This window comes from Schistosoma haematobium, chromosome 3 (genome assembly GCF_000699445.3).
Source record: "Schistosoma haematobium chromosome 3, whole genome shotgun sequence".
Lineage (NCBI taxonomy): Eukaryota > Metazoa > Platyhelminthes > Trematoda > Strigeidida > Schistosomatidae > Schistosoma > Schistosoma haematobium.
Genome location: NC_067198.1, coordinates 450120 through 522208, shown reverse-complemented (window position 1 = coordinate 522208; position 72089 = coordinate 450120). Strand labels below are relative to the sequence as shown.

Here is a 72089-nt window from a genome sequence, read left to right as displayed (position 1 = left end):
CTTCAACCCACGAAATACATGTTATTCATTCACACCATACTTGATAAATGATTAGAAATCATTGAACATGTGATTCGTTCTAGCATAAATCTAGTCACTACAAGCTATTACTTTCAAATAATAATCGTCAGCTTACTGATAACCTGCTTCAAGTTGAACTCAAGTGGAAAGTCGTGACCAATGGGGTTTGAGTACGTCTGGAGAGAGACATTAAAAGAGGTCGAAAATGTGTATCTATGGATGTTAATATTAGTGATATAACTATTTAGCGCCAGCCGTGATATTGAAATGTCAGTCATTCTATGTCAGATGATTTCTTGGGTGCATATTACTAACACTGGGAAAGAAAAGCTGTCTTGTAATCTTTGTCGTTCACCAGTACTTGAAATCAGCCTGTTTCATGGTGAATATTAGTACTAATGATAACAATAATCGTAACCGAATGATAGAGATGTATGTGAAGTTTGTTTATCAAATAAGGGAATAGTAGGATGTGTGGATGATTATCTTTTATCGAAGTGAACAAGGTTTACAATCAGACTAACAGTACCAGTTACAGGAATGAGGTGAAACTATAAGCGTTCACATGAAGATAATAATGATACTGCTAAGATTACACCATCGATGAAGACCTTAGTAGACAAGTTTCACTGAACTACTACTGAATACGGAACACACAAAATTGATGCAAACACAGCATTTATTTTCAAAGATACAAAAGGTCAGTGATGTGTTTAAGATTTTCGGATCATCATTTACCGAGTGTACTACAGGTAATACGTATTAATGCGTGCAAAAACTCTACATTTGCTCTCGTTACATTCAGTAATATTCAATAAAAACTAGGTCCCCACAAACAGTTATTTTCTGCCAACTTATTTTATGTTTAGTCCTATTATTACTTTCTCATTACTGTTATCATTGGAGAACCTCATTCAATACCATATTTTAGATGACAGTAAAGTATTTTCAGTACAGAATATCCTAAATTTTTATGAATCCTTGTTTTACGTGTATTCAGTGTGTGCAAATTTCAGGTGAATAACAGTGGTGCATACATTGAGTTTAAGGTGTGTAGTACTAGGTAAATAAGGCTAAAGTAAAATGTAAGATTAAGGCTAACTCTCGCTTTCCAGTGCGATTCCAACACAAATACATCACATTGTGCAAAGCAGCTCTGATTACAATCTATCCATTAAGTCATTTCTTTGTTTAATTAAGCGTACAGAAAAATATTCCCCAGATTAAATCAGCTACAAATGTTAACGATTTATATTATGAATAATAGGAGACCTACCATATTGTTTTGTACAACCTCACCAGTTTCACTCTTAGGTGCTGATGTCTTAGTATATCGCATAATATACTATTTTGTTGTTCCTAGCATTTTACTATATGGTCAAAGAACTGAAAATGACAGATCGTGTATGATCAACCCGTTGAGAAACCATTTTATGATTTATAGACAAGAATCTCAGTTAGTAAATAGGTTGTGTCATCTTGGATAAGAAAAGTACTATCTTTTGGCTTACACATGTCTACACGTGGCTATATGTTTTATAGCTACCTTTAATAGTGACAAAATCTTTTTTACTAACATTCCGCATTGGTTGGGTTACGTAAGCAGATGATGCATCCTCCACCTTTTTTATGATATCGGTTGAAAAGAAGCAGCGTGTAACCAATATGCTCAGTTCCACATCTAGTATTGTAAATGCGCATCATGTTTCCGTTATCAGGATGAATTTCGACTTGATAGTAAAGGTAGTCGTTCCATGGTCAGTCATATTAATACATGGAGAACACGCATCAATAAACATAACAACGAACAGACCAAGCTTACTTAAAATGCAGTTCACTATGCTGTCTGTACCTATCTGATTACCTGTCTTTTGGGTGCCTAGTTCAGGCGTCAATCCATCCAGGTTGATAAGACGGCCAGATGAGCATCTCTTCATCTTCTGTGCAGACGGTGGGGCTTGCTTGTCGTATATTTCATCAGTGCTGTTTTGGTTCCCTGATTATTTTACCACATTCGGTGATGTGGTGTCATAGGATTTGTTTGATCTAGGAGATTGATTGTTTTCAGCTCCGTGACATTGATAATTAGTGGTGTCCATGGCAATTGGATTCGGGAACTTCGTGCCATACCTCCAAGAAACGATGGCGCTTATGCACCAGATGAAAGCTGAAAGGAACAGTTTCACAACTACTGACAGGGCGATAGCTTTGTTTTGAAGACGTAACTGTGTTTTGTAGGTGAGTTAAGTCCTCTCTATGTATCTGCAGTCTGCAGTTTAATTTATTTTGAATACCACTAACAATAACCCAAATATCTTCAAAGTCATTTTTGCTCTGAGAAGAGATATTTTATATGTGATGAAAGATATTCGAAGCTTTGACAAACGGAGTCTGGATTACATAACTGATATGGTGAACAGGTAGGCTAATTTTGTCATAGACTTGTGACCCACGTTCACTAGCTGCATTTTTCTTGGAGGTGTTACCTAATCTACCAACTTTAGACCGTTTAGCCATACTACGTATCACTCACATTTTTACTGCTAATATATTTATTCCAGTAACGTGACCGGAAAACAGACCTATGAATCCTATGGCAGTTGAAAAACATGAACTTAATACTGAGAAGTATGCCAGATCATTTGGATATGTGAAGCACTACAATTTTAAAAAGTAGCATTGAGAAATGTATTTCATAGAGGTATAAAATCGCAATATTCCTTACACGTGAAAAGCAGAAGCAATTTCAAACGAACCATCTACTTTCTCTTTTAAGCTGTGAGTGGAAAACGTCAAGAGAAACATAGAATCAAACTGTTAGTATGGTTCTAAGAAGTGATCGGTTTCTGACTGTTTAATTTTCTTAGCTGCAAGTATATGCACTTTCCATACTGATCATTGCTGAACCGTTATAAGGCGACCAGATAAAACAATGAGCTATTCACCACAACGTATTTTGAGTCCGCGAAAACTGCGCAATGTTCCACTGTTTCCAGACGCTTTATCATAGTTCTGTAACACATCCCAGTCATCGTTTCGTAATTATGTTTTCTGTAAAATCTCTTGTGTGATAAGTATCCACCTAGCGTTTGTATGTATATGACTGTACTTAAATCATTCATCCAACTACAGTCACTGCCTACTTTTTGTTATCAGTGCCATTTCGTCCGCCAAAGTTTGTAGACGTAATAATTTGGATTTAGGCCAATAACGATTTTTATATGACGCTTCCTTCCGCTTTTGCAGAGTTTGACCCGTTGGTGAATAAAATGCTGAGAACTAAACTATAACTAAGCTGTATTGTACTTGAATAACACAAATGAATAACCAACTGTTGAATTATGTAATTATCATGACTAGAATTTAACTTGGTAACCAAAACTGAACATCGGACAGATTGTACTTTGTGTCAACGCTAATGATTAAAAATACACAAACATTGGATGCCGGCTCAGTGGTCTAGTGGTTAAGTGCCCGCGCGCGAAACCAGTAGGTCCTGGGTTCGAATCTCTCAGCGAGCGAGGTCGTGGATGCGCACTGCTGAGGAGTCCTACAATGTGACGAAACGGTCGTCCAGTGCTTTCGGGTTTTCTAAGGTTGTCTAGCTTCTACTGACTCATGATCTTAACCATTGAAATTATTATAATATCCACAAAACCCATCTGATATTAGGGAACTATATTCATTAGTATATTTGATTAAATTATGTAAATTATCCATATTCAATTAGTTTATCAATGAGTTCTTCTTCTTCTTCTTTTTTTCTGTCTTGTGAATAGTATGAAGTTATGTTTTACCCCTTCTGAATGAATTAGTTAAATGAAAATCTAACTTCCATTAGTATAATTGGCTTGTAATGCATAAGTATAGATGAATATAGATGGTGGTTGGAGGTAGTCAACAGGAAACCCTGGACCCGGGTTTCGTGCTACTTGGCACTCGTCAGCAAGGTGTCAGCAAGGTTAGTCACGGCTCGGATAGCTCAGTGGTAACGTCTCTGACTGTGAAGCTGGGTGACACGAGATCGAATCCGCCAGGGAGCACCAGTTCCCTCAAGATTACAGGTACACCTTGCTGACGAGTGCCAAGTAGCACGAAACCCGGGTCCAGGGTTTCCTGTTGACTACCTCCAACCACCATCTAAATCTCAATACATAGTGCCCGCAGTGTCGAGTCACCTAGACTGGTGGCCACATTGCAACATGATCGATAGCATTCGATCTGCACTAATAAGGACTAGACAAGCATGACATTGATCACCACCCAGTGATCAATCAATTGTGATAGATGAATATACTTATAATGAATAATCAATGAACAATTATTTCAAGAAATGTTTCTACTTATATAGATTACAGTAACATGAATAGATAAACTGCTTTTTTCGCTTGTATCTTCCTATTGTTTTACGGTACTTTGTTCAAGTTCCGGAGTGAACATCAACTTTATGATGCAGGTACAGCCAGCCGATGAGTTTCAAATAGGATGAAACGCTCGTCTTGAATTCCACTGTTAGCAACCATTCATCTTCGCTTATATCAGTAGTCAATAGTTGCATAAAACTAGTTAGAATAAATTTCTATACTCAACGTTGTGTATGTGCGATAATTTAAATTCAAAGGATACAGAACTAATCCAACAATGTGATATAATACTATGTAAATCAATCAAGTCTATAGAATAGTCATCGATGTGTACAATGAATATCAGTAGCTCTTAATATTCCATGTCCAGTCGCGTGGTGAAACTGCTGATTGAATATTTCTGTCACTGAAATGCAAAGTTTCATTCATTTTATGGTTGGAACTCACAACCACAATGCCATCAGTTCTACTATCCCACATATGGCAGGATAACTGAAGTGTAATGGAAGACATAGCATCAGCAGAACTGCATATCACACTAAAACAATACGTCTATATTTCATTGACTAACGAAGAATTTAGCTTTTTACTTTCTGTCTATGAGATGATTGTTCTGTACAAACTTAATCTAGTTTCTGCTATTATTGAAACAGAATTCCAAAACAATAGTCAATCCTGAACGATTACGGCGTGAACTTCATCGTTGTTGATCATTAATCTAACACAATTATTTTAAAGAGAGCAAGAACAATGATTGGTGCAGAATAATAAATGAATTCATTTGATTTCGTTAGGTTCTCATCAGCTGCTTACAACCTAAAATATTTGAAATTCAACGTTATTATAGATATTGACATACTTATACAACAGAGGGCGATGAAGGATGTAACATAATGTGGTAAAGATTTCGTTAGAGTTAATGAGGTCATAAAATTTTTTGTTTCGAATATATAGAGTTTGGGAGGGAAGATTCCAGAAAATTGAAATAGTGATTAGAAATCATGGCATTAAAACACATTAGACGATTATGTAATGAAGTAACTGAAAATAGATTAATGTTAATAAAAAGAGAGATATGAATTGAAACTGGTCAGTTATGAGTGATGTAATTATAAAATTCAGAAAGAGTTGAAATGACGTAATAAATAAAATAAAAGGGGGTGGGGTGAATGTTACCAGGGCAAAGAAAGATTTATTACTGTTTCTTTTTGTACACAAGGATCTGGTTTTAAACGTTTGATTGCTAACGCTTCAGCGAATTTCAAAAGGTTTGAATTTGATTGTTTGTTGATCACCTTGAAGGACTTCAGTATATCGACTTCGTGTCCTGTGTCAAGGAGATGTCTTGCGACAGCGCTGCTAGATGCTTTTAGTCCGTTTGATCTCAAACTGTTCGGAATATGTTCTTTGAATCGAACGTAGGCTCTCCTTTCTGTTCTACCAATGTAGCTGCTTTGGCAGATACATGTAAATTTGTATACACAGTTGGTGGTAACATGAAAGGGATACCTGTCGACCTTTGATTGTGTCAAAGAACATGTCGTTTTGGACAGGACAATCAATTTAGCTGCAGGATATGTCTTTGTCTGTGCAGTTTTTAGTCTCATATTGATTGACCCTGTGACATTATCGCCTTTGAACTTGAGTTGAATAAAAACAGGTTTTTTATTTACTGTAGTTTCTTTGGGTATTTTATCTTCACGTTTTCCATATTTCTCAATGAATTTCAATGGGTATCCGTTATTTCTTAAACACTTTTTAACATTCATAATTTCCTCTTCTATTGTATCGGCAGTACATATTCTTTCTGTTCTATGAAACAGTTACTTCATTACATAATCGTCTAATGTGTTTTAATGCCATGATTTCTAATCACTATTTCAATTTTCTGGAATCTTCCCTCCCAAACTCTATATATTCGAAACAAAAAATTTTATGACCTCATTAACTCTAACGAAATCTTTACCACATTATGTTACATCCTTCATCGCCCTCTGTTGTATAAGTATGTCAATATCTATAATAACGTTGAATTTCAAATATTTTAGGTTGTAAGCAGCTGATGAGAACCTAACGAAATCAAATGAATTCATTTATTATTCTGCACCAATCATTGTTCTTACTCTCTTTAAAATAATAAAGGGAACTATGTGTATAACACAATTATTGTTTTCATCAATACTATTATGAATGTTATGATTTATTATTATGATTTACTTAACGTTGTAAGAAATAGAAACTGCATTCATTTATAGTAAAGATCGAATTTACAATTGATTGATCACTGGGTGGTGATCAATATCATGTATATATGGTCCTTGTTAGTGACACGTGATCGAATCCGTCACGGAGCATCAGTTTCCTCAAATTAACAGGTAAACCTTGCTGACGAGTGCCAAGTAGCAAAAAATCTAAGTACAGGGTTTTCTGTTGACTACCTTCAGCTATCATCTTAAAGATGAAACTGTTTGATCACAATCTTCATTCGCCTTCACCTGAAATACTTTGGGTTATATCATTGTCAATACTTTACGGGATTATGTGAATTAAGTGAGTCACGTAGTGTAATAAATGTTTAGTTTTTCTTTACTACACTTATAGGTGTCGTCAATTCCTATGATTTCTGCAAACCAAGAAGCTATGCTCTTCTGACTCCATGCACAGAAGAAATAGCATTGCAGTTGGCTGTCTACGTCACGCTGCAGCTGTGCTTCGTCTTCCAGTTGGACGATGTGCTCCGTGAACGTTTCAAAACTACCTATTACGTTAACGTTGGAGGAAATATTTTTACAAACCTAGGAGTTTTGACTGCTTAAACACTTTTTGACCCATACTGTAGATATACTGTGTAATGATCCTCTTTCCATCCGTTTCATAAACAAAATCTGCTACTTTTAAGGCTCCAGTTTCAAACAGTAGTAAACAGTGGATGAACTTTGTTTAATCTTCTGTTACGTGATGGAACCATGGGCTAATAATAATAATAATAATAATAATAATAATAAAATAACAGAAAGCTTGATCCCTGTAAACTCTCATTCATCTGGCTAAATCTTCCTCAGTTGAAAATCTAGTGCCAACAAATATCTCTCGAAGCATATTCTCTCTTCAACTGTTCGATACAGACATGTAAATAAATTTGTGAGATGTTGTTACTTTGAAGTTGTTAGCTTTTATTCATCTGTAAGTTAGCTCTCCATTGGACGCTGAGAAGTACGTTTTTGATTCGTCTAAGGGTAGAAAAGACAATGATACACAAAAATACCATTTTACACGCAGAAAAATGTAGTCCCTCAGGGGGCTATTGTCGGTCCCAAGCCCGGATAAAGGAGGAGGGTTGGGCATGGGGTTAGCGGCGCTATCCCGTAGAAAACTAACTCACTAAAAAACGCTAACCAGAAAATTAAAACATTAAGGCAATAAAGAGGCAATACACACAGGATGCACTTGAAACTGATCAATTTCAGTTTTAAATAATAATGTGAAAATACAAGTAAAACAACACCAAGTGAATTTAAACTTCACTCCACTGCATAATGCAAGTGACTTTTAGGACTCAGTAGCTAAGTGAATAAAACGATGATGTTCGTAGCGAACGGTACTGAGTTTGAGTCCTAGAGTGAGCATTAACAAATCTAAATATCCAAGTACATCTAACTGACGAGTCCCAAATAAGACGAAACGCATGTTCTGGTTACTACTGCTAACCACCATTATCAGTTTCTGGGATTATTATTTCTATACTAAACATATTTACTTATAAAAGGATATGAACTAATTAATCATGAAATATGATATAATCCATTGGGAATATTTTTTCTATCCCCAAAAATGATAATCCAATTATTTCTCACCTAGTAAATATGGTGAATGATGATTATCATTAATCGATAATGAAAAATAAAACAACAACTTTGGATACGGACAAATTTGGTAAAAGAAAAGAAGAAAAGAGAAAAACAAACTCATCTCTAATCCTTTTCATAGAATCGAATCTTATTTGTTTATTCACAAAGAAATACAGATATATTTTTACTCTTATAATGATAATCTATTCATTGCGTGTATATAAGAAATGGACAAAACTAAAAAAACAAAAGGCATATTGTTTAATTATCATTCTGTTTGTTGGTTAATCTATCCAGTTGTTGTTGTTGTTGTTGTTCCATATGGGATATTTATTACATTACAAAATATATCTCATTTACAAAAGAGGGAAATATTAAGTATAATGTAGTGAACAAGAACACAAGAGGGGACAACCACAGATAGTGTAATACAGCATTATAGAACTATACAGTAAATACTTCATTTGAAAGCTAACCAGACTTGACTGTTCCTTGATTTTCATTGCAATCACTCCTTGTTCTCATCCTCTTCTCTTCGATTTTCTCAACCTTCTGCCGTCAAGTATTTCACTTTCGTTTGGTGATATATACTACTTTCATTCGTCGATATCAGTAGCAGATACCACAATAATACTTAATAATTAGAGAATTTTCACAAATTGAAATCATGAATCAATTAAAGCTTGACCACCATGGAAGATCTGGAAGCACTGGATGGCCGTTTCGTCCTAGTGTGGAATCCCTCGGCAGTGCGCATCTACGATCCCACACCTCGCGAGATTCGAACCCAGGACCTATCAGTCTCGCGCCAGGCGCTTAACCAAGTAGACCACCGAGCCGGCATCCAATGATGTTAATGTCTAACTTGAACCAATCCACGAAGTTGCGCTACCGTATACCATTGTCTTCAGTGAGTTGATATCTCACAACAGACCTGGTTGAACTTCACTGGTAACGTCTTCTTACCAGAACTCCAGGAACATCTCTTAATGTCAGTCACTAGTGAGCAGATGATTATTATCAGAAGGGGTTTGTGGAGATTTTAGAAATTTCACAGGTTGAAATCATCAGTCAATTGAAGCTAGACCACCATGGAACTCCTGGCCTTCTGATAATTAGAGAATTCTCAAATGCTATGAGTCAAAACTGAACTGTTTATTTATGATCGATATACTTGATCTTATAAAAACTCAGTTTGTTACTAAGAGGTAAAATGATTTCTTCAGCAAAACTTTTTTTAAATTGTTTTTTACTTTTTTAGATTATTGTGGTGTGGTGTGAGCTATTTATATCAACATAAGTAGTATATGACGATAGTCCGGAATATAATGTACTTTGATAGAAGACCGACAGCGAAAGAACGGGAACAGAAAGTAATTGATATGAAAATGTACAGACAATGAAATCTGAGACGATTGATCGATAGTTTGCAAATGAAATATTTACTGTATGGTTCTCAGATTTCACTAAAATGCTCTGTAATTTTGTATCCAACTCCATATGATTGTCGCTACCTGTGTTTTTGTTCACTTACAAAGATGACATTGAAAACAACCAAGATGAATGTTCAATTACCAGAAATGGATAGCTTATTGAAAATAAAATATTCATTTAATAGAGCCTAAAAAGATTCCACCTAATTAAAGAATCTATAAAAGTTACATTTTTAAGTTTCTCTAACCATAAAATAAATTGTAAAGAAAACAACGACACATAAGTTTGTCTTTATGGATACAGATTGTTTGTCTTCTAGTTAAAGTTAATTATCGAAGCTTTGAGGGTTTGTATTCATAAACTAACATCAGTTATAAAATGACATTGATGAACACGGAGGATCTGATGCAGATGTAAAGGCGAGGATTGGAAAAGCAAGAGCAGCGTATTTACAACTGAAGTACATCTGGAACTCAAAACAACTGTCAACCAACACCAAGGTCAGGATTTTCAATACAAATGTCAAGACAGTTCTACTGTATGGGGCAGAAACATGGAGAACTACGAAAGCCATCATCCAGAAGATACAGGTCTTTATTAACAGTGGTCTACGCAAAATACTTCGGATCCGTTGGCCGGACACTACACTATCAGCAACAATCTACTGTACGAAAAAAACAAACCAGATTTCAGCGGAGGAAGAAATCAGGAAGAAGCGCTGAAAGTGGATAGGACACACATTGAGGAAAGCACCCAGATGCGTCGCAAGACAAGCCCTCACATGGAATCTTCAAGGCCAAAGGAAAAGAGGAAAACCAAAGTAGAACATATTACGCCGGGAAATGGAGATGGACATGAGAAAAATCAACAAGAATCACATTTTGAGCAGTGTTGAATGGTACTTCTATTGCTTGATTTTCCTTTAATCATCTACAAAAAGTATTCTTCGTTCTGATTAACTAGCTCATATACTATCATTTTACCATGAAATATGAAGTATATAAATGATGAAAAATTTTGAAATTCTATTCATTGGAATGTAGCTCATGTATAAGTAACACGATATTGTAGTGAAGGAGAACACAAGTGGAGGCAATCGAACATCTTAATAAAATCTGAGGACTATACAGTGAATTCTTCATTTGCAAAATGTCAGTTATTCATCCCAGACATCACTGTTCCTTCATTTCCACAGAAATTACTCCTTGTTCTCATTCTGTTTACTTTGATCGCCTTAATCTTCTGCCTCTAGGACTTTCACTTTCGTTTGATGATACATACTACTTATATCTATCGACATCAGTAACACACACCAGAATACTGATCCCTATACAACTGACAGTGAGAATGGATCTTTTTTTCAGTTGAGAAATTTGAACAATCTATTGAAAAGCAAAGATGTTTAATGACTAGCAGTGGAATCCAAGACGTGCGTTTCGTCCTATGTCAACATGAGACTAAACAATTGCAGTCCTAAATAACAATGGGAAGATACAAGTAAAACAACATCAAGTAAATCTATTGAAAAGTTAAATAATGTAAGCGAATTAAATAGCAAAAAAGAAATTATGTAATAATTATGATCTAGAAGTAACTAAGAAACATTGAAATGTTTACTTGATGAACATGAAATCAAATTAACCTGAATGAGTAACTGTTCTCTATTCAGTTTGCTATAATTTACGCAAATATTTGCAGTATTACGTCATAGAAGCAGTGATCATCTAGGTTGACAAATGATCTTGTATTATCCAAAAATAAATACTCAGTCGGTTTTATTACAATTGATTGATCACTGGCTGGTGATCAATGTCATATATGTCAGATTTTTCTTTGGTGCAGATCAAATCCTATCAACCAAGTTGCAATGTAGCCACTAATCTAGGTGATTCGACATTGCATTCACTATGCTGAGATAAGATGATGGTTAGAGGCAGTCAACAGGAAATGCTGGACTCAAGTTTCGTGCTATTTGGCACTCGTTAGCATGGTGTATCTGTAATCTTGAGGGAACTAGTGCTCCCTGATGAATTCAATCCCGTGTCACCTGACTTCACAGTCAGAGACATTGACACGGAGGTTTCCAGTCCGCGACTTACTTTCTGTAGGACTAAGATGTATTTACAAATGATGGATCACTGGATGGCGATCAATATCATATATGTCAGATCCTTCTTGGTGCAGATCGAATACATGTTTATATATGTTTATCTAATGTGTTATTCAATAATACAAAAGAAATTTACATGTGACCTGTTTTATTCTGAATTGTTCTTGTTATTCCCTTTGTTCATAAGTGATTATCTCTAAGGTATATTTGGTTTTATCTTGTATAACAATTGGTAATAGTTATCCTTTATATATACACTTTTGTATCTTCTATTTCTTAATCATTTTTCGCATGTTAACCAGTTTTCAATGATTCTTTTTTTTACCCTACCCTTGAATGAAGACTAACTTCAAACAGAACAACCTACACAAATCTCTATCTGTTTAATATAGTTATATTTCCAATGTGAATGGATTAAACAATTTTTTGGTGTGTGTGTGTGTGTGTGTGTGTGTGTGACAATAATCCTCCTAATCATAAAGATATTGATTGTATTCACTTGGTTTATTCTACAATGTATTCAGTGATTATAACAGACATACAGTTCTTTGTTTGGATCGATATAGTATGATATCAGAACAGAAAAGAAAGTCTACTATTTGATGATAACAACAAAAACATGATATAGTTTACTTGTTTTCTTGCCTTAATCAATGTTTATAAATGAAGTTCATTTGTCATCATAGATGTGCAGAATTGATGTGTCAATTATATATTTGGAATGCTGAAGGGAAGTTGGAAAGATGAAGACCGGAAAACACATTACGTTGGTAAATAGAAGCAGATATAGAAAGGATGAATAACAATTGGAAAGATCTGCGAAGGACTGCCCAGGACAGGGTTTGATGGTGAATGCCAGTGAGAGGCCTATTCTCCTCCATGAGGAGTTACAGGTTTAAGTAAGTAAGTAAGTGTATTTGATGTGATATTTAATAATAAACAGAACTCTTTCAAACTCATTTAATCGATCAATCCACAAGTTACATCTCACCGATATTTCACTAAAGCAGAATAAACAATGACACAATTTATGATACATTTTAATACAATGCAGTGAACGATAGTGTGAATATAGTTGTATTGTACTAAGAGTAAAGGATAATGCAATAGTTACGTAGTCAAAGTAAATTTTTATGTAGCTGCCTATAGTCATCAATTAGTGAGATAAGAAACTGATATGTATAGATTACGTATTTATTAAAGACCCATATGACATTTGAAGTAATGCCCTGAACTGAGATAAACACTTATTATTGAGTAGAAGCTTTGACAACACAGATACCAATTACAAACTAAGAAACGTTTAAAACGACTCTGACTCTGTATGATCCAGTTTGAAGTTATTTATTGTTGAAACAACTTGTTTTTTTTTAGCTCATCACGTAATCTACTACTGATATTAGTTTATAAACTTTGAAGAATGTAAATAAATTGAATTTTTGTGATGGAGATTTGTTCTCTGAGCTGGATGGCTTGATCTTAAAGCTTTCATCATTCTTCTAAACGACATCATCAGTACAAACTTCATGTATATGAATTCAATTATACAAACTAAATCATAAAATTATCTATCTATCTATCTATCTATCTATCTATCTATCTATCTATCTATCTATCTATCTATCTATCTATCTATCTATCTATCTATCTATCTATCTATCTATCTATCTATCTATCTATCTATCTATCAACACAGTCAATCTATCCACCTCTGAATCTATTCATATGTATATCATGGGAACATTGATAAGAATCTTTGTACAAACAACATCCAATTATTTAATTTATCTGATCATATTTACTTATTTAATGAATTTACCTCAGAAATTAATCATACATGACCTTTATGATTAAAAACAAAATGTATAATGAACGTTATCTATTCAAGGGCAGATAAGAAAGAAGAAGAAGAAGAAGAAGAAGCAAAAGAAGAAGAAAACAAAAGAAACAATAATCATTGAGATTGTTTCATTAAAAGGAATAATCAACAATGATTCTTTTAAACCATCTAAATATTGAATCATTCAAAGCAACAGTTTTTTTAAAGATAGTAGCTGATCTATTGAAATCATTTGATAAACTATGTGTATCCCTGTCAAAAATGAACATAGAAATGATCAAAATAAAAGAAGAAATGACATTCATTATTGAATTTGAATTGGTTAAATTGATTGTGACATGTGTTCTACTAGTAGATAAGTCAATATTAATGGGGAAAAAAGTGAAAATCATAGATTAAAACATGATAATGAATTGTTGAATGATGATCAGAATGGAGAACACTAGATAACAGTTTCGTCTTGATATGGGACTCGCCAGAAGTGTGTATCCATGATCTCACATGCAGGATTTAAAGCCAAGACTTTCGATCTCACGTGAACACTTAACCTCTATACCACTGAACCAGCATCCAACGTTGTTAACGTTTAACTTTCATCGATCCATAAATGTTTGCGCAACTATTCATCCATTATTTGAGGTAGATGCTTGTCATTACCCGACACGGATCAAACTTCATTGAATAATATTATTAATCAGGTGGTGATTTTATTACCATATCACTTTGCCTACACAATTTCTTCTAAAAGACAAAAGTAAGTAGAATCTTTTGTTTGAAGTTGTGAAAGAAATATTTCCCAAGCCAATTAATGCAAATATACAGAGTAGTAATTCGCCGATTAACCTTGACTGTTTTTACATAAGCATATATGTGTTAAGTGATTAACCTATTCATTATGTGAATGTAACTAATTTTGTCTGACTATAACTACCGAGTCATACTTAATCAGATCGAGTTATCTCCCTCACCTTCTCCGCTCCGTTTTGCTTTGATCTCTCTCTTCTTATTCTGAATTTCTATCTGGATAAACGAGTGCTTGAATGGAATTCCTCTAACATAATGTGTATTTGGCTTGTTATTAGCGCCGTCACACAAACAGGGTTAGCCTAGGTAATATACAGAGTTAAATGGATGATTTAAGTACATAGCATATTCATACGTTCATCTAAATCAGTGTGATATCAGCAAGCTTTAGCTGAAGCGTCACATTAAATATTCACATATTTGAGCCTTTCCATATATGAACTTTGAAAAATGATATCACACTACTGAGTAGAATTATTGTAGACTGTTGTATTGAGTAAGTAATTTTCATTTGTTTAAATTACGATGATAAGATAGTAGTAGTATATAACAAACAATTTTTCATCAAGAGTTCCAGGTTGAAGATGGTACTGTAAATCATTGAAATGAATGATAACGGAGAAAATTTGTGGCTCAGATGAAGGTTTTTTTCATTTCACTTCTAATAATATTGTATTTGGCATATTTACTAATCTAAATCTGAAGTATAATGTAATGTTTAACCGGACCGGTAAATTTTTTTGTTAACAGATTTCCTTCATACAAGCTAGTCACATATTCTACATGTCCATTAGTTGCAATGTCACATGATCACTGTATGACAGATCCTCCAACTTCACTTGTGTGTACAAATTTGTAAACTAATCATCTTTTCATCATGGAGTTGTAGAGGTTATTGAATTCAATTGAAATCATGAACCAAACAATGTTAGAAAAGCATTGAAAACCTAGAAACACTAGACGATGGTTTGATCTCAGCATGAAGTTCTCAGCAGAGCGTTTTCACAACCCCATATACGGGCTTCGAACCCAAAATCTTCAGTTTTGCATGCGAACCTGCATCCTTTGAACCATCCAGCCGGTATCTTGCATAAGATATCATGGATGAGCACTTCTCGAGAATCTTATACTAAAAAACTAAATGATCGATCATTATTCTCGAGTTTTTCAATGATGGTCTAACATTGATCAGCTCATAGTTTCAATGATAGTCATCTGTCGTTACGTTACAAGATTTGATTGTATACATTGATGTTCTAACTCATTAAAATGGATTAATTGTAGTATTTGAGGATTCAGTTGAAACAAGCACTATCTAAACAAATAAGAGTAGATATTAAAATACTTATGGTGGTTAATGGCATATAGAGTTTAAAAATGTCACCTTAGATTTGTTGAATTTGTAGAAGTTGCTTCCATAAACATGAACCATAGATTCAAATCAAGACAAATTAGTCCGTAAAATTTACAATAATAGTTAGATTCAGTCAGTCAGCTACAACATAGGACCAGGCCCATATATGCATCGGTTCAAGTTGCCATACCTCATTAGCACAACAAGATGAACACTGGATTTATAAAAGTAGTTAATTCAGAGGTGGTCATATGATAGTTAGACCATAAATATTTATGGTTACTGTTGTTTCTAAGCCTCTCTCTGGGTAGCAACTAACTTGTTCCTTCGACTTTTCTTCTTGTTTTGAAAAAAGGTCACATTCCATTGATTGTCTAGAATGAAAAAAAGAAGAAAATTGGCATTATTATCGAATTCATTCACTGTAACTAAGAGTATTTTATTGACTATTATGTAATAAAAAAAATTTTTTGGCGAATAAGTAAACATGGATTCATGAAACTATTTCAAAATAAACGAAATGATTACTTGGTATTGTTTGGCTTGACGTTTGAAGCTAATGGTACTGGGTTCGAGTCCCAAATAGGACGAAACGCGCGTTCTGGATTCCACTGCTAGCCACTATCCATCATTGCTTACGAAATGATTAGTGTTTTTAATCAGTTTGTTGTATAAATGAAGAAAACTAATAGTGATTGCACTTGATACTTGTAACGCAATCAATTATCCAACGAATTGAATTGTAATCCCAATTGAGATCATAATGAAGCGAATAATGGGTAGACCATCACTGAAAACCTAGAAACACTAAACGTCTCTTTCATCCTAATATGGTGGTCTAACATTGATCGGTTGATGATCTTAATCAAAACTTAACCATTTTCCACAATCCTTTACTGTTTTGTGATCTGTTTAGTAGTTTTCGTTAATTGTTTCAGACTTCCAGTGTAAACTTATAAACAGTCAGCAACTTATAAGGAAAGATGGATAGTGGCTAGCAGTGGAATCCAAGACGCGCGTTTCGTCCTATTTGAGATTCGCCAGCCAGATGCACATACATCACAGAGTTGATAATCGCTCTAAGACTTCAACCCAGTACTGTTCGCTTCAAACGCCATTGCGTCCCTCACTTAAATACCGAGTCCAAATAGGACGAAACGCGCATCCTAGATTTCACTGCTAGCCACTATCTACCTATGCTTATAATGCTTGAGAATTAAGACAAAACAAGGAAATACGCACAGTATGCATATATGCCAATAAAAGAGACTGATTAAATGCAGTAAACAATACCATATGAATTTATTCAACAATTTATATTGAATTTTCGGAGCTCTGTCAACCCATAGATACATATATATGATATGTGAATGGATCACTTAAATATGATAAATACAATATACAATGATCGTAAGTATCACTTTCACATAATAACTCCTTAGATGACAAAAAACATTAGGATTGATATGTGAAGAGCCAATATCTCTGATTAACGTCTGCGAAAATTTCGTGTAACTTTTTCTTTTTACAAATACTACTGAAAAAGTAAGTTTCATTTTGACTAAATCCGAGCTTAATCAAATCTATTAACAGTTACATGGCAACTGTATAATAAACGATAGTTTGTTGATGGTGTATTTGTGATATTTTGCTTAGACAATTGTTAATAAACACCTGTATTTTCTGGATGATGGCTTTTGTAGTTCTCCAGGTTTCTGCCCCATACAGTAGAACTGTCTTGACATTTGTATTGAAAATCCTGACCTTGGTGTTGGTTGACAGTTGTTTTGAGTTCCAGATGTTCCTCAGTTGTAAATATGCTGCTTTTGCTTTGCCGATCCGCGCCTTCACATCTGCATCAGATCCACCCTGTTCATCAATGATGCTGCCCAAATATGTAAAGGTTTTTACATCTTCCAAATCTTCTCCGTCAATTGTGATTGGATTGGTGCATTCTGTGTTGTATCGGAGAATCCTGCTTTTCCCTTTGTGTATGTTGAAACCTATTGCTGCTGAGGCTGCTGCCACACTGTTTGTCTTCTCCTGCATCTGTTGTTGCGTTTGGGATAGAAGGGCCAGATCGTCTGCGAAGTCTAGATCATCCAACTGCATCTTAGATGTCCATTGTATCCCGCGCTTCCCTTCAGACGTTGACATCTTCATGATCCAGTCGATCACCAGGAGAAAGAGAAAGGGTGAGAGTAAGCAACCTTGCCTAACACCGGTCTTCACTCCGAACGACTTTGTCAACTGTCCTCCATGCACAATTTTGCAGTGTAATCCATCATATGAGTTCTGTATGATATTGACTATCTTCTGAGGCACGCCGTAGTGTCGAAGAAGCTTCCATAGTGTTGTTCTGTCCACGCTATCAAATGCCTTTACTTGACGAAAATTAGTTTTAACAGTTAAACTTCATTAATGATTGTAAGGACGGTCCGTAGGTGAACTCAAGGAAGCTCTTAGAAGCTCAAAAAGAGCTGAAGATATTCCGTTCAATCATCTTTTGGAAGAATATTCCAGAATCTTTACATGTAGCTTCCCTATTGGACAAATGCCCCATGTATGTAGTTTGGAGGACTACAAGGATGATTTCGTTTCTATTAAAATCTATTAATACCTGACAGTACTACAGCATAAATGACACTGTTTTCCATAGAATCCCTTTCACTTGTCTTCTGTTTTCTCATTTGCGACTTGGAGGGTTGTGACTTTCCATTACTCTAGTTGTATGCGGTATAATAAGAAACTAAGCTCTAGATATAACAATGATGAATATCTTAGGTGAATTTACGACAGAATAAATCCATCATTACAAATTATCGTAAGTATGTAACTTTAAATGAAATTCTGTGGAAACAATCTAAAATTGACAAGTTACTTGTACTGTCGTGAAGGAGGGCATAGGTGAGGGTAACCGATTATATTACTTGGTGAAATAGAGTTCATTGTTCCTGCAATTCTATACCGACTGCTTTCTGTTCCTGTTCTTTCCTTCTTGATCTTCTCAATCTTTTGCTGCCAAACATTCTATTCCTGACTCTCGTTATATACTACTTATGTCGATATAAGTAACACAGATCACAGTACATGCTTTCAAACAGACTCACCAGTCTGTATTTAATGATCAAGCAGATATTTACTAGGATATTAAAGAGTATTGTACATCCTAGAATTTCTTATCATGATCCTAAGAACTTGTAATAAAAAGGTTCTACAGTGTTTAACAGCTAGAGATAACTAAACATACACTCAAGACAAATCGTGTTATTGTCTCTTCAGTAATATCTTAAAGAAATACCTTTAAATAAAAAAAGCCCTTCAAACTAATGGTTCTTTTTATATTATTAGCTAATCTCAGGCAAATCCCAATAGAAATTAGAAAACTCTAGTGATATATCAATCATATGATCTGTATTGTTATTGTCATCTTTTCATTAAATTGTATGATGAAATTATATTTGAGAATACTTTTCATAGTTCTCCTTCACATGGAATCCTATCAGTTAGCAATAGAATGATCGAAATCCAGTATTCTGACATTCATTGGCAAAATCATTACCGATGTTTCCATAGTTATTATTCGATAAGGTTTCCTCTCACTTGACAACAAAGATATTGATGATTAAAGAGGAAACGAGTAAATAAACATTTTAATGTGTTTAGTTAGATTTCTAAAAATAGATAAATGAGCATAATTGAATTATCAGAATGAAGGGGGTGAGATAAAAACAAACGTCTCATATGATGCTTAACTAGTACCATGGTATAAACTTGATAATCCAGCATGTTACTTATTCAGAATGTACATGTAAATGAAATTATAACAGTAAAGTGTAAATGTACTGAATGATAACTTCATGATACTTAAATGTACTTCATTATTTTATGATTTTCATTGTCTACTAACCAATAATCAGTAGTTTAGTTTTTTATTTAGATCATGAACCGATTGATGTTAGACCACCGTTGAAAACCTGGAAGCACTGGACGGCCGTTTCGTCCCATTGCGGGACTCCTCAGAAGTGCGCACCCACGATCCCACTCACGTGATTTGAACACAGGGCCTTTAATCTCGTGCGCGAATGCCTAACCTATTGGACCACTGAGCCGGCATCTAATGGTGTTAATGTCTAACCTCAACCAGTCCACGAAGTTGTGCTACCATCTTCCATTGTATTAAGGCAGACATCTGTTTCTACCCGACATGGATTAGCTCCACTGATCACGGCTTCTCACCAGAACTCCGAAAATTTTCTCGTGAAGCTAGTGACTAATGAGCACATGGCGCTTATCAGTTTAGGGGTTGTAGAGATTGTATTGGTTTTGTTTTTGTTTAAGTGATAAAATACCATCTGAATAGTAGGTTCGATGTAATCTTTCTCTCTTGTAATTGTAATAATAAAATTAAATCAACGTTTTAAACTGATTCAAATACAGTTAAGAAAGATCTTACTTACATCAACAACAAAACAAAACATCAACTTGAAGTCAAGTCTTAGAAGGATAATTAATTGTAAAAAGTTCAGTTTTGATTTATTTTCGATGAGATGTATGAAAAGAAACCAAAGTGTTGCATTAACATAGTCATATTGTAAGCAATGATAGCTAGTGACTAGCAGTGGAATCTAAGACGCGCATTTTATATTATTTGAAACTCGTCAGTTGGATGTACTTGCATCCCTTAGTTGATGTTCTCTCCAGGAATCGAACTTAGTAACGTATGCTAATAAAAGACTAATCAATCTCAGTCCTAAACATCAATGGGAAGATTCAAATAAAAAATATCAACTGAATACTCATATTGTTTATGAACAAATAAATCATTTTTCATAGTTTTATACATTTGAATGTAAGCAAATGAAACTCTTTACTTTGTCACTTTTTTTCCATTGATAATGATATTCTATGTTAATTAAATTCAAATAGATTACGACATATTGCCTCACTCTATTAGATTATCAGTAATTTTTATCCTACTTAGAAGTTATACTATACAATAGTCAAAATCTTTCTTACATTAAACATTGATATAAGTTTCAGTAGTAATGAAGATTCACAATTGAATTTTCATGATAATTTATTCACTTTACAAAATAATTGCAAGTGTTGAGACTACAAAAAAGATGCATGTTTTAGCTTATTTTAGATTAGTAGTCATTGTATCTGTTATAATCTTACTATAAGTTGAATCACAATAGACTATTTGTATTGCATTTAGCCAATATAAAGACTATTTATGACGATCGATATTTCAAGTACTTGTTTCGACTCAAAGTAGGATAAACATTTTAATATTTCACTGACATTCCTTATTCAACTTGATGGCATTGCAATTTTTGGGGCGATGTAATGTACTTTACGTGACATAATCCTTTTTTTAGTTTTCTGTTCTCTTGACTATGGTTGATCTGTAGTGTCGGTTACTATGTTAAACCCACATAACTTATTCTAGCTTCTGAACAAGTCAATTTATTCATTCTTCTTGAGTCATATTTTGACCTTGTTAATTATTCGCTTATCAAATCTGATTGGTTTTATATGAGTGTATATCAGTGTACACTTTATATCCTATTCACCACACATATGTAGCTTATTTTTATCTAGCTATAAATACTGATTGACGCTCGGTCAAATCGAGTTGACTAATACGTCTTATCCACAGCACATCCTTTCATTTCACTTCACTCTCTTTTCTTCGTTTCATTCGCTGCGATTCTTTGATTTTCTGTTCCAATCAATAAATGTACAAAATATACGTATTCGAACGTCAATTCTCGTATTTGATTTATTTTAATTCCATGATGCACCAACGCGATTTAAGTCGATGATTTATCTACAACGATATTGGGGATGTCTATTTTGACAACAATCATTCATACCATATTTCTGAAGTCAGATATCAGATCATTTAAAAATCAACATACTTTCAATAAACAACAAAAAACATGGATTATTCTTATTGAAAAACATAATATGATAACTCTTGTAATGATAAGACATCTATGACCTTTATAATGAAAAGTCTAATATCAGATGAATTAACTAACATTTCAGTATGTTGATTTGATGCAAGTTAGGATGGATTAGATAATCTCATATCTAGATGGATCATTTCTTATCAAAAACAAAGTAGATACAAGTTACATGTAAGTGAATATAAATAATTTCTATACAATACGTTACATACATACTAACAATGAAGCATAAGTTATATACTACTGACGTTGGTTCAACAAAACGCCGTCTGAATGAAAGTGTTTATTGTAAGATAACTAGAATTTGCTAAGTTTTCAGATACACTTTCGGAATGATGTTTTAATAGTGATACGTGATAAACACTTTATTCAAGTTAAATGAAAACTTGATAATATACAATATATTCAATTGGATTAGATATAAGAGAACAAGTAGAATATACATAAGATAACATTTTATAGAAAGTTTGAGGAATTCTAAACGAAATCATTCTTCATGAAAATGAAAATAGTTGATTCATAAGCTAATTAAAGCTTGACCATCATGGAAAAACTGGAAGCACTCCTGAGGATGAAATGGCCGTCCAGTACTTCTAGGATTATTTTTAGCGGTTTTTTTTTGTTCTTAACAGACTTCTAAAACTCTAGTTGCTTAATAGTAGTTATTTGAACACACATATTACGAATATTTCCGATATAAACATTTCGTTGTTGACTTCTGAGGCATATTACTTTTACAAAGTTGTTTTTCCCGTCTGTCAAAGATGTTGCTTGCAAATTATGAAATAATTAATAAAATACTGTTGGGAATTTGACTAACACACACAACTCCACGAATATGCGTGTTCTTAAAACATTATAAAGAATATTTTTGAAGGCTACAAATAAGAAAACGAAAGACCTAGAAAAGCCGAAGAGTTCCATCCAATTAGAAATGCACAATTGTCTTTCTTTGTATTCAGTGGGTAACTGTCTGACACTTCACACCACTGAACTCTACTGGTCACGACCATTCACTAGAAGTCTAAAGATTTTCCGTTGAAGCTAGTCAACAGTGAGCTGATGTGTCCTATACAGGGATGAAACGGCAATCCAATGATTCCAGGTTTTCAGTGATTTTCTACCATTGATCAAACCATGATTTTAATGAAGAAAGACCTGATTAATCATTATCATGATTCTTTAATTTTAAGATTTAAGACGAATCCCCTTTTTTATTTGCTGTAGCGGTAAATAAATCTCCAAAATAAATAGCTCTAAGTTTTCGACATTGGATGCTGACCACATTAGTTTTAATGAAGTCACCTGGCTGAAGCCACTTGGTCATGCATCCGCACCAGATCACGAGGGGGAACGCCGTGCTCAACATCGCCTGCAGTCGCTAGCCAGATTAGATCAGACGATTCTTGATATATTGATAGCCTATCAAATATACCTTCAAACCTTCTCGCTTCTGTCTTTTGATTTCACTTGATGGGTGCGATTTATATTAGAAGGTGTTACTGATCAAACCGTTGTTAAACTCCAAATACCTGTGGCATCTTCAGTGTAACTGATAATTTTATAATCTTATAATCTGTTACTAGTGTTTTAATAATAGTCAACTCAAATTAGTTCAGCGATTTCATCGACAGAGATCTTTAAGTGCCAGTTCTCTTCAACATTCAGTGCTAAAATCTATACCCATCTTTTGATACTTAAAGGACCACACATTCTACAAAAGTATCCAAGGTGAGACAATCCTTATGGACATAAAACATTTTTTGTCAAGAAAGAAAAAAAAAGAAACTGTCACCTTGAACATTAAAAAATTCTAATCTTAACAAGATATAAAATGATCAAACACATGAGAAACAAGAAAAGAAAAACTAATCGATTTAACATGCTTATTACTTTCTTTGAAAGAAAGAACAAACAAAAAACTAAGATTATTTTTCTTATATTCCTTAGAAACTATTACTCCACAAATCAAGTTCCAATACTCTATGGTTTCTTGGTAACCGATTAGCTGAAGTAAGTCTATGACATAATCCATAACTCGAGACCTCTATAGCCTATATAATGTGTTGTGTACTACTTATGTCGACAGATATAAGTAGTATGTAACATCAAACGAATGTGGAATAACTGGTAGCAGAAGATTGAGAAGATCGAATAGAAGAGGATAAAGACAGAAAGTCATTGGTATGGAAATGAAAGAACAATAAAGTCTGAGGCAATCGATTGACATTTTCGAAATGAACTATAGAACGTATAGTAATCATATTTTACTAAATAACTCTGTAATTTTATAATCAGATTCATTTGGTTTTCCTCAATTATGTTATCGTTCACTACAATAACTTATTCAACAAATATGATCTTCACATCATGAAATCTAATTCTAAACGCCATTATCAATATTGAGTATAGTTTTAACGAGCCTCTTGGTTTGCAAGGATAACGTTCAGAACTTCACAACTAATGGATCTTTAATGCTTGTCTATGGGGAATCTAGAAGACCTCAGTGTTGAAAAAACAGTAATGATTGAGCAACAGTGTCACTTTTTTAATTCGATATTCATTACTGTTCCTCACTTACATGTAAATCAATTTATTTTGATGTATCAAATAAGGGAACATGCAGAACTTTAATCGGATAATATTCAGCTGAAAACCATTGGTTCATATTTCTGACTTCAATCAAATGTGGATACTGTAATTATCAGTGACTATTTAAACTCTAGAAATGTATGATTTAGCATTTAATCAAGTGAATCAGTTATACAAAAATAATGAAATTTGAGACACATTTAGAAGTTTGAAAGTCCCGAGTTCGAATCTCTCGGGGTGCGATCGTGGATGTGAACAGGTGAGAAATCGCACAGTAGGATGAAACGGCCGTTCGGTGCTTTCAGATTTTCCATGGTGGTCTAGCTTTAAATGACTCATGATCTTAACTATTAAAGTTTCAAGATGTTAAACAATGATGATGAAAATTTGTTTGAATGAATTAATTGTGTGATGAATCACTGACACTGTCTATGTGACCAATGGAAATACTCAGCTCGTTGAGGTCTTTGAATATTGTTATCGTTATGGTCGTCTTACCAAGCAAATTTATAAAGTAAGGCTTGATACTATCGTAACTTATTTAAGTAAATTACCACATCTTTTGATGTATGTAAATTCACTAAGAAACGAAGGTAAGTTGACTGGTATGTGATAAGTACTTCCAAAAGTTATACTTACATCAGGTCATTGTTTAGTATCTACTAAGTATGGTAGATCATAAAAAGTAATGTCCAGTATGCAAAGTAGAAAGACAAATATTTCATAATCTGGACTTAGATCCAATACTATTCATTCAACAAATTATTATTATTATTATTAACAAGTGAAAATCAGGGTTGAAATGAGATTCTCTTACCCGTCTATGGTTGATCTTCTTATTAAGAAAGAGATGTCCTTATGACTTTGTGAATCTACTACAGAATTGAATCATTAATGAGATACAAACTATTATCCGATTTCATAATAATAACAACCGTGGCTAGAACTATGACATTTACTTGTCATGTGAATAAACACAACCGACTAGTCCCATAATAGTGATTGATTTCATGTTGTTTTACTTGTGAAACTGTGTAACACGCGATCGAGTCCGCCAGTCAGCCCCGCTTCCCTTAAGATTAAAGGTATTTATCGCTGACAAGTGCGAACTACCATCTAACCTTCGGTTCAGACTGGTCAATCACCCAACATATAAATTTCGTATTATTACAACTGCTTTTAACGCAGTTTATAGCCTACAACATGATTATAAAACTTTATTAGGCACAAACTGTTTAGTTATGAAGTAAGAATTACTTAGGTTCTACAGTAAATTGAGAGTTCGTTGGTTCTCTAAACTTAGAGGATTGAATACACGAATCTGCTGGCTCTTATTATAGAGACAGTGTAATGAAGAATCTGCTGTAATCAATACTGAATGGTATCATAGTTTATCAAAACGTACAGTCTACAATATCATAGGTGAAGTTAAACTGATTGAATAACAAAAGATAAAACATAATATATCTGGTGATTTAGGGTTGTCTTATTAATGGTCAAAGTTTTGTAAATGGTACATTGTTCAGGAGAGTAGTTGCTAATGTTATCTGCTACCACGATTCAGATACTTCACTTCAGGATATTTGTCATTATGATCCAATACATCTCAGGAAGCATTGGTTAACTATCTTAGCATAGGAATTTAGTATATCGTAATGAAAGTAAAATATAATTGGTCGTTCAACGTGGACAAACAGCCACAGCCTACTCACTATTAAATATCTGATTTCGCTTCTTATTATTGATTTCTACTCCGAACTCACTGAGTATGACTGTTTGTAAGTGTATTGAATAAAATGATTATCTAGTCTATACTCTGGTTCTCTATTGTGCGTCATGAATGCTGGATCTGATATAACTTGACTAGTCTTATTATCGTATTGGCGTACGATCGCAAGTATACTCTAGCGAGATAGAGAGAGAGAAAAATATTTTTTTTTTTAAACCATCCGTTATATCTGAATTCTTGACAGTCAGCACTTGATTGACTCTATAGGTTGTTGGTTCATATTGGTTCTTCTCAGTTCTGTTTTATGCTTATTCTAATATAGTCAACTTATATTTTAGGAAAACCATCGATCATTTCCACATTACAGTTACAAAAAATACTTAACTTACCCTACGTATGTTATGGAATATTCCTTCTAGTTTTTTTTTTGGATTTTAGTGTGATTTACTTTTGGGTTAATTATTTGAAAGAATCAAAATGCTTCAATTATGTTAACATTTTAGAGTAAGGAAGCTAACAAGTTTACCTATTGACTGATCACTGGGTGGTGATTAATGTCGTGTATTTCAGGTCCTTCGTAGTGCATATCGAATTCTATCGACTGTGAAGCTGGATGACACGGGATCTAATCCATCAGGGAGCATCATTTCCCTCAAGATTACAGGTACAGCTTGCTGATTAGTGCCAAGTAGCACAAAACCTAGGTCCAAGGTTTTCTGTCGACTAACACCAGCCACCAATCTTAAGGTAACGATGATTAAGAACACTTCAATATGAACACTCTGATGCTACTTCATTTTCCATCAATTTTATGATATAGTCCCATGCTTTTAATCTGATTTCATCTGTCAATATTCTTTATAAATTATAGTACATAGGAAATCTTTGAAAAATATCACTATGCACATGACTGACTGACATTTGGGGGGGGGAAAGAGGGAGGTAACATATCATTGTGGATAGATACTAATTAGAACTATCAACAACAAAAAATACACACACAACATACTGATTCTTGAGGAAAAAAACTTAATATGAATCACAGAATTAACTATCTTCAGACAATTAGATTACCTATAAACATTTGTTCATTGAACGACCAAATATTATACAATGACTGAATATACATTTGATTAAGATGTAGTGGAATGAATGTAAACCAGTTGGTTAGCGTTTTTTTAGTGTGTTAGATCTCTACAGGATGGGGTCGCTAAACCTATACCCAACCCTTCTTCTTTATCTGGGCTTGTGACCAGCAGTAACATCAGAGAGGCTCTAGGAGGAGTTTTAAAATTCTAATTGTAATTATTTTGGGACAATGATGTAAAACAATAGAACAAGCAGTTCAATTAATTCATATGATTAACCGAATGAGGATTTGTGGAGTTGGTAGTGATTTTAAAAGTTCAATTTATGAGTCACTCTAAGCTAAGGTTGTTCAAGATTATGGATCGATTGAAATTACATATTAAAACCGTTAGATGCCGGCTCAATGGTTTAGAGGTTAAGCGTTCGCATACGAGACCGAAGGTCATGAATTCTAGTCCAGTATGTGGGATCGTGAATGCACACGGTTGAGAAGTCCCATACTAGGATGAAATGGCCATTCAATGCTTTCAGGTTTTCAATAGTGATCTATCTTAGATTGACTTATGAGTTTAAATATTAAAATTCATATTGTATTCAATTTATATCAATTAGAAGAATTGTTCCGACACATGATTATCTACTAATTTGTATACGACCACTTGTGAAGCATATGAATTACTGTTATTACTGAATTGATGTTCAATAATAAAATAACGAGATCCTGAATTACTAATACACAATAAAATCTCATACCCCTTTTATCTGACACCAATTTGTAATGAAACTATGAAGTATTACTTTTCAATGACCATTGATGTCAGATGTAATCTAGTAGCGATCAAAACTATTGTGTTATTCGATGACAGATATTTACATGATTATCACAAACACTTCACAGATTGATCCGTTTTCCATACTTACATTATTCTCTTGAACATCTATTAATTTTATTCTCGAGTCAATATAGTATGTTGTAATGTGTATGTGTGCAGTGTACTCAGTTTGGAGATCGATAATCTATTGGTTGATAGGAAACGGTAACCTGTAAAATCAATCATTCATTAAATTGAAAACTCAATGATTCCGATTCTTCAATACAACACTTCTGTTTCATTCAATAGTTGGAACATTTTGATGATGCTGATGATGATTCTTTTCGATACCTTCATTTTGTTGAACGACTCAATGATTCATGACTTTCCATGTATATCTATTGCTTCACTAAGTCTTAGTGGACCACATTAAAGATTATATTCTTTCAATGGAAGATTCTATGAACTCCGAGAAGATTAATTGAACATTTTTCAAGTGCAAAAAAAGGTATAATAAGTGAGAAAATCTTTTAAAACTACAGAATCATATCACAAATACTAATTATCAGTTTAGGGGTTGTGGAGATTGTTGATTTTTTGATTGAGATCATGAACCGATTGATGTTAGATCACCATTGAAAACCTGGAAGCACTGGACGGCTGTTTCGTCCTATTGTGGGACTCTTCAGCAATGCGCATCCACGATCCCGCTCGTGGAATTCGAACCCAGGTTCCTCAGTCTCGCGCGCGAACGCTTAACCTACTGGTGGTCTAACATTATTCGATTCATGATCTCAATCAAAAACTTAATAATCTCCACAACATCTAAACTGATAATTTCCATGTACTCACTAGCCACTAGCTTCACGAGAAAATTCTAGGAGTTCTGATGAAAAGGCAGTAATCAGAGGAGCTAATCCATGTCGGGTAGAAACAGTTGTCTACCTCAGTAAAATGGAAGATGGTCGCGCAATCTCGTGGATTGGTTGAGGTTAGACATTAACACCATTGGATGCCGGCTCAGTGGTCCAGTAGGTTAAGCGTTCGCGCGCGAAACCGAAGGCCCTGAGTTCGAATTCCACGAGCGGGATCGTGGATGAGTACTGCTGAGGAGTCCCGCAATGGGACAAAACGGCCGTCCAGTGCTTTCAAGTCTTTAATGGTGGTCTAACATCAATGGGTTCATGATCTCAATCAAAAACAAATACTAATGATACCATTCAGTTGTGTATTAAAATAGACTTTATCATATTTCATAGTCAGGATAGGAAGTATTTTTCTATCGAGTCAGTTCCTTGCAAAATTCAATTCATATTTAAATAGAAAAAAAGGGCAGAAGTGCAATAAAATTGTCAATGAATAAAAGAATCTTTTGGCCACGAGGTAACTACGCAGAATCTTTGTTCATGTACATATATATATAGACGGATAAGAAGAAAGATTATATTTCATAAGAACAATTCATTTGATCTTTATGTTTGTTTGCTAGATACTCTGATATGCACTACTTATGTGGATAGATATAGGTAGTATGTTGCAAGAATAGATAGTGAAATGTCTATCAGTAAAAGACTTAAATGAAGAGAATAGAAAAGAAAACAAAGAGCAATGGAAATAACAACAGAAGTAGAAGAAACATTATAGAAAGTTATGCAAATGATGAATGTAATGTACAATTTACATATTCTGCAAAAGAACTATGTAAAGACATGAATTAAATCATGATAAAGAATTAAATAATAATCCGAGCAACAAGGAACAATAACGTGGAATGGAACAAAATGTATGCGAACCAATAAAGTTTATATTTATCAGTAAAAGCACTTATAACCGAGGTATTATGTAGATGAAGCATATGATCTATGCAGCATTGATAATCGGAGTACAGTGTTATTCTTATGAAATACACTATAACAGTTGAATATGTTGCAAACATCTAGTTGTCTTTCAAAGCATCTTATGTATAATATCAACAAGATCCTATTGGTTTGGTCGACCAAAACCATCCAGCTCAGAGAACAAAACTCCACCAAAATCATTCACCTGAGCTACAAATCTTCTCCACCATCACAAGATCCTATCAACACGTATACAAGTATGACATCATCCAACACTAATATAAACACAAATACTTCAAAAAAAGTGGTTTAGATAAACAACTCTGCGTGATCTTTGAAATGATAGATGTCATACTTTTGTGAGATACAATCAATAGTCCATATACAAACTGTACAGTTTATTGTTGTAAAAACACCCTTTTAGATAGAGTATATGCTGACAGCGACTTTTATTCATCGACTCAAGAGTAAACTATTACTCAAGGCATTGATTACGATGTAAACTGATATTTTGTATGCCATCGATGACAGTATTTAATTTAATTAGTCAAAAGATAAGCTGGCATCCAATACATTTGTCGTGTATAGAATTTGATTTCCCAATGTTTCTTTCTGTACAGGACACCTAGGTAGGACACAGTAGCTCTATGCGCTATATGATACAGATGGTTTAACTGACAGGATCATGTTTCTTGAAGTGAGAATTCCATTTAGAAATCACTATGCATAAATAAGTTTTAAGTGATGAAAGAATGAAATTTGTGAAAAAGATTCTTTACTGATGATTTACTTCACTGTTATTTCATTAGTCAAGATATTATCGGTAACTATACACTAATTGATGAAATCTAGATCCATATTGTTTACATCTGGAATTATGACGAAATTTCTTTTTGATGAATTATAAACGTGTGTTTCCCCTTAGTTATGTGGTATAGCATATAAATTTATTTACATTCAACTATACTGGATAAGCAAAGATGAATAGTGGCTAACAGTGGAATCCAGGATGCGTGTTTTGTCCTATTTGGAACTTTTTAGCTGGGTGTATCTAAATCTAAGAGTTGATGTTCACTCTGGAAGTAAAGCTTATAAACCATGTGACTTCAGGCAATATCAAGTCAGTTCACACAGAATGCACATATACCAATAAGAGACTGATCAATTACAGTCCTAAAAGCAACAATAAGAAGATACAAGTAAAACAACACCAAGTAAATATACTGGATAAAATTGACAGAAACTATTTTAATTCATTACCTCAGTACAATGGAAGATGGTCGCACAACTTCATGGATTGTTCGAGGTTAGACATTAACACCATTGGATGCTGACTCAATGATCCAGTAGGTTAAGCGTTCGCGCGCAAGACTGAAGACCCTTGTTTCAAATCCCTTCGGCGTGGGATCGTGGATGCGCACTTCTAAGGAGTTTCACAATAGGACGAAACAGCCGTCCAGTGCTTCCAGGTTTTCAATGGTGATCTAACATCAATCGGTTCATGATCTCAATCAAAAAATAAGTAGTATTGTTATCAATGATTATACACTTGTTTACATCATTAGTTTGGACAAACTGTCGTCATATGTTTTACTCTACGAGTTTATTACGTCATCATTATGTCCATTTCTTTTCAAATGAAATACACTTTTTATTCGGAAATTATTCATCAGACATAAACAAAAAAGGAATATAATTTAAACATGTTGCTACCTACACATTTCAACTGGTGTATTATTATTATTATTATTATCATGAATGGCTTTATTCAATATTGTGTATTTGGTACAATATGGAATTCTCAGCACGAGGTATTTCAACAAGTTCCCTTTACAAAAAACAAAAAACAAAGAAAAAAGGAAAGAAAGAAAGAATGTTGGAATCTGTACTATTATTATTAATTAGAGATATGGTTAAGAATACAGGTTATTGACTGGGTCAACTGTAACAATCTGTTCGTCACAGAGTATATTTACTAGGTAAGGTATTATAGACGTTTTATACTTTTGCTTGCGTGCATGGATTTTAATGTATTGACATCTCGTTCTACCAAAAGATATACAAGGAGAAAAATATAAATGAAGCGGATGTTTAGTATCTGATAAGATAACATCTACCAAGAGTTTGCAAGACTTTAGATGTCTATCCACAACTATACTAATGATGATCTCATAAGATTCACCACACACCTTGCTGTCTTCAGCACTCTCCGTAATAAAGCAAAGTTTTTTTCGCAAAAGTTCAGGAAATAATAATGAAGAACAGTAAAGAATAATAGGTAATATGCAAGAATTGACAAATTGTAAGAGTAAATGTCGAGTACTAAATCAAACGGAAAACTTTCTTCGTTAACAATAAAACATGAGAAGATCAAGAGAGATCAGAGGAAAAGGTAACAACAAGATGATTAACCTTCAACACTGAGTTATCAAAAAGTTTCCGACAGCACAAGCATTATAGAATCCCAACATGGTGTTCAAGTGCTGTTCATATCTCAGGCTAAAGTGAACAGCTTGGCATTTAAACAGACTAAGTATGAAACCATTAACAACAGACCACTATTCAATACGAGACAAAAACTCATTCTTTTCAATGGGATGTGAAAGCGGTAGAAATCGGCATACATATCGTGAGATTGTCCGCATATTTCCCAAAAGTGTTTTCTTTGGAAGATGGCAGATCATGCAGATAAAAAAGAGAAAATAAGAGGTGAAAGAACAACTCAATGTAGCTCACCTTCATGGTACAGTGGATACGTTGAACACTTTCCTCCAAACACAGTGTACTGTTCTCTTCCAAAGAGGTAGGAACATAGCCAGCTGGTTATCCAGCTGTCAGTGTTGACGCTGATTAACTTGTTAAGTAAAAGTTGTCCTGGGATAGAGTCAAAAGCAGAAGTACAGTCCAGAAAAGCGCATTGAATATACATCTTACCTCTTTTCCAAACTGAACACTATATAGTGATACAGAACAGCAATAGCATCTAAGGTGCTTCTTTTGAATTTGTAATCAAACTTATAAGGATCACTGTGCTCTTTTATTGAAGGTTGAAGTGGGAGAGAAGGTGAAGTTATTGCTGTGGGTCTAAACTTCACATTCTCATCACCGGATGTACTTTTATACATGTAGGGATTATCTTTATCTTCCTCCACATTGGCGATTTGACATTAGTTGATATGGATTTATTAAAGATACTCGTGAATGGATAACACAGAACGTCAGCACGTTTTTTAAAAAAAAGATTTTCGGATTGCATCAGGTCTTAAACGTTAGAATAAGTGACAGAAGATATTTTTGGACATCAGTTCCAGTGGAACTAGGAACACAAACATTGTTCAAAAATATGGATATAGGAAGCATTACATCAGATGAATGACATACAAAAGACTTATTTAAGTCAGGAACATTCAGCTGATTATCACTTCTAATGTGCCTGTCACCTGTAAGTTCTTTAAAGAGTTCCCACATTTTTGGAGCATTTTTACAAGATATGAGTTTCCGAGTAAGAAATTGTGTGATTTCACTCAATTTTGCTGTCATTTGTTACACCTGAGTATCTGGTATGTGTTAGAACAAGATAAAAGTGTGAGATCATCCTCAGTTCAGTGTGATAACCGTCCAGTATAACCAGTTGTTTTATTTCAATATGATGTTCATTCACTATAAGAAGAGTTACGTGTATTGCAATGACTCTGTAAGAAAACTATCTTTGTATTTCCTCTATTTCCATTATACGTAGTATGAGTTAACTAATCATCAAATGTTAGTAAAATCGATTTGTAAATCATTGTAGTGATTAATAGGTCATCAGCTTCTGAAGGGTTTTAACTTCTTAGAGTCGGATAAATTCACAGTTTCCTGTTAACAATGTCAGTAAATTTAAACAATAAAAACATGTATCAGTCGTCGTCAAGCAACGTTTTTGCCAATTTTCACATCCGTGTCTGTTTAAAAACAGGTAGAAGCAGCCATGAAAAACATTGAAGTCAGTAACATTATTATAATGTCGACTAAAGTTACCAGGTTCTCAGTGGTTATAAACAAAGGGTTTTAAAGGAAACAAGCAATGATAAGACTTGAGATTATTTTCATTACTACATACTAACTGTACAAAAGTGGGGTGGACTTTCATATTCCAAATCCAAAAAGTCACCTTGAAGTTAGTCTACATCAATGCATGAACTAATAATAAAAAGCGAAGTAGTATGGGCACGTCGGTCCCCGCATTTATCTGAGAAGTTCGACTGGCTCTTGTCAGCTTGCGAGATATCCAACAGCCAACTAGATAATAGGTATACTATACACTATAATTCTAACCATTTCTTGATAAAGACAGATAGTTCAAGCCTACAGGTGTAAATATTCAGACTTTTTATCATGGTTTGTTCATGTACTACAGTATACGCGGACGACCCAGAATAGAAGTCATCAAAAATTTAATTTCCTCAACTTGCTAATTTATTACTTATCTCCTCACATTGTCAAAGCAGGTCTATCTTTAATTCTTATTTAATATTAATAACTTATTATTTCAATCGCAACATAGATACATCCAGAGGTTATAGATTCCCACCGGAAGTTCAAGAAATTCATCTTAAAAGAAGTCATAGGTAAATCCGTTATCTTCATTTTCAAGAATAACTTTGAAGTACTCTTACATAACCCTCTTATCACGAGACGGGAATGTTATAAGTTATATTCGTCAAAGGTTAGTAGGTTCATACTTCTTGTGAGTCTCATATCATCAACGTTCTAGCTATGAGGTACTTCTTTCATTTCAGTATTTCATCGTCTGAAAGTTGTTGAAATGAAAATGGAATTCTGACTGCATAAAATCTTGGTAATAATCATATTTACTCTAACTGTTTTAAGCCAAGATCCTAAGCTTGTTGTCTTGTTTAGTAAATATTCTAGACTCATTCGACAGTAATTTATTCTTCATCAATAGATTATATTTACATTTAGTACGCTCATCAAAACAAGCAGGGCACAACTAAATGTGTTTGAATACGAAGCTACAGAGTTAATTGGTAATTAATGTAAATACTATACATTCAATACTTCATTTGCAAAATGTTCATCGATTGTCTTAGACTTCATTGTCCGTTCATTTCCATATCAATCACTGTCTGTTTTCGTTCTCTTCTATTCTATCTTCTCAACTTTCTATTGTTAGGCATTCCATTTCTAATTGGTATTATATACTACTTATGTCAATTTAAGTAAGACACTACAATTGTATTGTGCAGTATAAATGAACAATCATTTGTCAATCAATATCCCTCCACTATCCCAATATCATATGTTTTAATGAGCTACAAGTATTTCAGAGGATAATAATTAACTCTGAATGTAAATAAAAGTTCTAATCAGACTAATATACAATTCTTTATTATTCATCTGAAACTATGCTAAATGAATTGGTGAATTGATAATACCATAGAAAATAAACTTTTTTTTAAATATTTCATTCAAACCATACAACAATAGCATATAATTAAATGTAAAACAGAAAAGTTTTCACTTGGTCAATCAAGCAAGAGTTCATAATATCGATATCTAACTAAAAAAATTTCTTTTTTTTAGTTGAAATTCACTTGGTGTTGTTTGCTTGTATCCTGTCTTAAGTCACCAACTTTATAAGCAAAGATGGATTGTGGCTAGCTGTGAAATCCACGACAGGCGTTTCGTCCTGTTTAGGACTCGTCAGCTAGATGTACCTACATCTCAAAGTAGATATTTACTCTGAGACTCGAACCCAGTACCATTCGCTTCAAACATCATCGCGTTATCCACTCAGCTACTGAGTCCAAATTGTCACTTGCTTGTGCAATAAGGTGAAGTTTAAATTCAGTTGGTATCGTTTTACTTGTATCTTCCCATTGATGTTTACGACTGCAATCAATCAGTCTCATGTTGGCATATGTGTATTCTAGATGGATTGATTCGATATTGCCTAAAGTCACAAGCTTTTTAAGCAAAGATGGATAGTGGCTAGCAAAAGGGGTTTAGGACGCACGTTTCGTCCTATTTGGAGCTCCTCAGCTGGGTGTACCTGCATCTCTAGAGTTGATGTTCACTCTTGGACTCGAACCCAGTAGCGTTCGCGTTATCCACTTAGCTACTGAATCTTGATGGTCACCTGTTTGTTCATTGAGATGAAGTTTAAACTCACTCAGTAACTTTATTTAAAATAAATTACAGAATACAAATACAGAGTTCGATTTTGATAGTTTTCCAAAGATCTATCTGTTAGAAATATCAACCATCAAAAATTATTTGAATGAAAATCTTCATTTCCTATTAAAACAAACAAATAAATGGATCCTAACTTTCATACAATGTGAACAACAGATACCTGAAGGCCAAAAGAGATTTCTTCCAGGTTTAAATCAACAAACAAAAATATTTTTTATCGACTCCCCCACCCCCGAAAGTTGTGAACAAAAAACGTCTCAAATGCTGAATATCAATCAAACCGGCTTGGTGGATATGGAGTTGGAAAACCCTGATTCCAAACCAATGGTGAAGATAGGCTCCAGGATTCTGATGAAACAAATAGCGTATAAACTTATTGTTGTTCATCATCTACCATGAGACAGCATCTCCTTACGTTGTTCCATTGCCGTACGAACTAAACCTGTAGGTCAAAAGCACCGGACGTGGCCCTCCAACAAAACCACCTACTTCGATTTAGGCACCTAGGCAATATCACAGCCCACACACAAATCAAATGAGATTTGTATGGTGCATATTTATCCAGTACCTTTTTGTACCAATATTAATGTGTTCAAGTAAATAAATAAAGTAAATACGTAGCATGTTAACTCTGGTCTGTCCTCGTTTGTAAATAAGTCAAATAGTGGTTTATCATACAAACCATTCATTTTAATTAATCAATATCGTTAGAAAGGAAAATGAATATGAACGAAAGGAAAAAAAAATTATTACGTAATGATCTCTTAGATGATCACAATTTCATAGACAAAAAATAAATATAACTGAATATGTGGGACATTTTCATTTCAGCTGGTTAACATAGTAACGTGGTCATTTCCATACAAACACATTTTACAGCTCTATATTCTAATTAAATTAAGCATAAATATCCCTAATTAAGTTTGAATATTATCAGAATGGGGTTTTATGGAGATTGTAGTAATTTGTAATAATTGAATTCATGAATCCATTAAAGCTAGATCAGTGGAGTTTAACTGTGTCTGTTGTAGAAGCTGTTACTCACTGAAGACAATGGTGAACGGTCGCACAATATCGTGGATTGTTTGATGTTAGACATTAACACCGTTCGATGCAGGCAAGTTCAATGGTCTAGATATTTTAAGCGTTCACCTACGACACCTAACGTCTAAGGTTCGAGTTACGCGTGCGGAATTGTGGATACGCACCATCGAATAGTCTCATACTAGGACGAAATGGCAATATATGGCTACATTCACTTTTATAGTATGAGTTGGCTTCAGATATGGACAGTAATCGGACTAACAACATTAGGAATTTCAAATTATATACAGTTTCTATAACATTGTGCCTAATTCATGCCACTTTCTCAACATACAAATTGTGAATGAAATTCATCTATCAACATTCTTAGAAATATCAATAAACTATTATGTACATCTTTAACCTCAGTTTCGGTAAATGAGTTACCACAGTCTCTGCAGTTATCAATAGAAAAACAACACCAGCTGCATCAATCAAAGCAGTTCGAACGACTTTGATGGGAACAGTAATTCCAACGTTGATCATGTCGACTTAAACATCATTCTGGGCATCATAACCCATATTTGGACTCATGCCGACGACTTTCTCTACAACAACAGACGCATTGACCTCGGCATTATGTGCGATGGTTAGAAATATCAATAAACTATCATGTACATCTTCGACTTCCAGTTCAAAATGTTCTTGATAGAATAATGGACATGTGAATAATTCAATGATGTGCATCTATCAAGATTAACTGCAATTGTAGTTTTGAATACTCAGTACCCCATAATCCTATTAGCACTTTTAATTGCCGTTTCTGTGATGCTCATTGAACCATGAACTGCTTCATAAGTACTGTACAAAATCTAATTATACTAGATATAAACTTGGATTATTCGTCTTTATGTAATTTGTGACTCTTTTGTTTAATTCAATTAACTGGTACAGCATACCGGTTAACTAATCAAATCTCTTTCAGGAGTAAAGGAATTTGTTTTAAATATTTCATTTCCTTATGACAAAATACTTATTTGTAAACGTCTATTTAGTTTAACAGTTGAAATCATGAGTCAATTGAAGTTATACCAATATGGAGAACCTGGAAGCACTGGATGGCCGTTCTATCCTAGTATGAGACTCCTCAGCAGTGCGTATTCACAATCCCGTTGTCTCGTGAGACTCGAACCCACGACTTATTAGTCTCGCAAGCGAACACTCAACCTCTAGACCACTGAGCCGGCATTGTATTTAGTAAATAGTTCTACATTAAATAAACAAGCATTTTGGTTTTCTTGTCGTTGGAATTCCTCGTTTTTTACAACCACATTAACAAATTATGTGTCTATTTCTTTCAGTTAATAATTTTTAAATTTACACAAGATTTTTATTTACATGGAAAGTTGTTTAGGTTTTTGTATGAATACATTTAGATGAATGGATTGATCTAGTCACATGTTTAAGCCGATTTTCTGTATGTATTCATGGAATGGATGTATTCGTTTGATCAATATAAGTGTCCTTGTTTCTTATTGTTGATTTCCCCAATAGGATTAAAAAAGAATGAATTCTGTCAAACATTATGATTTTCAACAGTTGAGTTAATTAGTTGATCTAGGCTAGACCAACGGTGAAAAAGTGGAAGCACTGAATGGCCGTTTCGTCCTAGTGCGGGACTCCTCAGTAGTGCGCATCCACGATCCTGCCACCTCGAACCCAGAGCCTTTAGTCTCCAGCGGGGACTCTTAACCTACTGGACCACCGAGCCGGCATCCAATGGTGTTAATGTCTAACCTGAACCAATCCACGAAGTTGCACGACCATCTTCCATTGTACTGAGGTAGACACCTATTTCTACCCGACACAAAAAGGCCGTCCAGTGCTTCCAGGTTTTCAATGGTGGTCTAAAATCAATCGGTTCATGATCTCAATCAAAATGATCTTATTTAGCTGTAATCCTCATTGATCATATTCATTTCAGATAAACATCTCAATGATTACAGAGTTTATGAAACGGATCAATGAAATGTGAGTCTAAAATTAGTAAGAGGATAAATAATCTAATTCAGTGAAAGATTTTTGTTTTATTATTCAATCATCTAGATGAAGATCGCGTGTTTCAACATTTGATTTCTTTTCAATAAAAAAAACCTAAACGATTTGATTGACACATTACTTAATTTTTTACTACATAGTAAACGAATTGACTATTTCATTTTACAACTATATTCAGTTGATAAAGTGATCTACTTATCAGAAACGGAAATTATAACACAGATTGAAGTGTTATTTGAGCAATGTCACAAAATTGACAGTCAGTAGTGATATTGAGATAAGATAGTGATTGGAGGTAGTCAACAGGAAACCGTGGACCCAGATTTCGTACTATTTGACACTCTTCAGCAAAGTGTACCATTAACCTTGAGGGAATTGATGCTCTCTGATGTTCACAGTACCGATAGTCGAACAACTTGTAATTGACTCATTGAAGAAATTCTAACTAAGGATACTTTAAATGAGATGATATTGATTGTTAAGCAGTAACTAACCACTTATTAATAGATTAGTTTAATAAGAGTTTTCACTCTCATCTAAATGATTCAAAACTAACTGTTATATTGAAGAACGCCGATCTCGATGTCCGAGAGATAACAAGTTTTCTTATGTTTGTTGGTTTAAATTATTGACTAGTATTAATTGGAATATACTGAATTGTTTTACAGTAACTACGAGCGAGCACAAAATGAATATGTATGAATATGTTCATCAACTTAAGAGACGAACATATTATAATCACGTTTACCTATTTCACTCCATATCATCACAGAGGAATACTGTGGAGTGATTGCCCATCAAACTTTCTGTGTGCCTTAAAAGTTTTATTTATTCAAATTTATGTATTTTTATGTTGTGAAATTCTCTAAATGTCATACTGAAATTTACGCTTCCTATAGATGTGTCCAAACCGGCTCTTTAAGTGACAAAATCATAGGGAGCAAGAAAATTTCAACACAAACTCTCATCCATGCTGCGGTTTTTGAACCTTAAATACAAAGGAATCAATTACAGAAAAACTACTCATCTTTAACTAAATAAGATCTTGACAACCTTAAACGACTAGAACATTACTACGTACACCATCATGTCAAACCGTTCACTAATTTATGTTGAAGATAATACTATTACTGAAATTGTTACTCAGTAGTCTGAAAGGTAACTTGTTACTCCATAAGAACTGGAAGCTTCCTTCAGTTACATTGAATCCAAATAGTACATGAATTAGTAATAGCCTGACATGAGTTCATTGACAACTTACTATATCCAGTTTTGAAATGAATCTATGGTAAACTAATTGTTTACAATATTTAATTACGTATATTGACTTGGTTGATGATGGAATAACAACATCATTGTGTTTTAACTGACTGTGGTATCTTCCGTACTGTCACAAATTATTGTAATTTAGAACAACATATATATAAGTGAACAATATTGTTTTTGATTAGATCCTCATCAGGCTTCACTCTAATATACAGTAATGCATTTATATACATATACGAAATTTCACTAATTGAACTCATGAGTCAATTGAAGCTAGACCACCATGGAAAAACCTGGAAGCACTGGATGGCCGTTTCATCCTAGTATGGGACTCCTCAGCAGTACGATCCCGCAACCCCTCGCGAGATTCGAACACAGGACCTATCAGTCTCGTGCCAAGCGCTTAACCAACTAGACCACTGAGTCGGCATCCAATGGTGTTAATGTCTGAGTTCAAATAATCCATGAAAATACGCCACCATCCACCACTGTCATCAGTGAGTTGACATCTCGCAACAGATCTGGCTGAACTCCACTGGTAATGGCTTCTCACTAGAACTCCAGGAGTATCTCTTGAAGTTAGTCACTAGTTAGCAGGTGATTATTATCAGAAGGGGTTTTGTGGAGATTTTAGAAATTTCACTGGTTAAAATCATAAGACTGGTAGGTCCTGGGTTCGAATCTCGCGGGATGTGGGATCGTGGATGCGCACTGCTGAGGAGTCCCATAGTAGGACGAAACGGCCGTCCAATTCTTCCAGGTTTTCCATGGTGGTCTAACTTCAATTGACTCATGATTTCAACCTGTGAAATTTCTAAAATTTCCACAAAACCCCTTCTGATATACGAAATGATTAAACCAATCAAGGTAATTTATGTGTCAATGATAACAATGGAAAAGATTAAATAAATAAACATAATTAGTTGAAAGTACAAATTGATAGTGTGATGGCAGATGTACTAGTTTTGATAAGAATAATAAAGGCTTAAATCAATCGGAAATAGGTCAATGTTTAGAAAAATATAGACATTGGCATAACATTCATAGAAAGATTACAAAATTACGTAATATGAGGTGTTCAGATAATTGGACCATGAAGCGAACCGTGAGGAAAGAAAAGGGTAGGAGGGTGTGAAGAAAAATAAACGAACAAAGTGTATGGAAAATAATAACAAATTAATAAATTAAGGCCAAAGGTGAGATAAGAATGTTACAGATTCCTTATGAACACAAAGACTTGAATTGTTGGCTCGAATTCCCATAGCTTCTGCTATGTTTAAGAGACGAGATCGAACACCATAGGGGAAACTATTAGGAAAACTATAAATAACTTTAAATGACTTGTTCCTGTTCACTGCATGACCGCTATCGATCAAGTGTAATAGAACTGAGCTGCGTACTGTCTTGACATTACTTTTTCCTAACCACGAAGGGAGGTGTTCACTAACTCTTTGGTTCAGTTGTCTAGTAGTGCGCCTAATATAGCTTTCTCCACAGAAGTAGCTGAATTTGTAAATGCATATAGAAGTGGCATAACCAAGTAATTTATCTTTTATTTGGGGAATCACCATTGATCGAGTCGAGTACGATAGACAGAGGTTAGCTGCATTAAATACTCTCTTCATTGCTCTGGTCAGTTTATCACGTAGTACATCATCAGCTACATCTCAATTGAATTACAACTTCAGGAAGAGAGGTTTCTTACTAGTTGTTGATATCACTATTTTCTTATTTGTTACACGCAAGTGTTTCTTCAGAAAATCCTGTGGATAATCCATTTCAATCAACATATTATATATGAGCTCTAATTCTTTATTAATTGTATCGATTGAGCATATCTTAATAGCTCTGTTTGGCAGACATTTGACTAATGAAGAGGTACAAAGTTTAAGAAATATGTTACATTACTGCATATTAGAGTGAAGCCTGATGAGGATCTAATCGAAAACAATATTGTTCGCTTATATATATATATATGTTGTTCTAAATTACAAATTATTGTGTTATGATATCAGTATTAAGAAGCAGTCGGATACTGTCATGTTTGAAGAGCATTTAGTAGCAAGATAAGTTTTTTATTCACTGTCAATCAAGTTGCCAAACTGCATTGGCTTTCAGTATAATTCAATGATTCAATAAAATAAATAATCCATTTCAGTAATATTTCTCTATTTCAGTTCAATCACTGTATGATTGTGTTTAAAGAGATGTGAATAACAAAATCTACACAAATGGCATGTAAAACTGATCAAAATCTAATTGGCAAAATCCCTGTTGTACTAATTTAGTTTTCAGCTGTAAATGTTATGTTGATCCGATTTGAAATTATCAGGATGGAAGATCATGATAGAAAAGAGGAGAAAGGAAAGTCGAATAATTTTCTACCGTCCAATCAACAGTAGATGCGCATCAAAATGTACATTTTAATGTTCGACAGATGTAACAAAGCTGACTTAAATTAGAAAAGGAATCATTAAGAGCCAAGACATTAAACTTTGTAAAAGGTTTAGTAAAGCTTAAGTGAGGTCGAAGGTCACATATTTTGAACTGTATTTCAGTGTTATGTAATCAACAACATCGTTTAAATGTTTACAACTTACATAGTTACACTTACACTAAGCCATATTGCAAATGCAGATATACTGTGATGAATGATACTTATTTTGACAGATGTAAGCAGTATGTAACACTAATCAGAAATGAAATGTTTGTCTGAAAATAAAGACTGAGAAGATTGAACTGAAGAGAATGGAAAGTGAAACGGAAAGAAACTAGAATAAAAGCAGAATTGAAAGAATCATGAAGAATGTAAATGACAACTGATGAAAGATGCGCAAATGATGTATTTAATGTATGATTTTCATAATTCACGAAAACACTCTGTAACTGTGCATTAAAAAAATAAATTAGTTCTCTACAACAAGTGTTTGTTCATTACACTACCAGTCACGTAAATTATCCTAACGATAAAGTTTTGAATAATTTCATTATCACCTTGAATGTATCATCTTACTAAGATGTTTATGATTGAGATCATGAACCGATTGATGTTAAACCACCATTGAAGACATAGAAGCGCTGGACGGCCGATTCATCCTACTGTGTGACTCCTCAGCAGTGCGCATCCACGATCCCGCCCGCGGGGTTCAAACCCAGGGTCTTCAGTCATGCGCGCGGACGCCTAACCTACTGGACCACTGGGACGCCATCCAACGGTGCTAATATCTAACCTCAATCAACCCACGAAGTGGTCTAACATCAATCGGTTCATGATCTCAATCAAAAATTTAACAATCTCTACAACCCTCAAACTGATAAGATGTTTATATCATATTTACAACACAATTACATAATCCTATATTCCAGAATGAAAGAAAAAGCACTTCTCTTTTTCGAGTATACATTGAGAGTATTTCAAGAAGATATATTTATTAGTTGAATTCATGAGTCAATTAAAGCTAGAAAACCATGGAAAAACCGTTTCGTCCCAGTATGGGACTTTATAGCAGTGCGCATTCACTATCCCACCCCGTGACATTCGAACCCGGGACCTATCAGTCTCGAGAGCGAACCCTTAACCTCTATATCACTGAAATTGCCGACATCCAGTGGTGTTAATCTCTAACTTTAACTAATCCATGAAAATACGCCACCATCCTCTACTGTCATCAGTGAGTTACTATCTCACAGCAGACTCGGTTGAACTCCACTGGTCACTGCTTCTCATTAGAACTCCAGGATATACCTCTCGAAGCCAGTCACTGATGAGGGAATGCTAACTAATATCAGAAAGGAGTAGTTATGAATATTATAGTAATTTATTATTCGTGGATGCGCACAGCTGAGGAGTCCCGTGCTAGGACGAAACGGTCGTTCAGTGGTTCCAGATTTTCCATGGTGGTCTAGCTATCCACAATATCCCTCTCTGATTAATACCCTTTTGCCATTATTTAAAATGTTTTCAAGGTCGAAATATTCAGATAGCATGAAGAATAATCAATCGAGATTCTTTTGTAAACCACAGTCTAGATGATGATGTTTCTAGTATCCTCTACTTTATTACATTGAATATGTTGAACTTATTGTTTCTTATATGCTTCCATTTTGTAAGTAGTAAATATTTGACATGAAAACTTAATGAAGCTAATACATTTGAAATATTCTATGCCTCATATATATATAAACTATACTCAAGTTTAATTCTCTCGAATTATTTTCTTGTGGATAACATCCTTTTTTGATATGAAACGATCTCAAAACTTTATTATTTAAACTTATGCAGTTACATAAGAATCTAGTCTTAATTCAATCATGAAGTGAACAATAAATTCAGGGGAAAAAAATCCATTTTATACACCTTTTCCTCAAAAAGGTACATTAGATATTCAACATGGTGACAACTAAGAGTTTTCCTCGTAATCACATGCTTGAATATCAATGAAGGAACGAGTATCACAGATGTGTGTTCGAAAGTTTTACGATCAAAAAAGAAATCAAAATTTAAGGATCACTACATCTTTGTTTGACCCCCCCCCCTCGCCACACTCGGTTAAATTAACTGACTATTTATGCCTAAATTCTGTGAGCTTGACACCGTGAACAAAATAGAAGTTCTTACTGTTAAAGAAGTTCCAAATTGAGATTGAACATTCTTTTACCTGTTTATAGGGTTTAAATAGTTTCCAGACTAACTTTCAGTTAATGATGTTTATTTTATTCCTGACATCTATTCAAATGCGTTAACCAATTACTGTTCCCTTAAGAGCTAATTCACATAATACTTTACACCACATTTTGTATCCGTTGTTGGTATAGCTACCACAATGACGACTACTATGTTAAAAGTATTCTTTCCTCATTTTGTTTAAACTTAACATTTATCATTCATTAGTTCATACAACAACCCCGTTTGGAGGCTTCCCGGGGATACTACCGGTCCCAAGCCCGGATAAAGGTGAAGGATTAATCATGTAGTTAGCGACGCCATCACGTAGAAATCTAACTCACTATAAAACACTAATCAGAAATGCTATTAAGATCTCAGTGAAAATTTGAATCAATTTGAAACATGAAAAATATCTGTTCTACTTTTAACATTAATATTATATCCCGATGAGAATAATGAATGATAACTTTTGGGATCTATTTATAGACCACTCTTATACGTATATGTTTATTGTATGACTATTAAGTAACTAAAGCTATTCATATTCATTATCTTCTTGTCATATGCCCTATTTTGACCTATGAACTATTATTATACGACTTACTATTCTTGAGTTATGCTCTGTCCATCAATTACTATCTTTCACAAGCATAGCTACTTTTGGTTAGATCTTGTACAAACACTATTTCCTACTTCATGATGTAATGTGGTCTGTTTGGCTGGTATAGAAACCCTATGTGTTCGAAATAAATTATTCGTATCTCAGAGGCTGAGACTAATGTTGTGGACTTAGCTGGCTGGGCTAGATGGGAAGTAGGGCAAATAAGGACACTAGGCTGCTCGTACAGGTTTTATTCATCATTGGTCCGGTCGATAATTCACTGTTCTCTAATTGGCGGTATCACTACATTATACATTAACAGCGCACAAAGCACAAGTTATAACAATTAAAAGTACTTACATTTTTGAAAGAATATTACGTCGATTATAATAATAATAATAAGATGAATATGATGATATTTCATAAATAAGATACAATAAGAATAAAAGTTATGAATGAATGATCCAATCGATTCATTGAAATCATTCAATGATCTAATTGGATCCATTGGATAAAACAAAGTTCATCTTGGATCATTTATAATCAATGAAATAGAAATGATATGTTTTATATTGTTTATTAAACAATTTTATTGATTTGAAGCAGTTGGTTTAGGTGATAATTCAACACAAACCAATTCATGATTAGTATCATTTATGATTGATCTTGTTATTTGTCTTTTCAATTTCATCTTTAAATCTGTATAAAACTTGATTATACAAACACGAAAATGTCTATTCATACAAGAATAAATGATTGGATTCAATGCAGAATTAATGAAATACATGTAAAATAGTATACGTCTTACTTGAATAGTCCAATGTGGTTTATCTTTTAAAAGAACTACTTGTCTTTTTTGTATTGGCATTGTTGTATAAACAAGATATGGTGTATAAGATATAATGAAATTTGCTGCAACTAATGCTAATGTTTGAGCTGTACGAACATGTGGTTTACGTCTACGTTCTAGATTAGCTGCTGACAATTCAGTTCTTGATAATTGAGGATTATTTATTTCTATAGTACACTGGGTTTTCTTATTGCCAAGTAGCTTTGAACAATGTGACTCTTCATTATCTTTATCAGTATTATTGTCATTGAATAGTTTATCTTTAGGAATTGAACACTGACTAGTTTTAATCAATCCATTGTTATTATCTCTTTCACATAAACACACACAACTTATTCTGTCTAAATTAGATGTGACAAAACTTGTCGATGTTGTCATATCTGTTAGAGGTTGATGAATTCCCAAAGTTTGTTGTTTTAGATATGGCTGAGGTAATGATAAACTAGACAATTGTTCAAAGCAACTCTGTCCATATTGTTGACGGTCCTGAAGTTCCAATTGTTGTCTTTCTTCATCTTCAAAGACACTAGAATTTTGTTTATCTCCTTGTTCATTTTGTAAATTATTTGATTCTTTTAACTGTTTACGAAATGATATCCGTTTTTTAATTGAATTCCATTTGGATTCATTTATATCACCTGAAGAATTCGGTGTAGCATGTATACGTACCCAATTGCCTTTCATTTTTGGATTACCATATTTCTCATACATAAATGATTCATGCCTCCAGACAAATAGAAAGATCAGTGCATATACACCAGCTGTTCCAAGAAATAATACTAAAAATAACAGGAGTACACAAATTTGATGATACCAGTACAACTGATCATTAATGTATGTGTCATCTTTGTCGCATCGTTTTGAAACACGTAATTGATCAAGCCATTCTTCATTTTCCATAGTGGATAATCCATATTTCAATGTATTTAAATCTAATAATTCATCACGTTCTTTAAATAAATCAATTGCACGAACATGTAATCCCATTGGTATAGCACATAATAAACCAATGCAAAATATAATGACTAATGATAATACAATATGTGTACGTTGCATTTGTATACCAGGAATGAAACAGATTAATAAAAATCTTTCCATTGCTATCAACATTAATATACATGCTGAAACAGGTACAACAAATCCTTTCATTGTTAAATGTGCACGACATATCCAATCAGTTGTATCCCCTGTCCAAATATCTAAATATAATGTACATGGAATTACAATAAGACAAATAAATAAATCATTACAAGCCAATAATAGAATAAATAAGCCAGAAATAATACCTTGTTTAACTTGTTTTGTAAATGCCCATACAACAAGACTATTACCTATTGTTCCAATCATAGAAATAATAATAAGTAATATAGTTGAAGTAATAATACTCGGTAAATAAATTTCAACTGGTTCCGTTGTAAAATGTGTTAAAACTTTATTGTTCATAGGAAAAAATAATGAATGATTCACTTGTATCCTTCCTAATGAACTATTATAATTGAACATTGTCTATCTAGATCCTTCCAAAAGAAAATAGATACTTTACATTCATGAAACAATTGAATAGTATTCGTTCATATATATATATATAGATAGATAGATAGAGAGTAATATTATGAAATGACAATGTTCGTTGTAATTCATAATAATCTAAAAGATTTTCTATGTTAAGTGATCTAATTCATTCTTTAATGTAAAAATAAAAAAACAAAAACAAAAAAAATTCTTCGATTTCTTCTATGGTAACCATTATTTTTTTTCACCGATCATTTCAGTAAATAAATATCTAGAAATTTGATTGGTTATTTGTTACGATTAATTTGATTGGTTAAAATAAATCATGAAAGGGGGGTCAATTTAAATTATTCGAATTATTAACTATTATTATTATTATTATTATTATTATTATTATTATTATAAGCTTTATTCAACATTATATTTTTGGTACAACATAGAATTCTCAGCATAAAGTATTTCAACAAGTTTCCTTTTCTTATACCTTGATCGATTGTGACGATAAATTTTGAATGATGACCAGTTAGATGTTAGAAGTTCGGTAATCCATATTTGATTACTGTTCATTTGTTTCAATGCATATTGCCAGCAACCATGATGTCGCTGATTGTACCTTTTGTATCCCGTATAGCGAAAGGTTGTAAACTTTTCATAAACGCGCCTGAATAGGTTGTGCGCACAATAGACATAGTGATGTGCTAAAACAAACAACAAAACAGATAACCTGATGAAATATCTAGATCGGAGGAACAGGTAGCCCAGATATTCAAGCAGGCCGCCGGTTGATTATTATTACTATTATTATTATTATTATTATTATTATTATTATATGATCAGTGAAGTGAAACATGATCTGGAATTGATTTTTGATTGATTTTTTTCATGGCATATTATTATGATTTTTATTTATTTACCTAATTGATAAAGTTGACCTTTGTTTTGATTATTCGAGATGAAAATACCAGTACTACTATTATTATTATTATTATTATTATTACTTATATTAAGTAGATAGGATAAACTGATTTATTTGTTGTTATTTATCTTCAGGATCCAGGTAAAATAATGTTAGAAATTTTTTATAACATTTTTATTGTTATATAGTAATAAACACTTGTTTTCTATACATATTTCAAGTGAAATGTTTATTAAGCATTTCATATTGTAAATCTTGTTTTGTTAAATGGAATAATAATAATCCCTCTCTCTCTCTCTCTCTTTTTCCCTCTCTTCCTATATACATGAATGTAACCATGTTTAAGTTTGTTGGTCTACCGTCAAAGCAATACATTTATTAGAATGGATCAATAACACTTATAGAATAATGATGTGTATATTATTCTCAGATTGGTTTATATTATTTTAATCGAAAACAAAATAATGAAAAAAATTTGTCTAGAAATCCATATGGTATATAGATTGAATTCCTATTGAATATTGTAAATCATTTTGTAGATATTTTTGATTTTGTACTGTTGAAACTCTGTCTAGAGCTGCTCTGTGACTAAATGCCAGTACCAAGTCTGGATGAAGGAGGAGGGTAAGGCATAGGGTTAGCGACTCCATCTCGTAGAAAACTAACTCTTTAAAAAAATGTCAAACGCTATACTGATGATTCATCGATGTGATAGTGTTGTTGATCGTTTATCTTATAAAGTTAGACGAAGAAAAGCAATACTATGGATATTTAGGCTCATTGATTATTGTAACATAATATACGTATGTATATTTATATATGATAATGTTTGAACGGACAACCAATTTATAAAGGATGGTAAAAATTCTACATATCAATTATAGGAAGTGTTAAAATATTCATAATCCTCCAACTACCCAACACTAAACATACGGCAATCTTACATAAGTTACCAGACAATGATAAAGGTAGAAAAATGAAATACCAATTCACAATAATAACAATGAATGGGGATAAATGTTCTCTGTCATTCCATTCAACACATGAATGTGTTTATTTCTACAAGAATAACTAATGTTATTCAATCATCACATCCCTGTTGACTATTCGCAGAATGATATTCATGGAGAATATTTGTAATTAGTTGCCAAGTAGCCAACTAATTTGAACATAAAATCTATTTAAAGCTAAAAATAAACAACTTGGATTCAGTAAGAAATGCCTAGATACACAACTCCACAATACCATAATGCTTGTTTATGCTTATTAACTGACATTAACTGAAGAGAAGGAACCAGTTAATAGCATATGTAAGTAAATAGTGAAACAATATAATTTACAGAACATAAATAAGCGAGTAGCTGTTTTGTTCTCATATTGAGACTCCTTCACAGTGTACACCCAAGATTGTATCAAAGACCGAATAGAAGACTTTCAACTTCAACAAGGAGTGATGGTATCTAAACTGTTATATGTCTAAACTTATCTAAGTTTTGCACGAAGTTAATTTGTAAAATATGGGTTTGGTAACGAATAACAAACTAGAGAATTTACTCAATTAACAATTGTCAATAAATATATATCACAAGCTTATTAATGTTTTCTGTTCTATATGTGAATAGTCTTCACTAGAAGCTGTCATCTGTTGGGGAGCCGTAAAAACTTGAGTATCACTGCTTTTATCTTGATTTTCTTGTGAAAATCTACGCATCAATCATAAAGGATTAACAGATTTCTGAATAATTCATTAAAGACAATAACTTCAACAAGTACGATTCGAACCAATGGCTTGAATTCATTACAAAAATATCGTAAAAATATAAAGACCACTGGTTTCTTTTAATATTGTGATTTATGGACATGTTAGATAATCTCAAACGAACACAAAGTAGGTAATAAATGCTCCATTTTCATTTTATTTTATTCAAAGGCATCAAATAAATATGCGCTACATAAATCATTAGATTTATGTGAAGGCTGGGAAACTGCCCGGGTGCCCAAACAGAAACAGGTGGTTTTCTTAGGTGGCTACACCTGAAGCCTTCGACTTAAAGGTCTAATCCACAAGGCAATGGAGCAATGTCAGGAGATGCAGTCCCATGTTAGCCGGTGACCAACGATTGGTTCATACGTCATTTGTTCCCTCAAGATCCTAGATCACATGTGCACGATCGGTTTGGAATTAGGATTTCGAACTCCCCTAGATGGACTCTCGGTGTTCATTAACCCGGTCAAAATGTCGTACATTCACTTTTCATCCTCCTAATTTCGTAAACAACACCCTTCGTGAGAGAAAGCAGTGAGTATGACTTCTTTCTCAGTGCTTGTATGCTCGTGGCCACGTGAGAGCACTTGAAGAGGGAGAACTAACTCTCCGTTTCCTCCACTGTAACACAGCATTTAGCAGTAGTTAACTTTTTTCAAGTTATTCCATTTAAACACAACATTATTATTCAGAAATATTTTTGCCGACAGTTAAAATAAAGAAAAATTCTGAACTGAAAAACATTGAAAACAAAAAGTTTCTTTTTTCCTTCTTCTTATTTTGAATAAATGAGAAACCGAAAACAAAGTTGTCAACAATTTCCAAGTGTCATCAACATTTTACAATGTAACATTCTTTTTTTTTGTTTTTTTTTCAAAAAAGAAAAAAAATTATTTGATATCCACTCGGATATTCACCAGGGGAAAGGATAATGTGGGCGGAAAATATTCAACATTTTTATTCTTATCTTTTTTTTAATTTTTTCTTTATGCGATTTCTTTGATTTTCACTTTAGAAATAACGAAACAAAAACTGTTGTTTACTCAAAACTAGACGAAATGATATGAATAATGGACATTTCTACAGCTTGTTTCAATCTATCTATGGTGGTACAGTTTTTGTGGATTGGTTGAATTCAGACAATAACACCGTTGGATGTTGGCTCAGTGATCTAGAGATTAAGTACTTGCGTGCAAAACCGAAGGCCTTGGGTTTGAATCCCAAAGGCGAGATCGTAGGTGCGCACTGCTGAGGAGTTTTATATTATGACGAAACAGCCACCCAGTGCTTTTACGTTTCTCGTGGTGGTCTAGCTTCAATTGACTCATGAATTCAACTATTCAATTGCTGCAATTTCCGCAAACCCCCTTTCTTAGATTTCTTATATGATGGTAAACATTAAACACCAACTGATACACTAACATACACATAAACATTCTCTATAGTTTTTTTTTTTCGGTTTTATCAGCCCACACTGATGACGAAAATTACTATAATTACTATTACTGTTACTATGGATTATATAATCACTTTATGCAAAAGTTAGAAGAAAGAAATAATTACCCAGTTAAAACATTTTATCTGAGATACAATTTTGATTAGTCCTTCTTTTGAGATAATTGGGAATTCTGAATAATTATTCACAATGAATCAAAACTGAAAACCATAATATTAGAATGAAAATTGTATTGACAATAAGAATATTTGGTCGAAAAGTTACTGTAGTGATGAACCACACCTAATCTAATCTAATAATCTGTTGAGTCGGCTTTTGGAGAACTTCAATGGAACCTCCAGAGGCCCAAAAGGAGCCGAAGAGTCCTAGTTAATCAGAGCATGATGGAGCATTCTAGAATTCCAACGTGGCGTGCTACTATTGGTTAGTAGCATAATATGTCGTTAACGGATTGGCCAAAATATGTTGATTTAACAAACGCTAACATCTATAACTACTCATGTTTTCTGTACAAAAACGAACCTTGGAGTAAAGTATTTCTCTCATACTTTGGGTCTTCTCTCTGGTATTCAGATAGCTGTGTAGTTCTAGCTTGCGGGGTTCCAGAATAGCTTAGGAACCGAATAGAGCGTTCAATTCGCAAGACTTAAAATAATCCTAAGTCTGACTTCTCAACTTAAATCTTCATCCTAACACAACTTCTAATCCTTAAGACTAACTAAATCTAATGTCTTTTAAGGTTTTTATGTGATTCATTATTAATTTATATCACATGAATTTTTATTAGCTAGCTGTGGATTCCTGAGATCATTTCAGAACACCTGAAGGTTATCAGTATAGTAGACGTTTGCTTTTGTGATAAATTGGTACACCAGTTCCTTGATCAGTGCATTTTAAACAGATTAAAACAGATTAAGACTTAAACAGGATAATGAATGAGAGAAATTTATTCAAAGCAGGTACAATAGTAAGTAAGAAATAGTCAAACATTAACGTTTTTAAAACTGATGCTTGAGAGTTTTATTTATCTAGTAACTAAGTTATTCTGAGAAATACTTTTGTTTAAGCCTGGATTATACATTTAAGTATCCACTTGTTCTGAATACTTCAATCAATGATTATGGTATCAAATATTGTGTGAAATCGCCTATAAACTATACACCGATATTGCTCAAATAAGCATTCAAATTCACAATATCCCATCTCTTCTTCATATTGATCATCAACCCCCATTCCAAAGATGTTTTCAATAGGTATTCTATGCAAATTCTGATTTTCCTTAATAAAAATTTGTACTCAATCAAAATGATAAAGAAAACAAACCAGATGTAGATGAACTATGTTTAGTAAACAAAAATCTCATCCTTTCGATACTTAATAAGTAATGATCATCCTAATTCATTATTGTAATGAAGAGACATTTTACCATGTATTAGATTAATCTTTAAAGTGGTCCTTTAAAACTATGACCTTATCATATGGGATAATGAAAGTAAGAAAGGCTAATCTTTCCTAAAAATTACAGTAAATAAACATAAATAACTTCATTAAACTCAAGAAAGTATGAATAGTTATCATTTCCATGCATATACCTATCAAACCGGAAATACATTGGTAGAACATAGAGGACAGCTTAATCTATATTCAATAAATGATGCGTATTTTAAATGTCTCTTTTATAATAAGTAGATATTATCAAGCTTTTCAAGATGATTAATAAGTAGTCAAACTCTATACTTCTCAAATATGCTAAAGTTATCATTACCAAGCTCCTAAAGACACTAATTTCGTGGATTGGTTGATGTTAGACACTATCACCATTGGATGCCGGCTCAGTGTTCCAGTTGGTTAAGCGTTAAGCGCGAGACCGAAGGCTCTGGGTTCAAATCTCGCGAGCGGGATCGTGGATTCGCACTACTGAGGAGTCCCACAATAGGACGAAACGGTCGTCCAGTGCTTCCAGGTTTCCAAAAGGTGGTGGTCTAACATCACTCGGTTCATGATCTCAATCAAAAACTAATTTATGTGTTCAAATCGCGAGACTATTACTGATGGACGACGTTTAAACGAATTTTAAATGACCTTGAGAGATATTAATCAATCAGAAAACACTTGATATAGAGTAAAAGTATATTATACAAAGCCAAAGAATTAAATTGGATACATTTCTTTTACATGGTTCAAAAACTTGTCAGGATTAGAAAGACGTTCAGATGTTCTAAAATCGTAATGCATACGATAGAGGAACTTATCCATATGGCTCCATATTAGCCGACTGCTGGAGCCGTGATAAGCTCACAAAAACTCTTTCAGCTTCGACCACATAGTTTCAATATTGTTTGCGTACTCTTGTTGTCGGGTCCATAAAATACCGCTTGTGAATAACGACACGATGCGCATTACCAAGTCTACGTAGGCATCTGTACGCTCTCTCCAAATCATCCGTGTATGCTGTAGTATCCGGCTACAGCCTGTGTTATTGGTGCTTCTTCTTCCAACACATATTACATCGAAAGACAACATCATCATGATAGTCTGCACAAGGTCCACAAGTCACTTGATTACCACAATAAAAAATAAACGAACTTCTTAGTAGCCCGAAGTTGTCTGTAAAATCAACTGTGAACCGATCGTATAGGTACTGAAATTGGCGCCGTGACCTTATGATTGGCACGTCCATATTTAACCTTGTGGACGGATTGTATGCAGTAGTTAAATGAGAATCTGACAAGAGTAAGTAAACATCAATAGTTGTATTTCATCTAATCCTCATTTATGATCAATTAAACTTGTGATAATTAAACTTGAATGGATCAGTCTATATTTATTGAACTCAATGATCCTTCAATATATTACGTAATATATCATGTATACCTGGTTTAACACAAATCGAACTGATTACTTATAACGGTTGTTCATGAAATAGTAATCGATATCAAGCTGTTTGATATTCAGTTCTAACTTAATTTTATCAATAAAGTTTTCAATGTGGTTGCTAGATTAGGTGAGAATATATATGAGCCTGCATTCTAAATCAAATCTATCTTGATATGAAATCACTTAATATTATAGTGAAACCGTTTACTTAGTTAACAAAATCTGATCAACTCTAATAACTAAATAACATTTCATTTGAGCGGAAGTTTAGACATAATCCGTATAGCTGAGTAGTAAAGTCTGTGATTGTGGACTGTGGAGATTCATGTGTGCGAAGAAATATAATATTACTGAACCTTTTTTGATGGATTTTTGTCTCCTGAGCTGGATGGTTTGGTCGTGGAGCTTTCATCGTTCTTCTGAAAGACATCATTGACACAAACTTCAGATAGAAGTGTATAAACATCATACTTAAACTTGCTAACCAAATCAAAAAGTAAGTTCAGAGTTTGTTTTCTGCTGTATCCAATCACCTCCGACATCAACACTTAACCGTTATTTGAATAAATGACACTAGCTATCTTAAATTAAGTTTAAATAAGATGATCAATGTAATTTCATTGATCCTGCGACAAAATTCAATGATAAACACAGTCCAAGACATGTGCAGGTCACCAACGTAAATGATCTATGTCGAATGATTGGGAGGCTGATCGAGTCAGACGGGAATGATGTGATCAACAGCTAACATCGAAGTCACACCTCTCGCTTAACACCTAACATGGATTATCCATTTGTGGTATCAAGCTACTATGGATGCTTTGAAAACTGTACAACAAAAAAGACATTATTACAGAAATATATCAGTTTAAGTAAGTATAAACGAAAGTGTGACTACCACCACATGGGCCAATCCATGGCGTACGATTAACTGATGTGAGTTAGTTGTCATTGACCTAAACGAGAATCAATCATCTGTTTGATATTCAGTAACCCAACTGACGGATGATTTGACTAGGGCTCAGTGACATCTTACAGGCTCTACACATGTATGACAACTAAAAATTTATATAAATGGGTAAATGATCCAACGTAATCATTTTAAACGTATACAGACTCTTATTATAAAGCGAAATACTGTTAAACAATAATGTCAATCATTCAATTAAACTATGAGCCATTGAAAAACCAGCAAAATGTCCAGTGTTGTATCATAAATAAATCAATTTAAGAAAATTCACCTTCGACTTTCACGATTTTTTCCTTAATAATGTATAGTGGTGAAAGTTAAAACAAACACACATAAATCACCGTAGCTACTTGTCTAACCGATAGACGAATTACAATTTAAGTAATCTAGATTCCCTTGATACTGTTTACTTGAATCTTTCCATTGATGTTTAGGACTGCGATTGATCAGTCTCTTGTTGATATATGTGCATACTGTGAGTATTGCCATGATATTTTCATAATCCACATGCATTCTAAGTAAAAATGGATGGTAGCTAGCAGTGAAATCCAGAACGCGCGTTTCGTTCTATTTGTAACTCATTAGTTGAATGTGCCTATTGGATGTACTCAGTAGCAAAGTGAATAATGTGATGCCGTTTGAAGTGAACAGTACTGAGTTTATGTCTCAGAGTGGGCAATAAACTCAGGATGCAAGTACATCCAGCTGACAAGTTCTGGATTCCACTACTAACCACTATCCATCTTTGCTTAATGAATCCCAATTCTATAGTTGTTCTAAGGACTTGTGCAGAGTTAGCATTTATTTTTTTTTTACTGTTTTTCACTTAACTCTTTAAGTAGAATAAGATAAATTGAGAAAAAGTCAATGTGAAATGAAAGTTTATTCCAATAAAACGTCTGATAATTTCATTTCACATAAGACTAATGATCATAACTTAAACAAAACAAATAGCATCTGTAAAACGTATTATCATTAGTATTTTATGAATTAAGTTAATTCAAATAAATAAAACAAACTTTATATGAATAAAGTAAACAGGCAAGTAAAAGCTTCTTCTAAGATCATTTTGGAAGATGTCTATTGTAAGAGCTTCTGAAAGCATTAGACAGTTGTTCAACCACTAGTTGTGTTAGTTAACTGAGCCACGTTATCATTCATGCTACAGATTGATATGAAACAGTTGTCTAGTTGGTTCTATTTTTTTTTAAATCTATCTAGAAACTGTCAGTTATCCCATTAAAATAATCTCCATATTCTCTATTCAGTAAATAAACTTAATTTCATTTCAGTCAGTCAGTAACAACGTAGAACTTCGTACAGACGTACATCAGTTCGAGTTGCCACATCACATTAGCACAGAGATGTAGTGGTCGATTCAAATCCCGTAGTGCTAGATGTAGTAAAATTATAAGCTGTAATCAGAGGAATTAGGGTTTGAAGATGTTATTCAAGGAGTATAATCCAGTGAAATAAATTTGGAAAGAGAAAAAAGAAAGGGACATGAAGAATTCAGAAGATTAGAATTTAAGAGAACACAAAGAGTGGATGCACCTGCGCCATTGCTAACGATTTTGAGCCATGCCATTCGAGATCTCTAACCAGTTAATCAGCGTCAACACTGACAGCTGGATAACCAACTGGCTATGTTCCTACCTCTCTGGAAGGGAACAGTACACTGTGTTTGGAGGAAAGAGTTCAGAGTCTCTACTGTCTCATGAAGGTGTACCACAAGGAGCTGTTCGTTCACCTCTTCTTTTCTGTTTTTTCTGGATGACCTGCCATCTTCCACAGAAAACACTTTTGTGAAGTATGCGGATGATCTCACTGTATGTATGTCTATATCTTCCTCTTTACATCCCATAGAAATGAATGAGTTTTTGTCTCGTATTGATTGTTGGTCTGTTGGTAATGGTCTCATACTTAATCCGTCTAAATATCAAGCTGTTAACTTTAGCATGAGACGTGAACGGAATATAAACACTATTTTGAGATCCCATAGTGCTTGTACCATCGGAGACTCTTTGATAAACTCAGTGTCGAAGGTCAATTATCTTGGTGTCACCTTTTCCTCTGATCTGTCTTGGTCTTCCCACGTTTTATCGTTATCGAAGAAGATTTTCCGTCTGACCTACTACATAAAGAGATTGCATGCTCTTGGAATTACTCGTCATTTACTCTTACAATTTGTCAATTCTTGCATATTACCTATTATTCTTTACTGTTCTCCATTATTCTTTCCCGGGCTTTTGAGAAAAGACTTTGCTGTATTGCGAAGAGTGCTGAAGGCAGTTAGCAAGATGTGTGGTGAATCTTTCGAGGTCATAATTAATATGGTTGTGGATAGACATTTAAAATCATGCAAACTCCTGGCAGGTGTCATTTTATCAGATACTAACCATCCCGTTCACTCTTATCTTTCTCCTTGTATATCTTCTGGTAGAACGAGACAAAATTACATTAAAATCCATGCACGCAAGCAAAAGTATAAAACGTCTATAATACCTTATCTAGCAAATATACTCTGTGACGAACAGGTTGTTAGAATTAACCTAGTCAATAACCTGCATTCTTAACATGTCTTTAATTTTAAAAAGTTTGTACAGTTTTTTTTTGTTTTTATTTTATTTTATTTTTTTAAAAAAACCTTTTTTTATTTCATTTTGTATTTGCTACTGCCTTTTTGTTCGTTGTTCAGTAAGTAACTTGTTGAAATACCCTGTGCTGAGAATTCTATATTGTACCAAAAAAGATAATATTGAATAAAGCCATTAATAATAATAATAATAATAATAATAATAATAAAGGAATATTTTATCAAGAAGAATTAATGACTTCAATTCATGTCTTTATTGAATAGACTTTATATAATCCTTTGTAAATATTAACTTTTTCTTTTCATCTACCCAGCTAGTTAACTATCTACACAGTAGGAATTCTTTTTTTCTTCTTAATATTATGATCCATTATGTCAATCAGTCTATATCGTCTAAACAAGATTCTTTTAAAACCATATCCTATGCTTTTCTTCTTTATTTTAATATAAGAAAAAAGTTTTATACATAAACAATACAAGATTAATATGAGTTTGTCTGTCAGTAAACAACAACGTAGAGCTTCGTATGTGCATCCATCAGTTCAAGTTGCCATACCATATTGGCACAGTGATACAATCGTCGATTCAAATCCCATAGTGGTAGAGGTAGTAAGAGTATAAGCAGTAATCGGAAACATTAGGATTTAGAAATATTATTCAAGGAGTATAATCTAGTGAAATAAATTTGGAAAGAGAAAAAAGGGATACGAAGAATTCAGAAGATTAGAATTCGGGAGAACACAAACAGTGGATGCACCCGTGCACACTATTGCAAACGATTTTGAATCATATCAATCAAGGTCTTTAACCATCGGTTGCTATCATCTCGCGGATCTCAACCAGGTAGTCTACACCTACCAACATGACTCAGTCCACTTGCCAGTGACTTCATGGGTTTGTGCCATATTTTGGTCTTTTCTTCCAATCTACTCCTATACAACAAAACATCGCACATCGAGGCAGTCGGTGGTTGGACATACGTAACACGTGTCCCAGCCATCTCAACTGATGAAGTTTCACTACTTCATCAATTTCATTTACAGAATATAAATAGTCTGCTTTGAAAAGGATTTAGCCATTTATAAGTGAATGAAAAGTTTTGCACTACAATTCAATCAGTAAGAAACGACATGTTCATTGTTATGTTCTTTTACTTTTAAGAATTCCTTACTGTCTACCAGAGTCAACTGACTTGATAAATACGTACGAAGAACCACGTACACAATTCTAATTAATACATCTAATTATATTATCTCATTATTTCTTACTGAAACTAAATACCCATAATGTGAGGACGACTTATGAGTAAACTTTAGGAAGCTCTAAGAAGTTCAGAAAGAGCTGAAGATATTCCGTTCAATCATCTTTTGGAAGAATATTCCAGAATCTCTACATGTATCTTCCCTATTGATTAAATGCTAATAACCCAATGTATGCGGATTGGAGAATTACAATGATGATTTCTTTTTTACTAAAAACTATAAATACCTCACAGTTCTGTACCATCAATGACACTTTTTAGGAATAGCATTCCTTTCACTTGTCTTCTGTCTTCTCTTTTACGACTTCGGACTCTAGCATTCGATCGCTCAATCTATACGCGGTATATTAAGAATCTAAGCTCTAGATATAACAGATAATCACATCAACAAATGATTATCTACCATCATTGAAGTTTTCGCAACACTACAGCAGCTTCAGTAATCTAGACACTGCTTTATTTCCTAAAACAACGAGTCTTGGATCTGTATTATAAAGAGACAATTAATGACTATTTTCGAAATCACCGAACAGTGCTATAGATACTTGTATACAGATTGATAAATTAATGATATTCGATATAACTAAATAGTTTAACAATTCTAATGATTACCATTTGGATTGTTTCAAAGCTTATTCCGTCCTCTAAAAAATCCATCAACTGAACAATCCGATAAAAGTACTAATCAAGTCTGCATTTTACTTCATCTGCTTTCTGTCATTACATGATGTCATGTATACTAGATATATTCAACAGAATAAACTTGAATAAACTAATCACCCTATCAGATTTTTCTTATTTTTCAAGACCATTATACTAATATATATGGATCACCATGGATCGACGTCGAAAACCAAGAAGCATTGGACTTTTATTTCCAATTGATTGATCACTAATTTGTGGGTGATCAATGTCATGTATGTCAAGTCCTTCTTAGTGTAAATCGAATCCTATCGATCAAGTTGCAATATGAACACCAGTCTTGGTGACTTGATATTGCGTGCACTATGTTGAGATAAGATGGTGATTGGAGGTAGTCAACAGGAAACCCTGTACCCGGTTTTCGTGCTATTTGACACTTTAGAAAGGTCTACCTCTAATCTTGAGGGAACTGATGCTTCCTAACGGATTCTATTTTGTGTAACCCGGCTTCACAGTCAGAGATGTTATCGCTAGGTAATCCTTTTTATCTTGAGACTCTATAATACCATTCAAAGTTCATGTGTTCTATATACTGGCTTAGTATGACAAACGTTATTAAAATTTATATGAAGTTGAAAAAGCTACAATAATGTTATAAATAACACTAATTCAACTAGTTACAGAAAACCGTAGAACTTAAATTCAATTATTTCGTAGATAAACAGTAAAACATTAATTAACGGTAATTGAAAGTGAAATGTTGGTAAACTCAATTGACTATAAAATAATGACTTAGAAATGATCGAATATGGCATTTTATATGCATAATTCCATAGTTTGGATTATCCTATAAGTTAGTGGCTATCTGGATTCAGTAACTAAATGGATAACATGATTGCGTTTGTAACAAACGGTACTAAGCTTTAGTCCGGGAGTAAATACCGAATCTAGGATGCAAGTTTGTTCAGCTGACGAGTCTAAACAGGGCGAGACATATATCATGGATTCCACTACTAGTTACATTCCATCTATTCTATAGTTTACATGTATATTCAAATATAGTTCTTTAAATGTATTCCAATGCAAATGATAGTAGTGAACGAGAACACTAATGGGGCAGCCAATTGTATTTAAATACAAAATTACAGAACGTTCTAGCAAAATCTGAGGACTGTACAGTGAATACATCATTTGCAAAATATCAATCAATCGTCTAAGACTTTATTGTTCTTTCGTTTCCACACTAATCATTCTCTGTTCTTGTTCTCTTTCCTTCGATCTTTTTAACTTTCTGCCTCCAGGCATTTCATTTTCAATTGATGATACATACTACTTATATCTGTTGACTTCAGTAGCATACACCACAACTTTACAATTCACATTGATCTAATGTGTGGATTTAATTGAAATCAAGAAATTGAAATTACTATAATATCCACAAAATACATCTGATATTAATCAACATATGCTCACTAGTGACTGGCTTCACGAGGTATATCCTAGAGTTCTAGTGAGAAGTAGTGACCAGTGGAGTTCAACCAGGTCTGTTGTGAGATAGTAACTCACTGAAGACAATGGTGGATGTGTCGCTCAATTCCGTGGATTAGTTGAAGTTAGACTGTTGTGACGGGTGACTGCAGGTTATGCTAGGTAGAGTTTATATCGACCGCTTCTGTGACAGTGACACGTAAGGATGACCTAGTACCCTGATTGGCCCTGCTCCGCTGTCTGTCCTAGCCAGTTGAGTCCAGAACACGAGTCACAGCCTCTGAGTTATGAATCACTATATTTCAAACATACTTTGTTTATATACCAATCAAGCATACCACATCGTACCATAAAATAGAAAACAACATTTTGTACAATATCCAACATGTGAACAGATATCGACCAATAGGAAATGTCCATTTAAAGTCCAAGGACACCATTGGACTTAACATGATAATTATTGGTCTATTCCTCCGCATCCACAACATAGACATTAACACCATTGGATGCCGGCTCAATGGTCTAGTGGTTAAGTGGTCGCGCGCGAAACCAGTAGGTCATGGGTTCAAATCCCGTGAAGAGTCCCACAATAGGACGAAACGGCTGTCCAGTGCTTCCAGGTTTTCCATGGTGGTCTAGCTTCAACTGACTCATGATCTTAAGCATTAAAATTACTATATTACCCACAAAACCTATCGGATATAAATCAAGAAAAGTTTAACAATAGATTGATATCAGAATAAAAACTTTCATATAACTGATTTCATTGACAAATTCATTTAATTTTAAAATTCTCTCATCAATTACAAACAGCCTTAAGTTACAAATGGTGTTAATACAGTTTTACACCAGTTGTTATGGAAACTGCTGAGATTCATATTTCAAAAGGGATAGAAAATTATAAGAACACATGCCAAATACAAAAAAGAAATGATGGTTATGGGATTAATTATGATTTGTTATTTCCATTGTAAATCCAATGGTTTTATGTTCAATATTGATTTAGCGAAAGATTTAAGATGTGCATAGAATTGCAAATATTAAAATGTATCACTGATATACCTTTTTTCAAGTGTTTACTTTATGACTTTACATTCCATTTTCTCTTCAGTTTTGCTGTAGATAGATCAGCTAAGATATAATCTTTGATCTTTCTCATTTCCTTTGGCCTTAAGGATTCCAAGTGATGAAGGCTTGACTTGTGACGCAGTTGAGTGTGTTCCTCAAGTATGTCCTATCTAATTCCAGATATTCTTCCTAATTTCTTCCTCCTCTGAAATCTGGCTTGTTAAGGTATTCACTGATAAATGTTTCCATATTATTAATAATACTACTGAAAATAATAGTTATTACTATGGATAAAACCAAACAACACTATTGAAATGATTCAAATATTGATCTAGTTATAAGTAAACAAAAGTGATATAACTACCTTTAATAAACCTCAGGTTATTTAGTAAGTCCAAAATGTTTGAAGATAAGTCAATCAACCAACGCAAAAAATTTACTGTCCCCCAAAAACTTACATTTTATTTTTGACATTTATCTCATCTAAAGCAGTTTTTAAATAAAACACAATAGTTATCAGTCTAAGATAGCAGAGATTGTTGAGTTGCATTGAAATCATGAATCGATCAGTGTTAGACTGCCGCTGCAAGCATGAAAGCGCTGAACATCCGTTTCGTCCTTACATGGGATTTCTCAAGATTATGGATCCACAATCTCTCATGATGGAGTCGAACACAAGACCTTCAGTCTCACATGCGAACGTCTAATCACTCGGCGGAGTACTGGATGCGCACTGCTGAGGAGTCCCATGATAAGATGAAATGGCGGTTTACTGACTCTGGGTTTCAGTGATGGTCTAACACTGATCGGTTTATGATTTCAATGAAACAAGAAGTAGTCTCCAACATAAGAATAGATGGAGACTTTTCACTCGTCTTGCTTTATCATTGTTGCAAAAAACGACTATAATAGATGGAGATTTACAGCTCAAATGGACGCCTTCAGTTACTTCATGTTGTCCAGAATGCCTATGAAAACCCCTCAATCAAATCACTTAGCTTAAAGTGTACATAACACGGTCAAAAGATTAATAGAAGTTTAGACATAAATGATTTGCCTTACAATAACGAGTTGTGATAGTAAAAACATCATCCGTCTATTTTTATAATGCTTCTGACTTACTGGGAATATCGGAGCTATCCACATAGGATGCACATATGTCAAATAATACTGATCAATGTTAGTCCTAAACATCAACGAGAAGATTCAAACAACCAATAAAATAGAATTGAAGTTCACCCCATTGCACAAGTAAGTGGCTATCTGAACACAGTAGCCATGAGGATAACATCATGTCGTTTGAAGCAGAATGTACTGTATTGGAATCTCGGAGAGAGAACAAACTCCGGGATATAGGGACACCCAGCTTAAGAGTCTAAAATAAGACATAACCGATCACGTCCTCAGTTCTACTGATAGTCGTCATCCATCTCTTCTTTTAACCATAACATTTTTATGCTACTTATTAAGCACTGAGTAGTACAATGCAAGATAACATTAACGTGGACAGAGTAGATGGTCAGCGGTTTGTTTTTCACACACACACAGGCGACTAAATTACTGAACAAAAATGTAAATGAGCCGACGTAAACTGGAGAGTGTGTTTTCTCGCATGCTACCAAGTTCATATACAATATTTTTAACTTTTTTTAAAGTTTACAGTTTTAGAATGCATGCACTATTATTTCGATGTTGAATGAACAGTCCCATTAAATTAACAGACTAAATCTTGTGAAGAAATGTTTTCCTTTCCCAGAATTTCTCATCAGATACTCTTATTCAAGTTCAGATTGGTTGACGAATAGACAATTTTGTTATTCCTGGAAGATATTTGGTTGAAGCTAGTCAGCTGGAAATCAAATACATAGGTTTCCTTCTCTCCGACACACGACAATAAGGTGAACCTGCGATCCTGACTGGAATAATTCCGCCTTTAATAGTTGAACTCATATCCGAAATGTTACCACCAGGTTATTAGTGGTTATGAGATGGGAAAGCTGTTAGGTTTAACCCAACCATCATTGCGAAGAAATTTGAATAATTCCAACGTTTCGTCCATAGATCATATCTGGACCTCTTCGGAGTGATAATCAAAATCAAATCGAAATTTCAATAAAGTCTATATGATTTTACTTATGTATATATCAATTTAATAATTGAATTCATTAGTCGACTGAAACTAGACAACCATGAAAAACCTGGAAGTACTGAACGATCGTCTCATCCCAGTATGGGATTCCACAGCAGTGCTCACCCACGGTCCTGGCTCGCGAGATTCGAACCCAAGACCTATCAGTCCTGCGCGTGAACACTTAACCTCTAGACCACTGAGCCGGTATCCAATGGTGTTAATGTCTAACTTCAAACAATCTACGAAGTTGCGTCACCGTTCACCAGGTTTTCCATGGTGGTCTAGCTTTAATTGACTCATAAATTCAATTATTAAATTACTACAATCTCCACAAAACCCATCTGATTATATATCCTGTATACCGAAAAGTACATGCATTACTCAGCCTATAATATTAAATATAAGCATTATTAAATTATTAACATTGCTATTATCGTTATCATTGTTATTATAACTAATATACCGTAGATTGCTTGGAAGAGTTCGATTAAAGATTAAACATGCATGACATTATTAACTACTCATGTAATAATTCAGTGTAAACATTTTTATCTTACAGGAGGTCAGTTTCACCCCAAATAGTTCAGCGGTAATGTATCAGTTTGTGACGTTGGATGATGCAGTGTAGCAAAAAATTATTGATTATTTGGTAAAATATGATTATCATACGTTCAATACTTCACTTGCAAAACGTCCATCAATTGTTTCAGACTTCAATGTCCCTTCATTTCTATGCCAATCACTTTCTGTTTCAGTTCTCTTCTATTCGATCTTCTCAAACTTCTACTGACAGGTATTCCATTTTCGATTGGTGTTACACACTACTTATGTCAACATAAGTAGCACACACCACACTATATAAGCTATGGAGGTTGCAAAGATGACTAAATAAGTGGCATAGATTCCACTGTCTGATGCAGACGTAAAAACAAGTGTTGGCAAAGCTAGGATCTCGCTCCTACGATTGAAGAACATATGGAACTTTAAAAAACAACGTGAAGACGGTTCTACTGGATGGAGCTGAAACTTCGAAAACCACTACAATCATCATCAAGAAGGCACAAGTATTGATAAACAGTTGTTTACACAAAATACTCATTGTCCGTTGACCGGATAAAATCAACAACAGACTACTGTGGGAGAAAACAAACCAGATTCTAACTGAATAGGAAATTAGGAAAAGGCTATGGAAACGGATAGGACATACATTATGGAAACCATCAAACTGCATCACGAACCAAGTGCTAACTTGGAATCCTGAATGAAAATAAAATAGTGGACAGTCAAAGAACACATTACATCAGAAAATAGAATCAGATATGAAAAGAATGAATGACAACTGTAAACAGCTGGAAAGGATTGCCCAGAACAAAATGGGATAGAAAGTGCTAGTGGGAGACCTATGCTCCTTCACGAGAAGTAACAGGCGTAAGTAAGCTCAACTTGATTCAAAGCACTACATCGTACAATGATCATTGAATGTCACTAGTAACGACTGTCTCATTTCTTACATAGTTGAAATCTGTCAAATACTTCACTGAATACTGTCCTACAGATTGAACAAAACTTCATCAAATCCTTTACATCAACAATTCGCTGATCAGTATCAGAAGGGGTTTTGTGGAGATTGTAGTAATTTCAACAGTGCTTCCAGTGCTTCCAGATTTTCCATGGTGGTCTAGCTTCAATTGGCTCATGATTTCAACTGTTGAAATTCGATGATTATTTCATGAAATCAGTTAATAATCTATCATTTAAATAAGATGATGTCATTAATTTGATTAATAAATTATGATAAGAATTAACTTCGTCATTTGACAACAATCAAATTCTCATTTTTTTATTTTTGCTTTTCCGATTATCATCAATCAACTCAACTAGTCAATATTCACATGAATTACAAATGAAATTTGATTTTTCTAGTTTTCCTAATGTGACGCAATAAACATAATATCGATAATGATGTAATCATTTCAATTCACATGTATATCATGTATTTAACAATTAATCGTAATCAGTTTAGGGGTTGTGAAGATTGTTAAGTTTTTGTTTGAGATCATGAACTGATTGATGTTAGACCACCGCCTTTTGGAAACCTGGAAGCACTGGACGGCCGTTTCGTCCTATTGTGGGACTCCTCAGCAGTGCGAATCCACGATCCTGCCACCTCGCTGGATTCGAATCCTGAAGCTTAACGCTTAACGCTTAACCAACTGGACCACTGAGCTGGCATTCAATGGTATTCATGTCTAAACTCAACCAATCCACGAAATTGCGCGACCATCTTCCATTGTACTGGGGTAGACACCTGTTTCTACCCGACATGGATTAGCACCAATGGTCACGGATATAATTATAATCTTTTTTTGTAGTTGAATTCATGAGTTAATTGAAGCTAGACCACCATAGAAATCCTGAAAACGGCCGTTTCGTCCTAGTGTGAGACTCGTCAGTAGTGCGCATTCACGATCCCTTACCGAGGGATTTGAAATCAGGACATATCGATATCGCAAGTGAACGCTTGACCTCTAGACCATTAATGATAATCATTTTTTCATTTCTATAGGTATTCATTAGCGATATTATTTTGTGATAAGAAATAATTATCAAATAATATCCTTAAACATGAAACCGATATGTCCTAAATGGATCTGAGTTATAGTTCTCTTTCAAATGCTCATTAGTTAACTGGACAAATTCAATCAATTTAACGATCTGTTAAAAATATACCATAGAATATAGACATGATGACAATAGTTAAACAAATGATTCTCAAACCTTTAGATCATATTGGGGGAAAAAACGTGTATTTCGACTAACCAATCAGTGTTCTCAGTTTGATCATATTTTGTGTCATAGATGTTTACAATAGAAGAATCTTTTACTAGAGACAAACAGTAGTCCATTTCTATTCAAACTGCTTTAGATTATGAAAGATTTTACAACACAAGAAGAACTTTATAACCGTTTTGTAAAGTAGATTCAAATTTCATTAAAATAGGCTAGCAGTGGAGTAAAGGATATACGTTTTGTCCCATCTGGGACTAGTCAGTTAGATGTATCTGCAACCTAGCGTTGATGTTCTTTCCGGATAACGTGATAGCGTTTGAAATGAAAGGTACTGGATGAAACGCGCATCCTGGATTCCACTGCTAGTCATAATCCATAAGTATTTTTCTGTTTGAATCCGTGTAGATAAATTTGTTGATTATCTCTTAGTGGACATTTGTCTTAACTTTATAAATGATTATGTAACTATCTTACTTTATAATCACTTGTCATTTTCAGTAAAGATAAGCATCTATTTACAAGACAATTCTAAGCACAAAACCATCTCTACTACACAAAACCAAAATCAATAAAAAAGTAAAATAAATAAATGATTAGTAATCTTAAATTATTTATTCACATGATCATCATAATGCCTAATCGATAGAATTAGATCAGAACTTAAAAATAAACAAACATGATAATGATTATATCCTAGTGATTAATCTATCTTAATATCTGTGTTGTTGCCTCCATATGCCCTGTTACGGCCAAGAGTGGGAGAGTCCGCTCTCCCTCTCGAAACGCTCTCACATGGCCACGTGCATACAATCACTGACAGGGAAGGCCTATTCACTACCACCTCGCACCAAAGGTGTTGTTTACCAAATTGAGAGGACGAAAACTGAATATTCACCACTTTAACAGGGTCAGTGGACACAGAGAGTCCATCTAGGGCAGTTGAAAAACCACAATTCCAAACTAATGGTTTACATGGGCTCCAGTATCCTGAGAGAACAAATGGTGTATGAACCAATCGTTGGTCACCGACTACCATGAGACTGAATCTCCTGACGTTGGTCCACTGCCTCGTGGATTAGACCTTGAAGTCGAAGGCTCTGGGTGTGGTTTGCCGGAGAAACCACCTGCTTTGGTTTTGGCACTCGGTCAGTATCCCAGCCTTCACACAAATCGAATGATTTATGTGGTGCATATCTATTCGGTGCCTCCTTGTACTGATGTTTATGTGTTTAAATAAATAAATAAAAGACGCTATCAACCATAGCTCTGGATTGACGTTAACAACAATCCGGTTGTGATCTTCCTCTGCATAATTGATAAAAATGAAATTCACTTTTAATAAGTTCTTTTATTTATTTCAATTATTGGTTTAAATACATGACATTTTTATTCTGTTTTATGTAAAACATTGTCGTTTCATACCTGAATCTCAATGTTAATTTCGCACATCAGTTCGGAGAATGTACTGGGTTCGAGTACCAGTATTAACATCTATGCTTCCACTGTATGAATCGTATATTTCAGACATACTTGGTTTGTACACAAACAGACCAGGTTGCATCACACCGTAAAATGAAAAATGATTATCAGACCAGAACAAGCCGAAAGTGGTTCTGAGTGAGAGATAATGTAACTAACAGATTGAGAACAACTTAAGAATAGTAAATATTATAATAGTAGGCAATCGGTCAAATGAAGGCTTATAATAAGAGAAATATAAATAATATATAATCCAGTCACTTAGTAGTTATGCAATATGTACATGTAAATAATAGCAGTCCAGTTCCCAGAAGTTACCCATAATTTGATGTTCTTCGGACATAACACAAGTATATTCAGCTAAGTTGATGATAGATGATATAGCCTTTAAAACAAAGACAACTAAATGCTTTTTTGATTGAAATTATGAAGAGATCAATGATACTTACATAATCACTTACGCCTGTTACTCCCAATGGAGCATAGGCCGACGATCTTGTGGTGTTTGAATGAACTAATGATTCCTCTGTACTTGTCGAATGCTTGAGTTCGAATTCTAAATATAGTACATACGTTTGTGCTTATCTAGTACCTCTTGATCCGATTACGTTATTTCAAGGATTCTTAGTTCATACTATAATTCAAATACTCCTAATCATCATAGATCTGCATTTTCCAACCTACTCTATCCTGCGCCTTCCTTTCTAGTCCTATCCAACTGTTGTTCATTCTTTTCACGTCTGTCCCCATCTTTCGGCGTGATGTGTTCTTTGGTCTTCCTCTCCTCCGTTGGCCTTGAGGATTCCAAGTGATAAAGGCTTGACTGGTGACGCAGTTGAGTGCATTCCTCAATGTGTGTTCTATCCAATGCCAGCGCTTCTTCCCAATTTCTTCCTCCTGTGAAATCTGATTTGTTCTCTCCCACAGTAGGTTGTTGCTGATAGTGTAGTGTCTGGCTAACGGATCTGAAATATTTTGCGTAGATAACTGTTAATAAACACCTGTATCTTCTGGATGATGGCTTTCGTAGTTCTCCAGGTTGTCTACGCAAAATACTCATTGTCCGTTGACCGGATAAAATCAACAACAGACTACTGTAGGAGAAAACAAACCAGCTCACATCTGAAGTGGAAATCAAGATGTTAGAAATGAATAGGACATACATTATGAAAATCATCAAACTGCATCACGAGACAAGTGCTAACTTGAAAACCTGAAGGGAAACGAAAAAGAGGAAGTCTAAAGAGCATACTACATCGGGAATTGGAAGCAGATATTAAAAGGATGAATGGCTGATGGAAAGAACTGTAACAGATCGTCCAGAACAAAGTTAGATGTAGAGTGTTTGTGGGCGGCCCATGCTCCTCGACGAGGAGTTACAGGCATCAGTAAGTAAATAGGTAAGTATGGAGCACTGTTGTTGTTAATTAATGTTCACAACCGAATGGTTACGTAGTCACTAACATGATAGTTTTTAATAGCTTAAAAATTTCATTTATAAAATATCTACTTTTGGAGGTCAACTTCAGTATGTCCAAAAGTTCAAATGTCAGTTCACTGAATCTAGAGTTGACCTAACATTATGGGAAGCGATGAAATGTTTAATTAAAATGCACTAAGAATAAAATGTTGACATTTGGTAATGGTCAATTATGAACATTGATATTTGAATGAAGTACATTTTAGTTTTATTCAAAAATGTTTAATATCAGTATCTTAATTAAAACTATTTCGCGTTATTCTATGAGCAGCTTGTTTGATTTTGTATCTGTGTTCATCTGACCTGTCGAAAAAAAAATTTTCAGTATGGGGTTGTGAAGATTGTTGAATTTTATTGAAATCATGAATCGTTCTAAGTTAGACCATCATTTAAAACCTGGAAGCACTGAATGGCCATGTTGTTCTATTAAAAGTCATCTAAGCAGTGCTCATTTACGACTCGGCTCTCGGAAATTGAACTCAGGACCAACGGTGCCTACTAGTGTCTAGCTTTGACAGGAAGTTTCCGGAGTTATGACCAGTGGAGTAAGTCAGTGTCGGATGTGGAGCAATAACCCACGAAAGACAATAGGAGATCGTTACATAATATTGTGGATTGAGTGAAGTTAGATATTATTACCATTAGATACCTTCTCAGTGGTCTAAAGGTCCAGCATTCGCATGTGAGATCGAGTCTCGCGTGTGGGATCGTAAATGCGGGCTTTTGAAGGGTCTCATACAAGGACGAAATGGCTATTTAGTGCTTCAAGGTTTCTAATGGTGATCTAACATTGATCTGGAACTCAAAACAAATATCAACCAACACCAAGGTCAGAATTTTCAATAAAAATGTCAAGACAGTTCGACTGTATGAGAAGAAAATTTGGAGAACTACGAAAGCCATCATCCAGAAGATACAGGTGTTTATTAACAGTTATCTACGCAAAATATTTCAGATCCGTTAGCCAGACACTACACTATCAGCAACAACCTACTGTGGGAGAGAACAAATCAGATTTCACAGGAGGAAGAAATTGGGAAGAAGCGCTGGCATTGGATAGAACACACATTGAGGAATGCACTCAACTGCGTCACCAGTCAAGCCTTTATCACTTGGAATCCTCAAGGCCAACGGAGGAGAGGAAGACCAAAGAACACATTACGCCGCGAAATGGAGATAGACA

At 34.1% G+C, this 72089-nt stretch overlaps 1 protein-coding gene across 1 annotated transcript; it reads right to left on the bottom strand.

The window, feature by feature from the left end:
- Positions 1-13398: 13398 nt before the first annotated feature.
- On the bottom strand, positions 13399-48037 carry MS3_00004752 (uncharacterized protein). The gene is made up of 3 exons (XM_051212715.1): positions 45986-48037; positions 13470-16149; positions 13399-13425 (listed from the first exon to the last, which is right to left on the bottom strand). The coding sequence occupies exon 1, from the start codon at positions 47976-47978 to the stop codon at positions 46215-46217; it is 1764 nt and encodes a 587-aa protein (XP_051068613.1). The 5' UTR covers positions 47979-48037; the 3' UTR covers positions 13399-13425; positions 13470-16149; positions 45986-46214.
- Between the last annotated feature and the right edge of the window lie 24052 nt (positions 48038-72089).

Bases quoted from the DNA above. Each gene is read 5' to 3' on its own strand.
- MS3_00004752 (XM_051212715.1), bottom strand. From the start codon at position 47,978: ATGTTCAATTATAATAGTTCATTAGGAAGGATACAAGTGAATCATTCA.